This window comes from Rhinichthys klamathensis, unplaced genomic scaffold, assembly GCF_029890125.1.
Source record: "Rhinichthys klamathensis goyatoka isolate OS25496 unplaced genomic scaffold, OSU_Roscu_1.1 h1tg000304l_1, whole genome shotgun sequence".
NCBI lineage: Eukaryota > Metazoa > Chordata > Actinopteri > Cypriniformes > Leuciscidae > Rhinichthys > Rhinichthys klamathensis.
This window is the reverse complement of record NW_026606823.1, coordinates 565825-637913: the sequence shown is the minus strand read 5'-3', so window position 1 is coordinate 637913 and position 72089 is coordinate 565825. Positions and strand designations below refer to the sequence as shown.

Sequence of the window (72089 nt, the reverse complement as noted above, 5' to 3'; positions counted from 1 at the left end):
TTTAAAGTATCCTTTAATTAAAACGTTAAAATTAGAAATCATTTCATATTTAAATATTGATTTAAAAAAAATCTCATAGCTTTATTTATGCTATTGTAAATGGAGTGTAAATATATTAATGCCACTTCTGTGTCACCTCTGCACTGCAAAGATGGATTTTGATTGAATTAATTAATTTGACTGGTAGCAGTGGTACTGTATAATTATTGTATAATTAAGTATTATTGTATAAATAAGTATAATTATTGTTTAATTTGAATGTTAGTATTTGACATAAAAGGTGATGCATAACTCTAAATAAGTTTAGAAAAAATGTCCATATATAGGTGAAAATGCCCCTGGAAATCAATTTAAGGTGGCAAATATTGCCCCTTAATTAAAAAAATTATTTCTGTCACTGCTGTGAACTGACCATATAATATGAAAAATATGAATATCTTCGTGAGTCAGCTGTCAACAACAGGCCTAAACCAGCCATGGCACCAGCACAAAAACACAATCAGTAAAATATCATCTAATTATTATCAACAAAACGTTGAAAATATTGAAATATATTTTTGTCAATATTGCACACCCCTAATGTACGGTATTGATTTTGATTTCTTTAGGTCTTAAAAAGCCTTAAATTTGACTTTAAAAAGTGTGCAGGAACCCTGTAAACGGTTAGACGTATCAAGTCAGTTATTTTCAGTAAATGAATTAATAAGCTTCTTGGTCCCCATTGCTTTTGCTCTATAGTTCTCAAAATGAAGAGAAAGAAGGACATCATGTCTATTACAGTTACTGTGACTAATACTGAATATGTAATGCAAATGTAAAAATATAATGGAAATGCAAATACATTGTTGAATGATTATAAACACGGTATTTTGCCTGTTAATGCCTGCAGTAGTGCAGAAAATGATAGGACAACAATAAGGTCTAAATGTAACTGGCCCCTCTAACAGTACAACTGGCCCCAGCTTGGCCCCCCCAGTTGAAATGGGCTAGAACCGCCACTGCTTATCAGCGCTGCCCGCGAATGATCAACAAAATAGTGTAGCGACTGAAAAGATACATGACATTTCATAATTGTGAGTTGGTAACATCACTGTTTTTGAAGCAGTTAAACAGCTTTAAATGGCTCAAATGGGATGCGTTTTAAGGACAAAAACTTGACAAATGTCTTGAAATAAAAGACCTGTGATAAGATTCAATAAATGTTTGACACCTTCATTTGCAATCTAAATCACCTGTGAATAAATGGTTTTAAACAATGTCATGAAACATTTTAAATGTACTTTTCCAGAAGAATCTATCTTGGGTCAATCAGAAACATCTAAACATGAAAAAGCAGAAGGTCGTGGATTTCAAGTTGCAGTCATCGCTGCTGCTGTAAGCTGTTTCATCATCGTCATTATGCCAATCATTTACAAAATGAAACAAAACTACAAACAGAAGAGGATGTTTCTGGACAACAACCCAGAAAATATGATCTAATATCACCGACTCAGAAAGCATTGAGTTTTGTTTGTTTTTTAATGTGACGATCATGAAAGACACAAACTTCATAATAACTAGTAAAGTATATCTGTACATACATTATCTGTTAAACCTCAACATACTGAACTATAACTCTGATGTCTGTTTTATATTGATTTCTGTGAAATATTGGTAAATTATCGATCTCTTTGATCAGTGTGTGTGTGTGGCTTTAATGAACTTAAGCCTGTGTGAACATTAAAAGGGAAAGCAGCAAAAACCGGTTTTTGTTTTGCTCTGTTTTTTTTTTTTTTTTTTTTTTGTTCTGACATTCAAGGAATGTATATAATGAATGTTAATTTTGTATGGTACATATGGAAATTATTTTGTAGTGTTATTTTTCTACACATGCAATTTTCTAATGATGTAAACGGCGTTGTATTGCACAGCTTGTTTTGTTTTTTAAAAAGCAATGGAATTAGGAAACATTTGTGTTTAATCTCTAAAGATGAATATCTGGAACCTCATGGACAAGTTATACCAGATTCATTTTCTGAGAAATGATTTACTGTTCTGAGAAAGTGAGAAAAAGAAAGCAGTAACGTAATACTTAAATTCTGAGAAAGTAATCTCGTACAGTAACTAAAGTAACTGTTGCAATGCATTATAGCAGAGTCTATAATTACATATAGCTACATATGAAACTATGCTTTAATTCAAGCAGAACCTGTATGTACATGAACAGCATGAAATTATTCTGCTTTCACTTCTCACAAAACTGAAATACCGAAAGTGAAGGAAACACTGAGTTGTTTTTGTTTACCTTTTATTTCTTTGACGTTTCTTTATTCTTTCCCTTTGTTCCTGGTCTTTTATACAGTATGTGGTTCGCTTGTAGAAAGTTCTGTAAGGACCGTGTTTGTACAGCCTCTCTTTATGATGGCCTAGAATACAGAAATAAATAACACTATAATGAAATGCACTTGATTCTTGATTGTGTTTTAGTAAGTATTACAGCACTCAATTAGTTAAATCGTTTCAGAATTGATAATTTGACGGTTGGTAGGCTATTGATTTCTACAAGAATAATTAAATGACTTTTTTTTAATTAAAGTTTATTTTTAATTAAAGTTCATTTTAAGGGTGTATAATACGCCTCAGACTAAAGACAGTTCATACAAGCTATGATTATCAATATCAATATCATACTCATACTGGAAAAAAATGGACGAGACAGAAATATTTAGAATTAAGATGTAATGAGAATTAGCCATTTTAAATGCATATTTACTTCAATGAAAGTCTGCCTAAAGCATCATGGGAAGCACCTCGCTCGAGGCACAACTGTGGTACATTGTATTGTTTGTGATGATGGAAAATTTTGTACAAACTGCATTAAGATTGAACCCGTTTAACGACTGCATGTGCATGTAGAGGTGATGCAATCTATAAACCACTCGTTTACCTTTGAGAGGTTCTTTCATGGGTGGTGTATGTTTAGTATCCTGCGTTTATATACTAGAAATGTATGAGTCAGAATGAACACACACGCTGAAGACATACAGACCAGAGGTAAGAAATAACTCTCTCTCAAAAGGAAAATATTCTCCTTTATATTTACTAATCCATAACTAGAAAACCGTGATGTCATCGTCCAGCTCAGTTCAGTTCTCATATAATGGTGTCAATGAAGGCAGATCGATAATATTGTTGAATATTACATTCAATTTTGTGGTTGTATTTTGCACTCATGAGTCTCAAATTCAGGTATGATTCGTTATTGTGTGAATCCTTGGAAAACTGTTTCAGTGTGACATATTGAAGAAGTTGAGTATTTTCTCAACTTTACATAAAGTATTTTTTTCATATTCTGTATTTGATCAAATATAAGTCTAAAGATGCTAAATAAAATATTGGTGTTTCTTGAACATGAAGGGTAATTCATTAAAGAAGAAAAAATGTCATCCTTCAATCACTCATATAATTAACTACTTTAAATCACCCTAAAGATTGTCCGCAAAGCTCTACACTATGTACTTTCTCATTAGTCTTAGTTTTCCTTCTGATGTCATTTTTTTCTATTGCAGAATGAAAACCATGAATGCTGTAAATGCAGTTCAACTGTTCATTCTGGTTTGGACTTTTACTGCTGTCTGTCAAGCTGATGGTAAGAGAATAAACTTTCCCCTAGAAAGAGTGTGTGAGAATTATGAGGAGGGACTAAATCTAAGATCATGAAGAAAAAAGGTCAAATTTGATTGAAGCACATTGGCTCTTTAAACCTTTTAAAGTTTATTCAGTTCCGTCCAAGTGTTTGAACAATTACGTTGGAATGACTAACACAATAGAAGGAAATCCATTAGGGAGCAGTGTTTTCTGCTAATTTATGTGTTTATACACTCACACTCTTTTACATAAAATAATGTGTTCATACAGATAAGCACAGGTCAAGACAACAGGATCTTGTGTTTCTCAACTGACTCTATCTGATGCACGTGATTAAAAGAAATAGTCAGGATGTTGTGACTCTCCCATTAACAGAGATTATATTCTATTAAAAATCTAGTGTACAAAAACACATAGTGGTTTTATTTATGAATATGTTCTCTAATGAAGAAGTCACAGTGTTTATTATTGACACCGACACAGAAGTCTGATATGTTAAATGTTCAATGAAATGTTTAAAAAAACAGATCTCTATTCAGTTGCTGTATTATATGATATGCATTGTTATTTTTCAGATGACATCAGTGTAAGCTGTGAGGATGTGACTGGAACTGTGAGGAAAGAAGTAACTTTAAACTGCAGCCTTTTTAAACCCATTCCTTTCCTCCCACCTCTATCTTCCAATCATATCCTAATATCCTTCCCAGTTCACATCCGAGCGTGAGGCTGCCTCCGCAAAGGACTTCTCCTTTCTTTCCCAGAAACCTTCCCATTCCTCCAACTTCAGCCCATGCGAGCCATTTTGGACACCAGCCAGTAATGGGACCCTCCGATCATCATTTATCTACTTTTCCCAACACTCACACCTACTCTCCAGGTACAATCCGCTTGCCAGCCCATTCACTCTCCACAGCAGTCCATCTTCCAGCTCCTCCTAATGCAGTGGCCATGGAACCACCTCCAGTTTCAGCCCATCTCCGGTCCTTAATTCTATCAGGTGCAGATATCGATCTTCCTTCTCTACTGACTTCCGTCCCCCTCAATGAATCCCACCGCTCGTTTGATTGCGGCCCATTAACCATCAATCTTAAAAATTCTGTACAACCTTTAAAACGAGTTCTCACACTCGCAGAATTCTGCATCGCTTTTGCTAGATATACTGAAGTAATTTGCACTTCATTTCCAGCCAGACGCAAGGAATTAAACGACTACCTCTCCATTATAGCAGAGCTCAGTCTCTCTTTCGGAGGTAGTCATTTTTATACCTATCATAAGCTTTTTTCAGCTAAATGTGCCGCCCGTGTCACCCACTGGAACCAGTGTCCTTATTGGGGAGCTCTGGACCTCGAACTTTACAACAGAGTCTTCTTAGGCGTTCGGAGCCTTTCTTGCGCCATCTGCAGGTCCATTATTCATTCTACTTCAGAATGTCCCCAAACCAACCCAGATCATCCAACCCATCCAGCCCCTTTCCAAGAAAAATCCACCGCCTACGTCCCTCAACCAAGGAACGACCGCAGTCAGATATTTACCTCAGTTTCAGGTAGACAAGTATGCAACAGCTTCAATTCCTCAGGTTGCAACAGACAACGATGCCGCTTCCTTCATGTCTGCAATTTCTGCGGCGGAGCTCACGCCCGTTCCATTTGCCCCGTGCGCCGCTCCTCTGCTAACCTCAATAAAAAATTTCAAAAGTACCTGTCTAGTCCAATCATCATTTCATCACTAGCTAGAGAACTACACAACCATCCAGACAAAAACTTCACCCAATTTCTTCTTACAGGCCTGAAAGAAGGTTTTGACCCCGGCTTGGTAAGCATACCTGATTCCAGCCTGATTTGCAACAACCTTCAATCCGCGACAGCCGAACCCGATATAGTGGAAACCCTAATCAAAAAAGAACTAGATTCAGGATTCATGATCGGCCCTTTTGATTCTCCACCTTTCAAATTATTCCGTATAAGTCCTATCGGAGTAGCCACTAGAAAATTTTCAGGCAAAAAACGAATCATCATCGATCTCTCGGCTCCCCATGGAAATTCCCAACCCAGTATCAACAGCCTAATTCCTCTAGACGAATTTTCACTGCACTACCACGACATAGACCAAGCAATATCTCTCATAAAAAACGCCGGTTCCGGAGCCTGGCTAGCAAAGGTCGACATTACATCGGCCTTTAAAGTCATGCCAATTCATCCAGATTTCTGGCACCTTTTCGGCATTCGTTGGCACGAAAAATACTACTTCGCAGTGCGGCTAACTTTCGGCTGTAAAAGCAGTCCCAAAATTTTCGACATGCTTTCAGAAGCACTCTGCTGGATTCTACAAAACAATCACGCAATCCCGTACCTCATCCATCTCCTCGACGACTTCCTCGTCATCTCACCAAGTAATTTCCCTCCAGCAAAACACTTAACCGTCATCCAAACAGTGTTTTCCAAACTAGGAGTTCCCCTTTCTCTCGAAAAAACCGAAGGCCCTTCTACGTCATTGGAATTTCTTGGAATCCTCCTAGACACTGTCAAATTCCAAGCTTCTCTCCCCAAAGAAAAAATAGATCGCATAATCACAATCGCATCAAATTTGCTGGAAGCTAACCATTGCAGCAAGCGCGATCTGCTTTCTCTCCTAGGCCACCTAAACTACGCAATGCGCATAATTCCCCAAGGCCGGCCTTTCATTTCCCATCTGCTAACTCTCGCTACCTCAGCATCTAGTTTGGAAGACATAATTTCACTAAGCCAACCATGTAGGGCAGACCTGAAATTATGGATCTCATTCCTCAAACAATGGAACGGGATTACCTTCTTCTACACCGACTTCGTGTCCCGACCTTGCGACATCACCCTGTTCACTGACGCTGCCCCCTCCAAAGGTTTTGGAGGTTTCTACAGAGGACGTTGGTTTGCCTCAACCTGGCCTCCTGAGCTAACCAATACACCTCAAACCGCTGATTCGACCGCCCTGTTCGAGCTATATCCCATAGTAGTTGCAGCCTATCTATGGGGATCCGAATGGTCAACAAAAAACATCCTGTTCCACTGTGATAATTCCGCCACCGTTTACTGTATCAACAAAAAACGTTCCAATGCTCCAAAAATCATGCCCTTTCTAAGGCGCCTCATTTGGATCTCTGCCTGTCATCAATTCATCATCAAAGCTGAACATATTCCAGGTCACAAAAATGAAATAGCTGATGCTTTATCCCGTTTTCTTTTCCAGAAATTCAGAACATTGGCTCCGGAAGCAGACTCCAATCCAACTCCAGTTCCACCTTATTCAGAACTCATATTCCTCTAGACCATCCCCTCAGTCATCTCCATACCCTATCCATGAATACCATCCTACAAGCTGTTTCTCCCAGAACGCTTCAAACATACTGGACAGCTTGGGGTTCTTTCAAAAAATTCCACAGAGCTCACAACATGGTCTTTCCAGAGTTTTCCCTCCTCTCAATATCCTCCTTCGTCACATACCTCCATCACACCACCTCAATTAAACCAGGATCAATCAAAGTCTACCTCAGCGGAATTCATTTCTTTTTTAAGCTACTCCATGGCCAACAGTGCCCCAACATTTCAAATCCCCAGATTTCTCTCCTCATCAAAGGTTTACAAAAAACCAATCCCCCTTGTCCAGACTCTAGACAACCTTTAACCATCGACATTCTCAGCACCTGCCTAACCACTCTCCGCTCAGGTCTTTTTTCTCCCATCAAAGCAAGAACCCTAGATGCCATGTTCAATTTGGCTTTCTTTGGTTTCCTCAGAGTCTCAGAATTTACCATCAACTCAAACTTCAACCCATCCATCCATCCCACGTTCTCCGACCTCCAAATAATAAACTCCGACACCATACGTTTCAACATCAAACAAAGCAAAACCGATCAATTGAAACATGGTCATTCGATTTTCATCTTCAATTTGCCAACCCCTATCCAACCATACCAGTCCTTAAACTTTTTTCTCCACCAGAGGAAATCCCAAATCACCTCTTCTCTCGATCCTCTCTTCATCGATGATGATAACCTCCCGGCCTCCAGACATTGGTTTCAAAGGAACCTCAAATCCATCCTCAACAGCTGCGGCATCCCAACCAAACAGTTTTCTTCACATTCCTTCCGAATAGGTGCAGCCACCACAGCAGCACAAAGGGGCCTTTCCGATCACCAAATCAAAATGCTAGGCCGATGGTCATCCCACGCCTTCGAAACATACGTTCGTTCAGATCTACATAACATTAGACAAGCACAACAAGCACTAGCATCCTTCTGAATCTGGACCGCCTCTCCCTACTATTCGCATCTCCCCGCTTACCTAGCCCCGCAGGGCGTGTTCCCATCTGGATGCAGTGAGAGCTCTCCCTTTTCGGATGTGCGTGACCTACCACTCCTGGAGTGGGGTCTCCCATCCGAATCGCCGTGTGGGCTCCCCCGTTCAGATGCATCATAGGCTCTCCCGTTCGACTTGCTGTGTGGGCTCTCCCGTTTTGATTGCCGAGTGAGCTCCCTATTTATACATATGGGGGGGGCTCTCTCCTTCGAAACGCAGCGGGAGCTCTCCCGGTCGAATCGCAGTGTGAGCTTTCCGTTCGGGCGCCGTGGGGGCTCTCCCTTTCCGAATCGCTGTGTGATCCTTCATGTTTTTAACCATGGAGGCTCTCCCGTTCGGATCGCAGTGTGGGCCCTCCTATCCGAAAAAAATCAGGACTGGAGGTACCAAGGATCGTACGTCCCTCGAACGCGACGGGCCATTATGTCTTTATGCGATCTTCGCCCCCTGCATCAGAAGGATGGTAGTTCTGCATTTCCTATGTATACCGTAGGCTCCCTCTTGCTGCGTAGGGAGTTTCGCTTCAGACACCGGTGGCCCGTTCGCCTTTAGGGACGAGGACCTTCTTCCCCATTTGTGACATCTGGAAGCCCCATGTGCTCTAACTCCATAGGGCTCCATGTCATGGATGTGGCAGGGCGTTCTCCAACCTCGTACTCAAACCTCCAGTCCCAAGATACTCCCGCAGGAGTCATTTCTGAAAGTCACTGCCGCAGCAGTGCAGCGGTGAGATGTACCCCAGTCAAATTTCCACAAGCCCATGTCGTTTCACTCCACAACGAACGCAGGCACACTCTTTAAAACACAGCTCCCGCCGGAGCTCCACTCATAGCCCCACATGGTGGGCATAGTAGGGAGACGCAGTTCCAGCCAGGAGCCCCTTTAAACATATCACTGCCGCAGCAGTGTCCATCCATGCTCCATACAGCTTTCAATTTCCACTCTTTTGGGGGGTAACATACTTTAAGCTTATAGGCATCCCGTATTTGATCACGTTATTCTAACTTGCTGTCCCAAATATTTATTCAACACTTTTGGGGGGTATATCAGAGCTCGAGTTGAAGCTGCTTCATCGAGCCCCTCTCCAGCGGACAGCAAGCCAAATAAGTTTAACCTAATATCTTAAAGATTTTATGGGCAAACGAACTCGTTAAATGAAGTTCCTAAACGTAAATTAGGGAGGAGCGAGCCCATCCAATCTTTCAATCAACAAACAGAGTATATAAGCAGCCGCTTACCTCTCCCTAGTATCAGCTGTTCCAGTATCCCTCCACCTCCCCAAACTCCACCTTCATCTTAGGTACCTTGCCCTTTAATTAACAGGTCCTACATTTAGCCACTGGGGGGTATATCAGAGCTCGAGTTGAAGCTGCTTCATCGAGCCCCTCTCCAGCGGACAGCAAGCCAAATAAGTTTAACCTAATATCTTAAAGATTTTATGGGCAAACGAACTCGTTAATCAATGGTAATATTGTTGAATCAACGTTACTATGATGTTGAATCTAAATCACTGCTGTTGAAGCAACACATTCTCACTGAAATTAACAAAAAATAATCTTTGGTAATATGGTTTGATCAATGTTACAATGTGATGTTGATTCTAAATACATTTTGTTGAAAGACTGAAAAGGAATGTCAAACAATGTTGCCATCTGATGTACCAATTAATGTTGAAACAACATTAATATTTCAATCACACTTCAATGGTGCGTCAACAAATTCCTGACCATTTCAAAATTTGTCGAAAACCTTTTCAAATATAAATGACACCTTTCCAGCAGTTGAGTCAATTTATTTTATTCAATCAATCAATGACAACAAATATATTAAAATATAATTTTTTTTAAAGAAAGGGGGAGAAATAGGACAAAAGCATTTTAACCTTTAAAAATAAAATTGGCTTCAGAAGTCTGATGTCATCATAACTACAGGTCCAGCGGTTCAGGTTTTTAAAAATCTGTCTTGCATCATCAGATTCTGCCTTTTTTCCTTTGAGTTCTCTGGAATCTGAAAAAGAAAGCATGATGTTACTCAAGAACGAATCAATTCAGTTGTCATACAGTCACATTCAATAATGTTAATATACTAAACACAATATGATTCACTTTTTTTTTTAAAGTCACTGAAAACAAAATATTCTAACTACGATTATAGTATCGTAAAATTCAGTTTATTTATTTCTATGAATGCTTTAATATCAAAAGAAAGCACTAGCAGGGGTGTCGGATTTATCTCCAGCCCTAATTAAACACACCTGAGGCAGTTAATCAAGGTCATCAGATCAATGAACACTTCAGGTGCTGGAGCTAAACTCTTCATGAAGAGGAACAAACACTTCTGAGCTATAGCCATTAAATATCTCAGTTCATTTTCTGTGAAACTACAGCATTCAAATAACACTTTTATCTTGTAGAATAAAAAAGATCTTAGTTTTTTTCAATGAAAATTTCTTTAAAGAGATAGTTCAGCCCGAAATGAAAATTCTGTAATCATTTACTCACCCTCAAGTTGTTCCAAACCTGTATGAGTTTCTTTCTTCTTTTGAACACAAAATAAGATATTTTAAAGAATGTCGGTAACCAGAAAGTTGATGGTGGCCATTGATTTCCATAGTACATTTACAATTATTTCTTACATAGTAAGAAATAATTACCATGGAAGTCAATGGCTAACATCAACTGTCTGGTTACCGACATTATTCACTATCTTCTTTTGTGTGCAGCAGAAGAAAGACATTCATACAGGTTTGGAACAACTTGAGGGTAAATAAATGATGACATCATTTTAATTTCAGGCTGAACTATCTCTTTAAAGCTGCAGATTCACCTTATGTAGACCCTAATCTCTTTAATTATCACAAAATAGCCATGTCAGTCAGTTTCTTAATAAACACTAGATGTTTTTTTGTTATTGTGTTTCAGTGGAAACAAGCTAAACTGAATGGAAATCAGTTATTTCTCAAATTTAATACAGATTCAGGAATATGAATGATTACCTGATTAAGCAGTGATAAGATACAGGATATCATCAAGTCCCAGGTCAGGTGATTATGCTGTCGACAACAACTCAATGTATGATCAATGTCAGCATTATCAGGAGGGTGCTTTTTTAATTGTCCATCTTCATCTGCCTTCACTCCTACTAAAGGAGCAATGTGTTCTGCATGCAAGCACTGACCGATACAAGACATGGGCTATGTTAACATTCTTGCTCATGTTCATGTCTCTTGCACCTTCAGAAATCTGTTAAATGGCATAACTTTATTCAGGAAATTCCTAATAAACTTTACTAAAGCAAGATGCATTTTTTAAGAATGTAGAAAAATAGATGCTTTATTCAAACACTTTAATAACTTTGTAATCTAATTACAGTGAGTAACAACACAAATCAAACGCAAATAAGCATGCAAAACATAGGAACAGAGAAATAAGGTAGATGCACCATTGTTTGAAACTCTGCTAGTCGTGTAAGTATGTCAGGTGATTCAACAAACAAGACTTCTGTATGATGCACCTGTTTTCTCTCTAATGAGGAAGCATTAGACTACTGAGAAGTGCACATGCAAAGACAAAATGGGCGTTTACCAATCAGTGGCCAATATCAAACTACAATACAGGTAAATGTTTTTCAACCATTTTTCAACAGACTTGCTAAAATCATGAAGGCCCACCCCTAAACCAAGCCCACAGTGGATTACAGCAAATCGGGTACAGCGGTTGAAAATGCCCATTGTGGTTTGAAAACGCCCCACTGATCGAGAAACACCCACTAGTGTTCTGCAGATATACGCCTGAATGATCTTGTGCTCATCAACTACAAATCACTGTTAGTTCAATGTCACTGTCTCCACCCATGTGTGTTGTTGGCTTTCATCAAAATTTCAATGCTGATCCAGCACACTTTAAACATTGAAATGTCAATCTCAACCAAAATGATGGTTTAGATCAAAACTCAACGTTGTATCAATGTCACCATGCTATCTGGGAGTGGTTTAAAATCTGTTCACAGAGCCCATTACACCTAAAATGGTCACTAAAGATCCTGGTAAGAAATATTTTACATTATAAAACAGTAAGTTCCAGTCATTGATTCTGATTGGTCAATCGCTCTGTTTTATTCACGATGACCGTTTTACTCATCGGTTATGTATACACAACACCACTATCAGCTCTTAGCAACTTAAACATAATAGTTCTCATTGGTAAGATTGTAGAGAAGAGTATTGTGAGAGATCGAGTAAGCGAGTGTACCTGCATTAACAGTACACTGTAAAAAAAAATCCCGTATTTTTTACGGAATAATGCTGGCAACTTTGGTTGCCAGAACAATTCTGTAAAAAATACATTAGAACTGTAATCACCTTTACCGAGCAGTATGTAAGTTTTACATTTTAAACTGGTATATTTAACAATGGATTTCAGCAATATTGACATGGCCATAAAGTTATTGAACAAATTGTAATTTGTCATAGCCATCCATCACAGCAGTGAGGAGTCACATGATCAATCACAGCTCATCACAAGCTGCTCTTCCACAAGGAAGTTAATACTAATATGTAGAAGCTGCACAGTGTCATTCACACAAACATTAAACATCATCATGGTAACATGTTGAAATTTTAAAAATGCAATAAACATTCATTTAACAACATTAAATGTAACATAAAACCCTAATGTACATAACTGATAAGAAACAAACTAAGAAAATTATGAAGAAACATAGTTATTAAAAAACAAATACATCAAATGTGAAGTTTCACGCAGTGAATTGTGGTAATGTCAATTTACAGTTTTTCACTGTAAATTATACAATGACTTGTTCTTTTTCACTTTCAAAAACTGTAAATTTAACTGTATTTTACAGTAAAATTACATAAATGTACCATTATATATATATCACAGTTATTTACCATATATAGTAAGGCAACTTTCTGTTAACCAATTAACAGTTTTTCACTGTAGCATTTTTACAGTCTTTTACCGTTAAAATTACGATAATTTTTTACAGTGTAGTCCTATAGCATTTTCATTCAGGTCAGTCCTATATTCGTAATAAAAATCAGTTTGAATGTCGGCTGCAAGATCTTGTCTTTTAACAGTTTGCCAGTTGCGTCTTGCTTCTCTGTGACCGTGTTCAGGATACAGCACAGCCTCTCGTATATTGCTTTATTATAGTTATTGATTATTGAGCTCCAGGTTACTTATGGAACACAGAAAACTGCTCTTTAGTCTCTTTTCAGCATATTTATAATAAAAAAAAATATCTGTGAATAAATGATTTTAGAGTTTATAAGAAGGAAACTGATGTATGATCATGGTATCCAAATGGTGGCACTTCTCTCTAAATATTTCATCAGAGTGATTTCAGAGATGTTGAGATTTGGTCTGTGTGTGTCATGATTCCATAGCCTGGGAAAACCCTGAACTTTTCCCAGGCTTCCGGCAAAATTGAGATTTGCTCTGCAAGTCTGTCTGGCCAAGAGGCCATTCAAGCCCATTTCCAAATATAGGCGGGCTTTACACGATGACGTTGAAGCGTCATCTCCTTCATCGCTCTGATTGGTTTTAGGTCTAATTGCGCCCAGAGGCATTTGAGCGACTTCCGTTGGTGACGCCCCTTTAGAAATGACCTGTGAATGAACCTTCCCCAGACCCATAAGTTACTTACAACTGAAAAGGGTCTGGTGTCAACCAGGCTAATGATTCCAGTCTGTTTTCCCCTTTCTGGTGTTAAAGGACTTTTATAGAAGTGTTTTACTGTTACCATTGTTTCTGTGTTCACTTCATGTGTTTAGTTGTTGATTTGCTACCTTGTTTGTTTCTATAGTTACTCTCATTTGATTCCATGGCCTAATCATTTACACCGGTCTTCATCAGCCCCTTGTTAACAGTGTGTCTCATGTTCCTTGTCTGGATTGGTTTTGTTCCTAATGGATGTTTTGTAGGCCTGTTCCCTCCTGTCTGGATTACCTTGTTCATAGTCTGGATTTACTTCTGTTGTCTTGTATGTCAGATGTTTGATAGGCTGAAGTTGAGTTTATGAGTTAAACAGTTTAAATGCACTTTTCCAGAGCCAACATTAACAACAGGAGAGGGTCCTGGATTAACAACAGAAGAGGATACAACATTAATAAAAGGAAATGATACTAAATCAATAACAGGAGAATATGATACTGTCATCGGTTCAGTTGCGGGCTGTTTTATCATCCTCCTCATCATCATCATCATCACAATGACAATCATTTGCAAAAGGAAATCAAATGACCAAACCCAAACCCAAACCCAATGGATTCCAGTGTGTCTGGGCCTCAGACATCATGATGACAACATCAGTTATCCATAAAAAGTGATCTAATACCACTGACTGCAGTATGAAAGTGTTGAGTTTTGTTTGACTTTAAATGTGAAGATCATGAAAGACAAAAGCATTATAGGAACTCCAGGAAACTATATCTGTACATACAGTACTATCTGTTATACCTCAAACTACTGAACTATATAACTCTGGTTGAAGGTTTTAAAACTCTGTTTCTGTTTTATTTTGATTTCTGTGAAATAATAGCATATTATTGATCTCTTTGATCAGTGTATATACAGTATTTGGCTTTAATGATCTTAAGCCTGGGTGCCAGCAGCCATATTACCCTGTAGCCCAAGACTGGTTGCCCACTGAAGCTTAGCAAGGCTGAGCCTGGTTAGTACCTGGATGGGAGACCTTCTGAGAAAACCAGGTTGCTGCTGGAAGAGGTGTTGGTGAGGCCAGCAGGGGGCGCTCACCCTGTGGTCTGTGTGGGTCCTAACGCCCCATTATAGTGACGGGGACACTATACTGTCAAAGAGCACCGTCCTTCGGATGAGACGTTAATCCGAGGTCCTGACTCTCTGTGGTCACAAAAAATCCCAGGATGTCTTTCGAAAGAGTAGGGGTGTAACCCAGGCATCCTGGCCAAATTTGCCCCGTGGCCTCTGTCCATCATGGCCTCCTAATCATCCCCATATACTAATTGGCTTTATCACTCTGTCTCCTCTCCACCAGTAAGCTGGTGTGTGTCAGGCGTTCTGGCGCACTATGGCTGCCGTCGCCTCATCCAGGTGGATGCTGCACATTGGTGGTGGTGCACTGCACAAAAGCGCTATATAAATGTAATTAATTATTATTATGAATGTCATGTTTGTATTGGTTAAGTGGTATAACTATAAAGCTTAAGTATGGAATTATTTTAAACTTTTAATATTTTGTAGCTGCAATTTTCGAATGCTGCGAATGGTGTGGTTTTGTACAGGGTTATTTTATATTGAAAAAGAAAATTGGATTGAATGAATAAACGTGTGATGCTCTCTTTATGAATATCTGGAATTAATACTTTTTTTAATCATCATGGTGATACACAGAAAAGTATTTACATTATACCAGTAAAAGTAAAAGTAGCTGCACAGAGATGATCTGAATGTCTGCCTTATTTACAGAAAGTTACGTGAACTTATTGTGCAGTACATCGGCTGAAGTTGTATTTATGGTTTAAAAAGATTAAATGCTTCAGAAATTCAGCCTGGAACATATCAAGAACATTTCCTCAACCGTCAGCAGAAGACGGTAATAGATCTAATGTTGCTTTCTCAACTTCACTTTCCAGACTCTTCACCCTCTCTGCTCTTCTCAGGTGATGAGCTGCAAAACCTCCACCTGGATATGATTATTGTTGATAAATTGCTTTTGTTCCTCCATTTTAAGTCACTTTGGATAAAAGTGTCTGCTAAATGGATGATTGTAATGTAATTTTATCTCATTGTTTGTAGTGCAGGCTAATCTTTGACCAATGTATTTTTCAGTGGCTGATGCAGGTACTGATACAGTGATATGAAGATTATGAACTGCACCTGTTCAAGTCTTTCGTTTTGACTTTATGTTGAACCAAAATATGACTAGGGGGAGACCGGGGGCCTGTACCATGAAGGTAGCTGAACAAACTCGGAGTTACAGGATTAGTTTTGAGTTGACAAAACCAAACCGATGCAATCAGGCTTTATTGGTACCATGAAGCAGCTCATCAACTTTCTCTGTCAACTCAGGCTTTGATCTTAAGCTATGATTACTCCACGAGCGCGTGCACATACCAAAGTGACGTTGGCACCGAACAACCAATCGCGTTCGATATGGATAGAGCGAGAGCGATATTTTCTTTCCGCGGAGGTAAGAGATAATCATTCAGAATTACGATGAATTTAAATATGTATTACAAGCTCGAAACAATACGATCTCTGCTGCCAAAGCAAGAGAAGACTGTTGGAGATTGCTGATTGTGTTAATGTGTAAGCTAAATAAATACGTTCTTTATTCATGTAAAATGATGTATATATAGGCTATGAATGTATGTGTGTGTGAAATATAGCCTATATTTTTATAATATATAAAAAAATGTGCATGTATATACTAATAAAGATTAATATTCATTGATTTTTAGATGCAACTCCAAACGTTCTTGGCAGCTGATAAAGACAAAATATAAAAATATAATTCAAAGTAGCCTAGTAAGTATTTACACACAACCTTTTATTATTTTTTTATTAACACTTGTTTGAGGCAAACCGAAAAAAGAGTGAAATTCAGAAAACTAGTGGAGGGCCACTCCTCCAGAATACACTGAGTTGGCTCTGATAGGAATAAGGGACGGCCGATTATGGATGGGATTACAGGTGCTGTACAATCTGACCCTGGTGCCGGCTCCTCGAAGCAAGTAACACTGGGTACGTGTGCGATACATTACTATTTTAAGTTTTAAATATGGCTGACTGTATGTTCTGCAGTAGGGAAATACAGTGTCCCTGTTGAAGCCAGCACACACACACACACACACACACAGTCTCCCACACAGAGGTCAGTATGCAGCAGACAGAACACCAGAAACATATTGGCCTACTTTTATTTATCAGGGAGGAGGAAATGATGAAGACACTCTGTGTTCTGGGACAGTTGCTGAGGTGAATGCACTGGGCTTTTTAAGGCAAACATTTGAATGTGTGGCATAAAACAGGGACTGGCCCAAGTTACACATCTCTTTTATTGTAGGATTTTTCACAACCTGTCCCATAAACTGAAGCCTCTACTCAACAGGCTTCAAAAGAAATGTGAACAAGGTAAGGATTTAAAACCCTTGACATATATAACAGGTGTTTGTCAAGGAACTTTCAAGGAACTTTTTGTGAGTTGATTAGCCTCCCAAAAACTTGTAATGATCATGTTTGTGGTGGAATTATGTTTCAGGTGGAAGCAGACTCAGTCAGGGCCCTTTACAAAAGGAGCCTATAGAGCTAGACTGCACACTAAAGGAGCCTATGGAGCTAGACTGCACACTAAAGGAGCCTATAGAGCTAGACTGCACACTAAAGGAGCCTATAGAGCTAGACTGCACACTAAAGGAGCCTATAGAGCTAGACTGCAAAGGAGCCTATAGAGCTAGACTGCACACTAAAGGAGCCTATAGAGCTAGACTGCACACTAAAGGAGCCTATAGAGCTAGACTGCACACTAAAGGAGCCTATAGAGCTAGAATGCACACTAAAGGAGCCTGACTGTGAGCTGAGGAGGCTCCACATTTAAAAAATATATGTAACAGCTAGATTAAACTGATCTCAGCATGTGAACTTATTTAACCAAGTAACACTTTAGCATGAATATTTATTAATGCAACTTTCTATTGCTTTCTTTCTCCCCCCCATCCCACAAAACCAATAAAACAGTTTGAGACCTATCTGCAGTTTCAATGTGCTTTTATTAAGTGTAATATTGTATGGTGATTGCAACTACATTTGCACCAGCTGGGTGGTCAAGTGTGTTCGGGTCAGTTTCATCGGGGAAAAGCTTTCTGTGGTGTTCTGGCTCCTTTCTATGGTGGCTATATTGTGCAGAATGGCACATGCAGACACTATCTGTGATGCCCACTCTGGTGACTCTTAAGCGCCGAAGACAGTTGAAACGTGCCTTTAGGATGCCAAAGATCATCTCTAACTTTTACTATGGTTTTACTGACACATGAGGGTCATGATAGGGGATTATTGTGTAGGTTTTGCTGTCCCAATTCAAATTAACAGTGTTTTGTACTGTACCAAATTTAACTAGCTTTCCTCAAAGCGCTGACACAACATACTCACGGAAAGTAGATTGTTATCTGTTAATTTTACTATTAATTTAAAGATTCATCTCACAGAAAATAATAATTTCACATGTTCACATAATCTCTACCTAAACATTAAGGCTGTGAAAAGACTTTCTATTAACATAATCTGCCTCATGTTCTCCTAGAGAAGGGGAGATTGCAACATGTGTGCAGGCTATTGCTCCAATGACTCTATAGGGAATCCTATCATAAGATTAACCGCATAAAATAAAATAAAAGATTTAAAATAATGCTTAACATGTAGGCTACTGTATTGTATAGTACATTTGTGAAATTTGCTTTTTGAAAGAAAAAAAAACGTGATGTCACCTTGTCAATATATCTTACCGGCAATTTTATAAAAACCCTCTCTTATATGGACATGGTCAATAAATGTCTGGGGAACACTATTAAACTATTAATGTACTCCTGCAGAGCGAGGACCACCTTGCGAATGGTTCGACAAACCGTGTTTTCCCCTAGATTCTGTGCATCACCGATCGTGCAAGTATGTAGGCTACCACTTGCAAAAAAACGCAACGCAATACCATTTGTGGTACAGTAAGTACATGAATTCGACGTGTTAAATTATTTATGTGGGGCTCAAGAAGTTCGCAAAGATAAGATATTCCTTCCGCAGAAAATCTGTATCTTTCATACACTATCAGGAAAGGCAAGGGGATTTTGTCCGGCTAAAAACTCTTTCTCTACGATGTGCTCCTCTAACAATTTGCGCTGAGATGCTTTGAAAGAAAATGTAAAGCCATTGCAACAAACACTGGGAATTAGTTACGTCACCTATATGTTTCTTTGCTCACAGCTGATTGGTCAAACTTCAGTCTGAGATCTCGAATCCAGAACTTAACCTGCCCCGGAGCAGGTTAGCCGTGCAGCGTAAGGTACCATGGCAACGAACACCGATTAAAGCCGAGCTACTTTCATAGTACCTAAAACCCAGGGTTGGCGGAAACTAAGCTGAAACATAGCTGGCTAGCCACCTAAACCGGCTTCATGGTATAGGCCCCCGGTCTCCCCTATTATTCTCAACCAAGCTTTCAAACTTGAACTGATTGGTGACAGGTGCCAAGAATTTAGGCCAGTCGGGCTGAACGAATGGAAAAGTGTGGGCGAGACAACAACAACAAAAAATGGATTCCAAAGTGATTAAATGTTTATACAGTGAAAGTTTCCCTAAAGCATCATGGAAAGCACCTAGCTTGAGGGAAAGCAGTTGAGACTTTTATTGTTTGTAATGATGGAAAATAGACAAACTTCATTCATATTTTGACATGGTTTAAGGACTGCATGTAGAGGTGATGCAAACCATTAAAAACCCTGTTTACCTTTGACGAGGGAGAGATTTTGCAGTGACAGGTTCTCTCATGGGAGAAAAAGGGTTTATCCAATGAATATAATTATTGTAAATATTACTGTTGTTGTCACAACTTGCTTGTAGAAAGCACAGGAAGAAGAATGTCAGGTTCAAAAGTCTTTAATAATCCACACTGAAGATGATCCAAGCAAGGCAGGCAAACTAAACACAACTGTAACATAGATGAGACCGGACTTATATACAAGAGACAATCAAGGTAATTAATCACACAGCTGAAAAGAATGACGAATCAAATTAATATGCGTCACACGCATCACACACATGACCAGTTGGCCAATAGTGAGCCTACGTGTGACGTACAACACAGAAGCGCTGCGCTGTTACACTACATGAACTCATAGGCCCACGGAGAAGGAAATGAATAGTTGAATAAAGTCGTTATTTTTGTTCGTTTTTTGCAAACAAAAAGTATTCTCATCACTTGATAAACTTAAGGTGGAGCCGCTGTAGTCACTTGGACTATTTTAACGATGTCTTTAATAACTTTTCTGGGCCGGCAAGTTTCAATCCCTTAGAAGCCTATGGAGGAGTGATCCTGCTCTCAGATTTCATCAAAAATATCTGTTTTCCGAAGATGAACGAAAGTCTTACGGGGTTGAACAACATGAGGGTAATTACTGACAGAATTTTCATTTTGGGGTGAACTAACCCTTTAATGGACCGTTCATGAACTTGGACTCAAATATAAAGAAATGCGGTCACTGCTTAAAGGTAGGGTATGGGATTTGCAAAACGTCCGGCAGATTTTGAAAATACACAACTCAAAAGGTCCTACCTTCTTTCCTCCAACGCTGGCCCTGACTCCACCCATTCGAAGAACATGCATCTGCAAAACTCAGATGCGCCAGATTGCACTTACTCTCTCTCTCTGTACCGGGGCGACTTGCACTTACTGGCCCTCATTTATCAAAAGTGCGTACACCAAATTTCCAGCGTACACCCAAAACCACGGTGACTTTGAGATTTATCAATATGGACGTTGGCGTACGGCACGCTCAAATCCTACGCCAGCTCAGGAGGTGGTGTACACGTTTTGAGTTAGTGCGGAAATGAGCAGAAAAACAATTCCTCACACCACAAAACGCACTGACGAACTAAAAGATATGATATATTATGACCCTCTGTAAAAAAAAAAAAAAACTTCAGTGTTTATTTTTGTGCAACATGTACTTCAATGTTTAATTTGTGTGACTTTACCAAAGCATTTGATTTGTAGGCATATGTATTCCTTCAGTTGCGAGCCTGTGCGCTTTACCTGACGTTTCAGGGTTAGGCACGGCAGGTGCGCACGGACTGGGTTCAATAATGAAAGGCTTTCAATGACCAAAAAATTATTCAGACTGACAAAATAATAAAAATGACATTCCTCTTCTTTTTTTTTTTATATTAATAATAATAATAATAATAATACAAATAATAATAATAACTTAATTAAATTTTGTAATTTACTTTCCTTTCTAATTTAAAATCATATAGGCCTATAGATACATTCATCACCCCAACCGTTCATAAATACTCTTGTTTGTATAATAAAAATATTTATGAATACTAGAAAACTCAGAGCCGTTAGAAATTTAAATTTAAAATCTCTTCCAACGGCTCTGCTCTATGGTTAGTTCCGACTGATGATGCGGTGCACAATGACATTTGGTTGATTTTCGCTCTCCACAATCCTGTGAAGTGATGTATCGATGTTCCCTTATTCCCTACGCCCAATTCCACTTACGGTCGAATGGAACGCACCTTTGAATATATAAGGGCGTGTCATTCTAATGACGATAGATTTCAGCTGCGGCATTTATCAAGGGCAGGTATTGCGTACACCTGGATTTCAAAGGTACGCACAGCTTCATAAATCAGGCGGTGAGAAGTCGTAAGCATAATCTTAGGCCAACATATATGCCCGTTTCTACAAAAGAATGATGAATGAGGGCCACTGACTGGGTCACAAGCTTTGAGTAAGCGCACGAAGGGGACACACACGCGCGAGGGGGAGGGGGGTATGGTGCGACCGTTTGATTGACGCACTTACAGTCCAATTAGGTGGTCTTGGAAATGATTGGCTGGAGTTTTTCGAGTCCTGCCCGTTCCACGGATGATTAAATTCCTTAATTTTTATTTCAGTGCTTCTACCTCAGTGGCTGTAAGTGGGTTAGGAATAAGATTTCAAGTGATTTTAACAAAAAAAATGGTCAAAAAAGAAAATCACATACCCCACCTTTAACTCAAGGAGTTCAGTGAAGTTGGCATTGGCAATATATTCACATAGGCTATACGACCTTCCCGGATCAATATTCTTGAGCTAAACGTTGTTAAAACACAATCACAGTACAACTAGCTGCAACCCAATTCTTCTCAAAACGAGCTTTAATATAAATTTGTCTCTAACCAGCCCATTTAGAGACAACTCCAAATAAGGGTCCGTCTGCAAAGTGCAAATCCCAAAACCCTTCTGCACATTTTATGTTATTAAACATATTTTATAGCTCCACTGTGACAGACTGCACTGTCACCAAAATCAGTTCACACATCACTGCTCTCCTGCTGGTTATACTACAATACTTAGTTTGATTTAAAAAAAATGCATAATTGGTATGATTTTTTATTATGAAATCAAAACAATAACTTCGCCCTTTTTAGAAATCAATATTCAATAACTTCACACTGTTATACAGTGTAATGCCATCAAACTCAGTAAGCAAATATAATGCAAAAGTTATGGTTGTAACTATTATGTTAGCTGCGTATGGTACCAATATAATTTGTGTAAATAATAGGCCTACTTATTTTTTTATGTGCAATTACTTGCCAAACTAGCTTTCCCATAGCTCAAACAGTAGAGTGTTGCTGCTTGCAACGCCAAGGTCATGGGTTTGATTTCCAGGGAAAGCAAGAACTGATAAGAATGTAAATGTGTAGGCCTACCTTGAAATGCAATGTAAGTCGGTTTGGATAAAAGTGTCTGCCAAATAATGTAACTAAGTGTTGTATAACCAACGTTAGAGCAGTGATGTGTGAACTAATTTGGTGTGTTACAGTGAAGTTATTGAATATTTTTATCATATAAAATGTGAAAAAGCAGTGTAGTATGACCAGTGGGTCACATGTGTAAACTGAATTGGGTGGCACTACAGTTTGTAACATTGAAGTTATTGCCTATTTTTGTATTTTTGACTGAGTTGATGCTGCTAGTCGTTTTTTGGGGTTATTGCAGTTTGCAGATGGTCCCTTCGGTCTTGTCTCTCATCCGCCTGCTCATATATAGATCCATTTAGCCTATTATAAAGCTCGTTTTGAGGAGAATTGGGCTGTAGCTCGTTATCTAGGTTACTGTGATTGTAAAGGTGTCGTTTGTGTTTTAACAACGTTTAGCTCAAAAATATAGATCCGGGAAGTTTGAATAGCCTGTGTGAATATAGGCTATTGCTTCACTGAACTCCTTGAGTTAGCCTAAGCATTGACTGCATTTCTTTATATTTGAGTCCAAGTTCGAAAACTACGCTCCATTAACGTATGGAGCTCTGAAACACTGCCAGCGGGACATTAAACAGGGAGTGTCTGCCCGAGCTCCCAACGGGTTTCTGGGGGGGACGCAAAAGATTTGGATTTTTTTTTTTATCTCCCTTCCTACTTTTCTTCCACCATCACCCTTTAGGGGCTCCGTAGAGTAGCCTATGTGAAACAGGCGTTAGAGTAAATTCTAGTGTACACCTAAACGCAGTTTTAATTCAGCAGTGCTATGCAGGATCGCGAATCCTCTCATCAAAGTGTGTAGACACGAGGTAAGTAGCCTAAGAGATTTATTGTAGCCTACATTGTTGGCAGCTTAATTGATGATAACGGAACTTTGTGAGATGGTGATGAAAGAAAAAATCGTCAGTGTTTTAGTGATTGTAAAGGGACTTTTGATTGAAGGGCTCATTTTCGAGGCTACACTGTTAGTGTTCCGTATAAAAAAACGTTGTTGTCCATATTAACTTCAGCCGGTTCGCCAGTAAGCTCGCTACGACGCCGGTGAAACATAGGCTAACAGCCGGCCAGCCCCTGATGACAACGACGAAGAAGATATTCTTCTTCGTTAGGTTTTATTGGCAGTTGGCAAACAAGCTGAGTGGTGTGCGTTGCATTACCAAGCTTTTGTTTCATTTTTTTTTTTTTTTTGCCGCTCCAGTCAGAAAGACTGAGAGGAAATGAAACAAAGTTATTTAAAAAATATATAGCTATATATTCGGGCAGACCCGGCGCCAGACACAAATTCACGGACGGGCATTCATTTTTTTCAGGGGGGCACAAATGAAAACAACCTCATTGCATCATAACATAATCGATTATGATACTATGCAATGATCGATAGAGCATAATAATTATATAATAGGCTACTGACGCTAAAGGTACGTTTACACACTGCCTCCGCAAATTTCGATTTAATTTTTTAAGTAGGTTTGAGAGGTGTTTTCAGGTAATCAGTGGGGTGCTGTGAATTATTATTGAAAAAAATGGGGCATGTTGTGTGGACCTCTGTCCCTAGGGGGGTTCGGGGGCATTCTCCCCCGCAAGAAAATTTTGTACATTTTAAGTTTAAATGCATCAATCTGGTGCACATTGAGAGCTCAAAATTAAGAGCTTCAACCGGCTTCGACCCATGAACTGTGCACATTGAACAAAGAAAAAGCATTGACTTGTACCTAGAGGGCTCAAACATCTTGTTAATTATAGTCTCAGTCTACATTACATCGTATTTTATATTAAGCTATAGAATAGGAAAATTACACTACTTTTGTCCTAATTTCTTCACTTGTAAGAAATAAACCTTTGAGCTTTTATTTAGGAGAAAACACAAGATCACCATGCTGATCGTGTGAGCAAGAGCGCACTTTTCTTTAAATCACGCAGCACAAACAGAATGGCTAACGTTAGCCAACTTAATTAAAGTCTTGTGCTGTTTAGCCAAAAAAACGAAATAATACCAAAAAAACTCGACATGTCAACAAAACATAAACATCTTCCCAACACATATAAAGCTTATTTAAAAACCTCGAAAGCATAAACACTCATTCAAAGTAATACAACGTATTACGTATTCAGAATACAAATTATGAGTAGGCTAACAGTAGTCTCCACAGAGCATAAAATATTCATTTCATTTTATTTTTCGTGTTCGCATTTATGAGGAAAAAACAATGTTACGGACGTGAGCGCTCTGGCACTAAAAGATGCTTTAAAACGAAGGCGTATAAGGTAGCCCGCCTCACAGACATGTCTACTTTTAAACAGAACAATTCAAAACGAAAGAAAACAGACTACAGACTGCTCCCTGCTCATGTAATCCGTATGAAATGTGCATTTCTCTATGGCGTTTGAACGAAACGTTTGAATAAATGACTCGCTTAATAAGACCGCTACATGCATTTCCGGGCTCTCTATCGACAAACCAATCAATCCGTTTACAATTAGAAAAAAATCAGACCAAACACATTTTTTTTTTATTCAGGAGTTATGTATATTCAAAAGGATAACTTTTGATAACAGTAGCCTATTGATAAAAAAGATATTGTGCAAACAAGCAAGGACTGGTGGGACTTGAAGTGGAGTTGGTGAAGGGAGAGACTCGCTCAGGGCGGGCACTAGTGACTCACAGGGCGGGCCAGGCCCCCCAATGCCCGCCCATGGCGCCGGGACTGTATTCGGGGCTTTCGACAAAACATTCAGGGCTTAAGCCCAATTAGGCTGGGTAGTTTTTTTTTTGGACCAATAACTAATACCATACAATCTTAAATACCATAAGTTTTATCTGAATTTAATAGCAGGAAATTACACGTCATCCAGCATTTTATAAGACACTCTGTCAATTTAGATAAGTTAGTGTTTTCATCTGGTCGTGATGAAATATATAATTGAGGGCTCTACTTTTTACTATGACTAAGAGTGACGCCGCCACACACACAGACACACACATCAGTTATATTGAAAAGTCAGTGTTGAATAAAAAGCTTTCAAAATCCTTTTTTTTTTTTTTTTTAAATCCTTATTTCATTAATTTGTTACATTTATGATGTGACGGCAGTAGGGCTGTCAGTTAAACGCGTTATTGCAAACCCATTTTAACGGCGTTAATTTTTTTATCGAGCGATTAACGGGTTTTTTGGCCTAGCAAACTTTGTAGTATTTTTTCACGTGCTTTTGCAACAGGACGCGGCATGGACGTTTTGAAAGCGCAAGCGGATCTAGCTAGACCGGAAACAAAACAACTGGCACGCCGCACACACTTGTTTGGGATTGCGAGCCGGATGCGCGAGCGCGAATATAATGTGCCGAGCACGAATCTCTCTGCTCGAGTCGCGCGCTCTCAGATACACGCTGCTCTTGTAAGAATTTTCTCTGGGCTCGCTCAGAGAATATGCCTGCACTTAAAACGTGTTCAGTGCAATCGCGAATCTCTCCTCTTCCCCAGCTAACAATTTTAGGTTATAAGAACGTTTTCATAACGTTCCCATTAAGTTATAAAAACGTTATTTCTGAATGTTATAGGAACGTTCAAAACGTCCAGTTTTGAGTGGATGACGAGCGCGAGACACCGAAATGGATGCCAATAAGATTCTGAATGGAACGTTTACTTTTAAAAAGTTGCCAAATGGTTCCATTGACGAGACCAAAGGGATCTGTGCGTTTTGTCGTTGTGAACTGAGCTATCATCATCGCAGCACGTCCAGTCTGAAATACCACTTGATGATGGCCAAGCACACACACACACACACACACACAGCTGATGCAAATTCTCCACCCCCTCGTCAAAAACAGGACCTCGTCAGTATTTCTTTCACCCTTTTATTGATGGACAGTGTTACATTGTGTGAGAGATTATTTGCTCCAAGTAAGAATGTTTTAGTGTGAAATTGAACACAATATATGCCAATGTTCTTTTCAATAAAAAACATTTGCACAAAGCAAGCCGATCCAGTTTTCCATGTTGATAAGAGCATTAAAATGAGAAAAAATAATGGGACAAAAAGAAATCAAGAGACATTTAGAATAGATAAAAATGTGCGATTAAATGCGATTAATCGCGAGTTAACTATGACATTAATGCGATTAATCGCGATTAAATATTTTAATCGTTTGAAAGCACTAGACGGCAGCCATAGTGCGCCAGAACGCCCACCACACACCAGCTTACTGGTGGAGAGGAGACAGAGTGATGAAGCCAATTAGTAGTGATCGACCGATAAATCGGCCGGCCGATATATCGGGCCGATATTTGCGGGTTTTTTTAAGTGTATCGGAATCGGCCGATACGCGGCTGCTGCGTTCGCCGATAGTTTTTTCCCGGCATTATTTATAGACAGGCGTCCACGGGCAGCTCTGTGCTGCTGGAGACGCTGCAGTTCACGTGCAGACCCTGCACTGTCCCTCCCCCACTAGCAGAGTGCAACCTGCGCTTCAAGATAACGGTAACTTTTAAACTTTCAAAGCATCTTTTAACTGTTTGACTGCTGAAATATTGTCAAACACTTTGAAAATGGAAACACGTTGCTTTATAACTGTTATGTGGTTGCAACTATATAGCTAAGCAAGTTTGTGGGTCCAAATGGAAAACGCGAATGACTCGTCTATAAAACTGCTTGCTTGCCATTGTATTTAGGGAGCTGCAAATAGCTAAGGTGTAGGCTATCCGTTCAGTATGCATTAGGGCTGTCAATGAATATTCTAAATACGAATATATATTCGAATAGTTTAAAAAAAACTGAATTTTGAAGGTGAAAATTAATATTCGAATGTGGAAAAACACGCCCGCGGTAGCAGACTAACGTTACCACAGCACAGCTCGCTCGGAGCGCTCAGTGTCGGTTCTATGTACTGTGAAACTTCAATTAATGTATTTGTTTCAATCACTGAATGAGGCCTGCTATATACCTTAAATTGCTTGCACAAAACTCTTGATCAGCACTCAACATTTGTTTGTTGTTGTTCATTTAAACCGGTATGCGGGGAGAGCGTGAGGGTGAGTGCGAGAGAGAGAGAGAGAGAGTGCGCCTGTGATAGTGATGGGCGGATCGATCCTGAAGTATCGATACTTCGATACTGACGTGGTATCGAAAAGGATCGATCCTCACATAAAAATATCGATCCGAATGTGTATTTTTTTTACCAGTAATTTTTTATTAATTTATCACGCAATTCAGTGCGTAAAATAAGCTTCTAAGTGGAAAAATAAGCGAATGTTAGCGGGGAATTGTGTAGGATAGAACCTTTACTCCTAGTCATCTGTATACAAGACGAAACCAATCAATCACAGAGAGCATTCGATGCTGGTGCTTCGCTGAGCTCACAGGCCCAGTGCGTTTGGGAAACGAAGCCTTGCTTAGATGACAGAGAAACAATCGGGAGTTACTTCGCAATAAACAAACCAAAACTGTACATAACGGTTTCAAATGTTGATGTCAGTAAGATCTTTTTTATGAAATTAATATTTTTATTCAACAAGGATCGATGCATTAAATTGATCAAAAGTGACAGTCAAGGGTTTCCCCGGACATTGTGTCAAGATGATTTATTACCCTATGATTGACAGGTGGGCGGGGCTAACCTTTGACCTTCCGGAGTGTGTCCCGGAGGTCGCTTTGATCTAGGGATGACCCTTTGACCTATCGATCGATCAAGTTGACAGTTGTCTTTGATCTGGGTTATGCCGGGTGTCTTTGATGTGGTTGTATAATCATTTATTTTGACAGTTGTCTTTGATCTGGATATGCCAGTTGTCTTTGATGTGGGTGTATAATCATTTATTTTGACAGTTGTCTTTGATCCGGAGGTATTATAGAATAAAACATTGAAGCGGTGTGCAATAAATAAAATCATCTTACTTTATCAGACGTTCCCCAAAGATGTTCCTCCGAGTGACTCTCTTGCTCACCGGCCTTTTTTCATGACAGCCATGGTCACTGCATCTGTGTGTGTGTGTGTGTGTGTGGGTGTGTTACATGATACCCTCCGCATTCCTGAAGCAGGGGCTATAAATTTGTCGGGCTGTTCTACAGAAAGCCATAAGCGGGGAAAACATGAGCTACGTGAGTATGGACGGTTTATCCTCCCCTAAAACCCCCGACACGGAGCTGAGCCGCGTGATGATGGAAAGTCTGACTATGGCACCGAAAAAGCCCGCGGGTCACATGCGTTTGACAAACTTTCTCCACGAAAATACGGAATGGACTAAAGCTGAATACACGATGTGTAGTAACCGCGTATTCGGGTACAAATTTCACAAACCCTCGCGTTTTGTGATGCTCTACACCACCGATGGTGTGGATGAGTTCCAGCCTGGGGAAGACGCCTGCGTTGTATTTCCTGAAAAAGACTGGTCTCTATTTTACAAATTTGTCTGGAAGGATCTACACGACGTCGGCGAAGAGCCTTTGTACACCGCCGAATGGGACGGGGTGACTCCGAACGTCCGGTACCGTGTGGTTGGCGACCATACTAAAAAGAAGTCGGATGATTCCGTCTACATATTCTGCTGTAAAGACAAGACAAAGCTCAACAGCACAAGGTCAGGAGTCATCGATCCTAGCGAGCATCACGATCTGTATGAATTGCAATTTTTGTTCAATTGGTGCGATCTGGATCTGCTGAGTAGTGTTTTTTCAGCCATTAACAAATTGTTCAAATGGTGTGACATGCACGACGGATACAACAAAATCAAAGTGCAGCTGTTCAACCCTGAGAGATGCGCACGGAGCAGTTCATTTACTAGACCGTCCACGCCCATTCACTACAGTCATCGTAAAGCTCAGCTTTCAGACCCTCCCAAGCGTCTTTACAAACCGTGGTTGAAATGCTAGAACGACTCCGCCCCTCCTCTACATCCCACATAAATTCCGGCGACTGGACCCACCCGAGCAACATATATAAACCATGGCAGAAGACAACGCTACAGACCCCAGTCATGTGTGCAGCTGCGGAATCTCTTTCGGCAGCATTCTCGACGACAACGCTCTCGACCATATTCTGACTAACGGCGACGGCTCACCATCGGACCCACACAAGGACTGGAGCTATAATTTGGGTGCAGACTACGGACCTTACATGCCCACCATACCGTCTGATGCGGATGCTAAACCCAGTTTCGACACTACAGACGGCTGTTTCAGCGACGCTGGATTCAAAATCGTAAAAGCAGCTATCGTGATACTGCTGGAACATCTCATCGGTGACAAGATCAAGAAAGAATGTGAGGGGTGTGCGATCGACCATCCAAGTCAGCTGCAACATTCATGCCTGTTTGAGCCCCCTAACTACTTCTTCGACACACACTTTGATGAACTGACAGGCAAACTGTTTAAACCGCATTTTCACTCCATCATAGCCATCATCCTCAACCGCTGCGGGTTAAAATCTCGACCCCACCGAATTCAAGGAACAGTCGGAGCTATTCTGCGCGAATTAAAAGACGAGCCATTCATCGTAGCCAAGCTGGAAGAAATCAGGGGGAGACTTTTGGACAAACCCTGTAGGGAAATAGTCCACGACATCGTTGATCTCTGGGAATTACTCTCAATCGTCAATGGCCAGTGATCAAACCTCTCCCGACATGGGTGTTGCGGGCAGTCTGGCGCACTTCCTCATTTCCATGTTTAAAGATCATTACAAAGACCAGATCATCGGTCTTATGAACAAGATTATTGAGGACGCACCCGATTCCCCGTTTGAAATTCCACGTGATGATGACGACACTACACGTGAGGCCAATCTCAAGAAAAACATGAAGCATGTAAGAGGCCTTAGTCCTAACAATACGTGGTACTGTATGATCTCTGCATGTCTTTACCACTACAACCTGCCTGTCTGTGATATGATAAAACATGTTCTCGATTGGATGTACGGTTCACCGTCTGACATCGGTGTCACCGATACGTTGTGCATGGTCACGTTTGTAACCGATGTATGTATTGATTTGGTGAAAAAGTCAAATCGATTAGACAGTGACGATGAGGAGGAGATGGTCGAACGTCGTCAGTTGATTAACAACGTCGACCAAATTATTGAACTGTTCACCGATTATGTCGCAGACAAAAACATGTTTGTGTTCCGTGACTTTTTATTCTGGCTAGATTCTAATTGTAATTAGACCGTTGTATTATATCCATTTTACTTTGATCATCCATACATGGTATTATAACCTTTTTTACTTAGATCTATTATAATCATTTTACGTAGCCTGTGTACACCTGTTATTATAACCATTTTGTCTGTTCTATTATTTCCATTTTTACTTTGCTTATGTCATTATAACCATTTTTTACTTAATGTCTTCTATTATAATCAGTTTTTACCTACTGTTTTTTATCCTGTGACGTCATTATTTTTTAATAAAAGATTGATTGAAATCACCCTCACCTCTCATTCTTTCACAGTAGCTGAATCATCATCATCATCATCATGTCTGACCTCATGAAAAAGGCTTATTATACACCGTCCAACCCCGGTTTTTTAGGGGGTAAAAAACGATTAAAAGATGCCGTCTTAAAAGATAGCGGAGTCCGTCTAACCGATAAACAGGTTTCAGAATGGCTGGCTGGTGAGGATGCTTACACATTACACAAAACAGCACCGATAAATTACAAACGAAATAGGGTGATTGTATACGGGGTCGATACTCAATTTCAGGCCGACTTAGTCGACATGTCCGCTTATGCCCAGGATAATCACGGTCATAAATATCTGCTGACCTGCATAGACGTTTTCAGCAAACACGCATGGACGAGGGTGTTGAAGAATAAGAGTGGGTTTGAGGTTACTAAAGCGTTCGAGTCTATACTCGAAGAGGGCCGTGTCCCACAGAAATTGCAGACGGATCAGGGAAAGGAATTTTTAACAAACATTTTCAAAATTTAATGAAAAAGCACGACATTAATCATTTCGCCACCGCTACCGATTTGAAAGCCAGCGTGGTGGAGCGATTTAATAGAACGTTAAAAAGTCGCATGTGGAGATTTTTAACAGCTACCAATTCACGACGATACATAGATGTTTTACAGGACATTATGCAGGGGTACAATACCAGTTATCATCGCAGTATCAGAATGAGACCCGTGGACGTCAGCAGAGTCAATGAGGGTCAAGTGTTTCAAAACTTGTACGGGGGTGTAAAGAAGACTGAGAAACCCGTATTAAAGTTCAAAGTCGGCGATGTCGTCAGGATTTCTAAAGTGAGAGGTCCGTTCGCGAAAGGTTACGAGCAGAACTACACAGAAGAGTTTTTCACCGTTTCCTCATGTATTCCGCGTCAACCCCCGGTCTACAGGCTGAGCGATTATGACGGCGAAGTCCTCGAAGGGGTTTTTTATGAAAAAGAGCTGCAAAAAATAATTGTGAGTAAAAACAAATCTTTTAAGGTGGAAAAGATTCTAGGTCAGAAAAAACAAGGTAAATCTACGCTCGTTTTAGTGAAATGGTTAGGGTGGCCTTCAAAATTTAACAGCTATGTAAATAAAAAAACTTTGGTGGACCTGCAGTCTCCTTAAAAACACGTCGACCATAACGGATGAGATCATACGAGTCGACCCCCGTCATGGAGGAGTACGGTTTCTACGTCACGCTACCGTGCAACGCATCGTCATGGGTTTACCCCCAAAATCGAATATCCAGCTATACAACCAGACTACCAAAAGCTATAAACTTGAAAGGACCCTGGCAAGTCGGACTAGCTGAAATCGAATATCCTAGAAGTTGGTATAGCTTTAGCGACAAAGAAGGATATTTTACCCTAAACATTGAGCCGGATGGTGATACGATTAAAAAAAACAAAGCGATACAATTTAACATAGCCGGAGGGTACTACCCAAATATTCGAGCCATCATTCGTGTTATAAACCAACTTATCGTAAATCACGGGGTATTGACTCACGATGAAATAAAAAACAAAGTGTTTCTGGCTGCAAAACCCAACGTTTCACTCTACTTTCGAGGGAGACTAGGTATTATTTTAGGAGCAGCGAGGGGCGGGTATCTCGGACAATCGAGCTACAATAAAGAAGCAGATTTGACAAAAACCGTTATGATGCACGCTCCTCATCAATGCGACATCAACGCGGGGTTCTACACATTCTACGTCTACACGGACATTATCCAATATCAAGTGGTCGGCGATTCTCACGTACCCCTTCTGAGATGCGTACATATATCGGGTAAAACCAATGACACAGTCATTGCTAGATACGACAAGCCGCATTACGCATCGATCGCCAAGGATCACATCACCGACATCACCATAGAGGTTAAGGACGATCAAAACAAGCCAGTACCCTTCACGTACGGGAAAGTCGTCGTAAAACTGCACTTTAAACCCAAAAATGAATTATCATTATAATCCTAGAGAGAGTCCGGACTATGTCGCCTACTACCAAACTCGTATGATCTCATCCGTTATGGTCGACGTGTTTTTAAGGAGACTGCAGGTCCACCAAAGTTTTTTTATTTACATAGCTGTTAAATTTTGAAGGCCACCCTAACCATTTCACTAAAACGAGCGTAGATTTACCTTGTTTTTTCTGACCTAGAATCTTTTCCACCTTAAAAGATTTGTTTTTACTCACAATTATTTTTTGCAGCTCTTTTTCATAAAAAACCCCTTCGAGGACTTCGCCGTCATAATCGCTCAGCCTGTAGACTGGGGGTTGACGCGGAATACATGAGGAAACGGTGAAAAACTCTTCTGTGTAGTACTGCTAAATTTTGAAAATGTTTGTTAAAAATTCCTTTCCCTGATCCGTCTGCAATTTCTGTGGGACACGGCCCTCTTCGAGTATAGACTCGAACGCTTTAGTAACCTCAAACCCACTCTTATTCTTCAACACCCTCGTCCATGCGTGTTTGCTGAAAACGTCTATGCAGGTCAGCAGATATTTATGACCGTGATTATCCTGGGCATAAGCGGACATGTCGACTAAGTCGGCCTGAAATTGAGTATCGACCCCGTATACAATCACCCTATTTCGTTTGTAATTTATCGGTGCTGTTTTGTGTAATGTGTAAGCATCCTCACCAGCCAGCCATTCTGAAACCTGTTTATCGGTTAGACGGACTCCGCTATCTTTTAAGACGGCATCTTTTAATCGTTTTTTACCCCCTAAAGAACCGGGGTTGGACGGTGTATAATAAGCCTTTTTCATGAGGTCAGACATGATGATGATGATGATGATTCAGCTACTGTGAAAGAATGAGAGGTGAGGGTGATTTCAATCAATCTTTTATTAAAAAATAATGACGTCACAGGATAAAAAACAGTAGGTAAAAACTGATTATAATAGAAGACATTAAGTAAAAAATGGTTATAATGACATAAGCAAAGTAAAAATGGAAATAATAGAACAGACAAAATGGTTATAATAACAGGTGTACACAGGCTACGTAAAATGATTATAATAGATCTAAGTAAAAAAGGTTATAATACCATGTATGGATGATCAAAGTAAAATGGATATAATACAACGGTCTAATTACAATTAGAATCTAGCCAGAATAAAAAGTCACGGAACACAAACATGTTTTTGTCTGCGACATAATCGGTGAACAGTTCAATAATTTGGTCGACGTTGTTAATCAACTGACGACGTTCGACCATCTCCTCCTCATCGTCACTGTCTAATCGATTTGACTTTTTCACCAAATCAATACATACATCGGTTACAAACGTGACCATGCACAACGTATCGGTGACACCGATGTCAGACGGTGAACCGTACATCCAATCGAGAACATGTTTTATCATATCACAGACAGGCAGGTTGTAGTGGTAAAGACATGCAGAGATCATACAGTACCACGTATTGTTAGGACTAAGGCCTCTTACATGCTTCATGTTTTTCTTGAGATTGGCCTCACGTGTAGTGTCGTCATCATCACGTGGAATTTCAAACGGGGAATCGGGTGCGTCCTCAATAATCTTGTTCATAAGACCGATGATCTGGTCTTTGTAATGATCTTTAAACATGGAAATGAGGAAGTGCGCCAGACTGCCCGCAACACCCATGTCGGGAGAGGTTTGATCACTGGCCATTGACGATTGAGAGTAATTCCCAGAGATCAACGACGTCGTGGACTATTTCCCTACAGGGTTTGTCCAAAAGTCTCCCCCTGATTTCTTCCAGCTTGGCTACGATGAATGGCTCGTCTTTTAATTCGCGCAGAATAGCTCCGACTGTTCCTTGAATTCGGTGGGGTCGAGATTTTAACCCGCAGCGGTTGAGGATGATGGCTATGATGGAGTGAAAATGCGGTTTAAACAGTTTGCCTGTCAGTTCATCAAAGTGTGTGTCGAAGAAGTAGTTAGGGGGCTCAAACAGGCATGAATGTTGCAGCTGACTTGGATGGTCGATCGCACACCCCTCACATTCTTTCTTGATCTTGTCACCGATGAGATGTTCCAGCAGTATCACGATAGCTGCTTTTACGATTTTGAATCCAGCGTCGCTGAAACAGCCGTCTGTAGTGTCGAAACTGGGTTTAGCATCCGCATCAGACGGTATGGTGGGCATGTAAGGTCCGTAGTCTGCACCCAAATTATAGCTCCAGTCCTTGTGTGGGTCCGATGGTGAGCCGTCGCCGTTAGTCAGAATATGGTCGAGAGCGTTGTCGTCGAGAATGCTGCCGAAAGAGATTCCGCAGCTGCACACATGACTGGGGTCTGTAGCGTTGTCTTCTGCCATGGTTTATATATGTTGCTCGGGTGGGTCCGGTCGCCGGAATTTATGTGGGATGTAGAGGAGGGGCGGAGTCGTTCTAGCATTTCAACCACGGTTTGTAAAGACGCTTGGGAGGGTCTGAAAGCTGAGCTTTACGATGACTGTAGTGAATGGGCGTGGACGGTCTAGTAAATGAACTGCTCCGTGCGCATCTCTCAGGGTTGAACAGCTGCACTTTGATTTTGTTGTATCCGTCGTGCATGTCACACCATTTGAACAATTTGTTAATGGCTGAAAAAACACTACTCAGCAGATCCAGATCGCACCAATTGAACAAAAATTGCAATTCATACAGATCGTGATGCTCGCTAGGATCGATGACTCCTGACCTTGTGCTGTTGAGCTTTGTCTTGTCTTTACAGCAGAATATGTAGACGGAATCATCCGACTTCTTTTTAGTATGGTCGCCAACCACACGGTACCGGACGTTCGGAGTCACCCCGTCCCATTCGGCGGTGTACAAAGGCTCTTCGCCGACGTCGTGCAGATCCTTCCAGACAAATTTGTAAAATAGAGACCAGTCTTTTTCAGGAAATACAACGCAGGCGTCTTCCCCAGGCTGGAACTCATCCACACCATCGGTGGTGTAGAGCATCACAAAACGCGAGGGTTTGTGAAATTTGTACCCGAATACGCGGTTACTACACATCGTGTATTCAGCTTTAGTCCATTCCGTATTTTCGTGGAGAAAGTTTGTCAAACGCATGTGACCCGCGGGCTTTTTCGGTGCCATAGTCAGACTTTCCATCATCACGCGGCTCAGCTCCGTGTCGGGGGTTTTAGGGGAGGATAAACCGTCCATACTCACGTAGCTCATGTTTTCCCCGCTTATGGCTTTCTGTAGAACAGCCCGACAAATTTATAGCCCCTGCTTCAGGAATGCGGAGGGTATCATGTAACACACCCACACACACACACACACACACAGATGCAGTGACCATGGCTGTCATGAAAAAAGGCCGGTGAGCAAGAGAGTCACTCGGAGGAACATCTTTGGGGAACGTCTGATAAAGTAAGATGATTTTATTTATTGCACACCGCTTCAATGTTTTATTCTATAATACCTCCGGATCAAAGACAACTGTCAAAATAAATGATTATACACCCACATCAAAGACAACTGGCATATCCAGATCAAAGACAACTGTCAAAATAAATGATTATACAACCACATCAAAGACACCCGGCATAACCCAGATCAAAGACAACTGTCAACTTGATCGATCGATAGGTCAAAGGGTCATCCCTAGATCAAAGCGACCTCCGGGACACACTCCGGAAGGTCAAAGGTTAGCCCCGCCCACCTGTCAATCATAGGGTAATAAATCATCTTGACACAATGTCCGGGGTATTACTACTTACACTGTTAAAAAAATCTACTTCATATAAATGCTGTTCTTTCAACTTTGTTCATCAAATAATTCTGCATAAAATGTTTCATGGTTTCCAACAAAATATGAAACTGTTTTCAACATTGATAATAATAAGAAATGTTTCCTGAGCAGCAAATCAGCATATTAAAATTAATTATCATCATGACTGGAGTAATGATGCCGAAAATTCAGCTTTGATCACATGAATAAATTACAGTTTACTATGGCATAGAAAACAGATAGCCTATGTTCAATTGTAATATTACAGTTTTTACTAAGAGAAATAAAAATCTTACAGACCCCAAACTTTTGAACAGTAGGCTAGTACTATAATTAGGGTAGTTTTGTAAAAGTCACTGACTAATTAAAGGGGAGTTGAGAGCACAAATCACAAAATATTTAGGCCTAGTAGTCATGAAAACGTGTTCAGATTTAGCATATTAATGATGCATTCACCTCATAAATCATGACACACTGCTATAGCACAGGAAAGTGCATACAAGTTCAAATGCATGCTTTTAAAATGAAAAAGTATCGGTATCGGTATCGATATCGGCGATACTGGCCCTGTATTTACTTTGTATCGGATCGATACAGAAATTTGCAGTATCGCCCATCACTAGCCTGTGAGTCCGGGCGAGCCAGAGTGAGCTCTGCGGTCTTGGCCATTAGTTGATTTACTCGTTTTTTTTTTGTAGTAATACGTTGTCAAATATGTTTAAACTCAAATAAGCTACTTAATACTAGTAGTTATGTCTCTTTGTATTAATTCGTCCTGTTATTGACGTAATGCTCAAATATGTTTTTTTAGAGGGAATATACAAACGCCATTTGAGCAATTTTGACAGCCCTAGTATGCGTACGGTAGCTGTTACGAACACTGGTCATAGCATTAAGTAATACCAACGTTGTTCCGTGCTTTTTGTGGGAGATTTATTCAGCGACCACCTGGCTGAGGTTTGGACGCGTGTGGTGTGTGTCTCCCTCGCCATCGCAGTGATATTAGAGACTAGACTGCTCATTTTATTTTATGTAGAAAAATTTAAACCATGGCAGTAAATAGTTCGTTACTTTTAAAATGAAGTACAGTTTGCACTGTGCACTTTATAATGCTGGTTGCTACTGTGTGCAATAGTGTAATTATTTTATTTATGCTTAAATATTTATTTTCAGCAGTGAACTTTTTTTTGTTCTACCTCATGTTTTTAATATTTGTTAAATATTGTTTATCTACTTGTTCTTGTTCTACCTCACATGTTTTTATTATTTGTTAAATATAGATTTTTTTACGTTAAATAAATGTTACTTTTATTAAATTGAGACCTGTAACATTTGTTAACATCATGTCATTTTTATGATGTAAATTGAGGGAGCAAAATGTATCAGCTCCAAATATCGGCTCAAGAAAATCGGCAGCCCGTATCGGTCATCGGCTAAGGCTGATGGGGAAAAAATCGGTATCGGTATCGGCACTAAAAAATCCATATCGGTCGATCCCTACCAATTAGTATGTATAGTGATGATTAGGAGGCCATGATGGACAGAGGCCAAGGGGCAAATTTGGCCAGGATGCCGGGGTTACACCCCTACTCTTTTTCGAAGGACATCCTGGGATTTTTAATGACCACAGAGAGTCAGGACCTCGGTTTAACGTCTCATCCGAAGGACGTTATGTTACATATCACCTGGTGGATATCATAATGTTACATCTCACCCCAGGGTATGTTACAACTAACCCAGACTATGGGGTGAATTGTAACATTTCACTCCTCGTGTTTGAAACTAAACCATGCATTTTCTGTTTGAGTTGCAAAGATACAAGTTATGTCATTTGATAGCAGACACTTGTAACTAGTTTGAATCACATTTTGAACACACTGGCTTAAAAGTACTCCAAGATATAGACAGAAAGGTCAAAAATGTTACAACCATCCCCGGTCTCCCCATATTGAGAATAGCAGAGGGCCTAACACCGATCCTTGCGGCACTCTATAGTCTACTGACGTTATCTTTCCCCATTTAAACAGACAAAATGGTAACGGTCCGATAAGTACGATCTAAACCAGCTTAATGCCTGTCCCTGAACACCAGTGTAGTTTTGTAGTCGATCCAAGAGTATTTTATGATCGATAGTGTCGAACGCAGCGCTAAGATCGAGTAGAACTAGTATTGAGATACAGCCTTGGTCAGAAGCTAAAAGTAAATCATTTGTCATTTTAACTAGCGCAGTTTCTGTGCTATGATGTGGTCTGAATCCTGACTGAAATTTTTCATAGATATCATTTTCTTGCAAGAAAGAGCACAATTGAGCGGACACAAATTTTTCTATTATTTTAGACAAAATGGAAGATTTGAAATGGGTCTGTAATTTGCTAGGTTATTTGGATCTAATTGCGGTTTGTTAATGAGTGGTTTTATTCCTGCCAGCTTGAATATTCTTGGAACATGACCTGAAAATAAAGACGAGTTAATAATATTGAGAAGCTCTTCCACTACAGGTAACACTTCTTTCAGTAGTTTAGTGGGTATTGGATCTAATAAACAACATGCTGTTGGTTTAGTTTATTTAGCTCTTCCTGTCCTATCGTTGCAAAGCGGTGTAGTTGTTCTTGAGGGGCGATAATTGAGGCTGAATCATAAGACACCATAAAAGATTGTATACAATTGTGTTTCTGATGCTTTCTATTTTCTCAGTGAAGCAATTCATAAAATCATTACTACTACACTGTAACGTAATATTTTGCTCAGGTGATGTCTGTTTATTTGTTAGTCTAGCCACAGTGTTAAATAAAAACCTTGGATTATTTTAGTTATTTTCTATTAGTTTGCGGAGATGCTCTGCCCTGGCTGCTTTTAGAGCCTTTTTATAACGTGACATACTGTCTTTCCACGCGATTCTAAAGACCTCTAAATTAGTTTGTTTCCATTTACGCTTTAAGTTACGAGTTTCTCTCTTGATAACATGTGTAGTGCTATTGTACCATGGTGCTTTAGTTTTCTCTCTAATCTTTTTTTAATCTAATTAGTGCAACAATGTCTAATGTACTAGAGAAAATGGTGCTCAAACTGCTGGTCTTTTCCTCTAGTTCATTGTTTGTTTGGGTTCACTGAGCAGCTGAGATATATATTAAATTCTTTTCCGATATTGGTAAAAGTGGTGTCTTGTAAATGATCTTAAATCTCTCACTACACTATGGTGGAGCCGTGCTTATTCTACATATGGCAAGTCGTTTTAGCTTAAAATGTTCTACATCTGCACTTTACTATAGAGTAAAATCCGTGATTCTGGAACCGGGCCTGCTCTTTATATACTAATCCATAAACAGCCACAGGAAATCTTCAATATGGATGCTGGTTTTGTATTTTCAAAGTTTTCTAATTTTAAAATGTCTGAATAGCCTACTAAACTGTGTGTGTGTGTGTGTGTGTGTGTGTGTGTGTGTGTGTGTGTGTGTGTGTGTGTGTGTGTGTGTGTGTGTGTGTGTGTGTGTGTGTGTGTGTGTGTGTGTGTGTGTGTGTGTGTGTGTGTGTGTGTGTGTGTGTGTGTGTGTGTGTGTGCGTGTCAAATTTATCTGATCAGTGTTGCAGTGTTGTTTCTATTTGTTTTTGAGTTCAGCCAGTGAAGACAATGCAATAGAAATTATTTTATATCATCACGTTCAATTTCTGTTTTGGCTCTGTAGATTCAGTTGCAATATTTGACCGGGTGGATATTTTTCATTGTGTTCTCTGTGCTTTACTGTAATAAATCTTGTGGTTTTGTGTCATTTTTTTTCTATTGCAGAATGAAAACCATGAATGCTGTAAATGCAGTGCAACTGTTCATTCTGGTTTGGACTTTTACTGCTGTCTGTCAAGCTGATGGTAAGAGAATAAACTTTCCCCTAGAAAGAGTGTGAGAGAATTATGAGGGGGGACTTAATCTAAGATCATGAAGAAAAAAGGTCAAAACTTATTAAAGGGGTCTTATAATGCCATTTTCATACAAGTTAATTTGATTCTTTAGGGTCTAAATGAAAACTTTGTAATGTACTTTAATTAAAAATTCTCATTAGTATTGTAAGAAAACACTAAGTTTACCTGGTCAAAAACAGCTCTGTTTTCAGCACGCCGTTTCAGTGCATATGCCTTTAAATGATAATGAGCTTCGCTGACTCCGCCCCTCTGTTCTGCGGGTGTTTTGATACAAGGCATGTGGAGTGTTTCCTTGACAACAGTTGAGGGTATATTTTGGAGAGAGAATGGCAGCGGGAGTCTCTGAGACACATCTGTGCAATCGTATCAATTTGAACCGGTGTCGGACCCGGAACAAGATGACGGCCGCAAAGAAGTTCGACAATTAAGGCTCGAACAGGACGTTTCTGAATGGTTGGTTAACGTAATGTCACTTTGATCTATCTTTGTGTACTGGCAGGGTAGAGTAATGAGATACGAACGCTATGTGTTAACTGATGTATACGTTAGTTCATTGACAGATTGACGTTACAACTAATGGTCATGATAACCTTTTTTTCGCGATTTGCAAAGATTAATATAAAGGTTAATAAAACTTTATACTTGCTTCTCCTGGAGGTGCAGAGGGAACATAAATAGTTGGTAACGATTCTTTTTTCAGGAGCAGCTTCTTACCGATAAAGCAAAAACCAGCTTTATACTGATCCTCGTTTATAAAGCAGTCTGGTGAGAAAAGATTTGCGAATCGCGCAAACATGAAAGCATTGACGTTGCTCGTCGGGAATATTCCCTTCGAAAACAAAACTCAGCCACTGCGTCTTCAGCGGTTCGGATTTAGGAACATTAAAATGACTGTGTTCGTTATTACACCGATGAACAGAACACCACAATCGCTTAGAGACGCCATTCTGCTCCAGTGTATCAACAATGACGGACTATGATTGACCGCTCGCTCAGGGAATCGCTCAGTGTTGAAACCCTGCTGTCAATCAACAATCGCGGGAGGGGCTTCCGAGCGTGTGACGTCACACGGTCGAACGGCTCGATTTGAGACTGGGAAAAACATATAAGGAGATTAAAACAAAAACACTGGATAGATTTTTATCATTATATGATGGTTGTGTACAGACACTGCCAACACACATTTCAGTACAATCAACTTGAAAAAGTGCATGTACCATTATATGACCCCTTTAATAGATATAAAACACAAGTGGCTCTTTTTGCAAGTTTATCCAGGTCAGCCCAAGTGTTTATGCCTCTATTACTTCCTTCCAGGGATTCAGATTCAGATTTACTATTTGAAGTGAATCATTTTGAACAATAGAGGGAAATCAATTTCCATGACCACTGGATCTTGAGTTTCTCAGCTGACTCTATCTGATGCACATGAGTAAAAGAAACAGTCAGGATATTGCATGCAGAGACTGTAGTGTATATATTGCTATTGAATATATAAACTATAATTCATAATAAATAATAAAATATGTGACCCTCCAGATGTAAAAAAAACCCCAGATCATTATTATTGTTCAGTTGCTGTATTATATGTATGATATACATTATTTTTCAGATGATTTCAGTGTAAGCTGTGAGGATGTGACTGGAACTGTGAGTAAAGAAGTAACTTTAAACTGCAGCGTCTCTCTGAAGAAGTCTGAATGCTGCGTTACAGTGTTTAAGTTTTATTACACTAAGAACAATACTAACTCTGAAATCTGTAGAGAAGAGTTTCCTCTTAAACCCTGTGAACAGAGAAACAGCTTCACATGCAGCTTCAGTTCAACTACAGTAATGACGGAACAATTCAGATTCTTTTTGCAAGCAGTGTGTGGATGGGAAGTAACACAATTTTCTGTGAACATAACAGGTACAGTATATAATACTATTATTTATAATTCAATAAATGTTTGCAACTCTACATTTCTTTTCATCAGAAATGTTTTGTGAAGTTTGTGAGGAGAATCTGTCTGATGTTTGATAGGCTGAAGTTGAGTTTGTGATTTAAACAATTATTTAAACCGTTTAATTGCACTTTTTCAGAGCCAAGGAAAGGAGGGATTCCTGGAGCAAGAACGGGAGATAATCATGGATTAGGATATCTAAGATGGAACACCTTCATCGCTGTAGTTGTGGGCTGTTTCATCATCATCATCATCATCATCATGACAATCATTTACAAAACGAAACTACACTACAGAAAACCTTCTGATTTGCAAAAGAAGATGCTTCTGGGTCACAGACATGATGATGACAACAGCAACTGTCCAGAAAATGAGATCTGACTCAGCAGAAAACTTTGAGTTTTGAACTTTAAATGTAAAGATCAAGAAAGACAAAAGCATTATAGGAACTCCATAAACTATATCTGTACATACATTGCTATCTGTTATACCTCAAATTACTGAACTATATAACTCTATATAATCTTTCTATATAATACTGTAGGTTATCGATCATCACTGTCAGGTCCGAATAAGCTTGAGTAAGACTACAGTGCACATCCCTACACACACACAGACAGACAGACAGACAGACACACACAGACACACAGACACACAGACAGACACAGACACACACACACAGACACAGTACTGAGGTATGATTTATACTGAATTGATGTATGCTGTAAATGCAATCAACATTTTAATAATATATTTTGTCATATTTTAAAGAACTTTTCACAAAACGGTTCTTCAGGGAACCAAAAATGGTTTTCCTGTGTCATTGACGTAAAAAACCCTTTTTGTTTCTTCATGGCACCTTTATTTTTAATGAAGTCAAGCTTATATTTAAACATTAAGAAGTAATGCAATAAAAATAATGAATGTCAACTTTGTATTTGTTAAATTATATCAAAGTGATTTTTTTTTTTACTTTTGATGTTCTGTACCTGCAATTTTCTAATGCTGGAAATAATGTGGTTTTGTACAGGATTCTTTTCCTAAGAAAAATGGAATGAATAAAAACGCCTGTGATGCTATCAAAAGATAAATATCTGGAAACTTTTGTTTTCTCATCACATACAGTATACCAGTAAAACTAAAGTGAAGGGTAGCCGCACAGAGATTATCTGAATTTATGCCAATAGATATTTGTAGATTTTAGAAGAGATTTGTGACCCTGGACCACAAAACCAGTCTTAAGTTGCACGGGTATATTTATGGCAATAGCCAACAAAACACTGTATCAAAATTATCGATTTTTCTTTTATGCCAAAAATCATTAGGATATTAAGTAAAGAACATGATCCATGAAGATATTTTGTAAATTCCCTACCTTAAATATATCAAAATGTTATTTTTGTAAGTGGATGCAGCACAATCGCCAACAGAAATGGAAACCTTTAAAGGCGATTTTTTGCACCCTCAGATTCCCGATTTCAAATAGTTGTATCTCGGCCAAATATTGTCCTATCCTAACAAACCAGACATCAATGGAAAGCTTATTTATTCAGATTTCAGGTGATGTACAAAATGGACACATAAGACTGATTTGTGCAGGGTCACATTTGCAGAATGATTTCAGTTTTAGTATAAGCCAAAGCCTAATGATTTTACTATAAGTTTAGAGATAAGCAATGAATTATATTTGTGAATTTGGCAGATGTTTTTATCCAAAGCGCCTTAAAATCAAGCTTTACATTTGATCAGTTCATGCATTCCCCAAGAATCGAACCCATGACCTTGTCTAAGCTTTACTGCCATATCCTCTTCTGTTTGAGTGACATCTTTACCGTTCTGAGAGAGAAAACTAAAGATCCTACAGCTGATAAAAGCAAACAACTGTCAAGTGTCGAACATTCAGAGTTGAGAATCAAATCACTCATTCATCAGATAAAATCAAATCAAGTGTGTTGAATTCAATCAGTAACTTTCCGTCCACAACAAACGAGAAAAGTAGTTATAACCCGTCACCTTGTGTCAAGATGATTTATCACCCTATGATTGACAGGTGGGCGGGGCTAACCTTTGTCCTAGTTACCCATCGATCAAGTTGACGGGTGGTTTTGACCTGTTGACCAGGGCTGCGTTCCAGTCCAAAATTGACATGCCCTTCACTCACTAACTTCCCTCCGTCTCGTTCCGTCCCGAGATCTGTGGTGATGTCACAATCGTACTGCATTGTGGGAAATATAGGTGCCTGAAGTGTACATATGAAGTAGACTCGCTCCCTCTGTCTAAATCGAGGGAACGAGTGTCTGTCCATATAAACTTCCCTCGTCCACTTTGTGAAGTGGAACGCACTTCAAAATGGCGGCAGGGATTCCCCTGGGGTGAAGTGCTTAGGGAAGTTCGCAAGTGTGATATATGAAGTTGACACATAGTTTTGACCTATTGACCTGGGTATGATACGTCATTTTGACAGTTGGGTTTGATCCAGGGGTATTATACAGTGATGTGAATAAGTTTGGACACCCATGCTAAAGTTGCCTAAAAAGAGGAATAAGAATCATCTTTTGGAAATTGATCTTAATGCCTTAATTTAAAAAATGATGAAAAATCCAACCTTTAAGGACACCAATTTTCTTTATGAATGAATAATGTATCATAAATAAATAAATGTTCTTCCTTAAAATACAGGGTGCATAAGTCAGGCTTATGACTGTGTTATAATTAAAATTATGACCTATGTTAAATTCCCAGAGAGTCAGGCAGATTTTTATTTTTAAAGGCCAGTTATTTCATGGATCCAGGATAATAAGCATCCTGATAAAGTTCCCTTGGCCTTTGGAATTAAAATATCCCCACATCATCACATACCCTTCACCATACCTAGAGATTGGCATGGTTTTATTTCAGTTAGCCTAATAGTTTGATTTGCATTGAGAGATGATCTCATGGAAAGTACCCCAATCTCTAGCTATGGTGAAGGGTGTGTGATGATGTGGGTCTATTTTAATCTGGGTTTCTCCCAAGTTTTTTTTTTTTCTCCATTCTGTCTCCTGATGGAGTTTTGGTTCCTTGCCACTGTTGCCTTGGCTTATGGCTTGCTTAGTTGGGGACATTTACAGTTTTTTACGATTGCTATGACAGATTTTTCAATACTTTTAACAATTTTCCAAAACTCTTAACACAGTTATCACTACATCCGTCTGTGTAAGCTATACTATTAACGCATTTCTTGTTGCTTTAACACAAAATGCATACAATTAACACAAATTTAAAATGCTTGAACTTCTTTTACACACAAGCTTAAACAAGACCAAAACAATGGATTTTTACTGCCAAATTTACCAGTGCTTTAACACTGTATGTCAGAACAGATAACACCATGTTCTAAACCTAACATTACAGGCTAAAGTCAAGGCAAACAGCTGTTTATATTGTGAATTGAAACACAAATATATCCCCTGTATTTTATTCTATTGTTACAGCTGATTGAATTATGCAAATATATAAATCACAGCTGATTTCTAGGAAACACATTCAGGGGTTGAGGTTCTTTCAATTGCATGACCATATGGTATACAGTAAAAGAGGACCTTTTTGGCGGATCTTTTGTGGAAAGAGAACAATATAGAGCAAAAAAAAAAAAAAAATGTCTGCACTAGGTAGAGGAAGATGTGTACCAGGACAAGGGAGAGGAGTTAGAATGAGTGGTGGCGCTCAAAGAAGAGACAGAGCTAGGGTAATGAAATAAGACCTGCACTTGTGCCAGATGTAGAAAGGGGACAGGTGAGAGACCACTTGCCAATATACGTGATCACATGGGACAATGTGGCATTCCACCATTCCCGTGCAGTCACAGCATTGACGCCCATCCTAGATGTCCCTTTTCCTTGCCCCTTACTCCTCTTTCCTCAACCCCATTGATGAGTTTTTCTCATCCTGGAGATGGAAGGTTTTTGACCATCATCCACAGGACCAAATGTCCCTCCTGGATGCAATGGTTGATGCATGCCAAGACATCACAGCTGAACACTGCCAGGGGTGGATAAGGCATGCCAAAAGATTATTCCCACAATGCCTTGCCAGAGAAGATATCAGGTGTGATGTGGATGAGAACATGTGGCCAAATGCAAAAGACCGGGCAGATTAGAAGATGACTCTTTTTTTTCTTTTTTTTATTCTTTTTGTGCTTTTTCTGTTCGTATATTTAGTATTTTCACATATAAATGGCAGCTATATTGCATATTTTGTTATATTTCAGTAATGTTCTTTTGCAAATAAAGTCTTTACTCTATTGCAGCAATTCTGTCTCTGTCTTTTTTTCATAAACTGTACATTCTATAAAGCTACTCTGAGATGGTCATTCATTTTTTGTATTGAATTTCTGCAGCAAAAGAAACAAAATGCATGCATTTACTAAACCCAACCAAACAAAAATGTAGAGAGGCTTCAAAAGAAACTACAGTGCAAAACACAATCTATGATCAATACAATATACTGTCTATTGTATAAGGGCATACCTGACACATAAAATAATGCAGTTTCTGTAATTTCAGCTGATGATAGTGTTTTTTTTTTGTCATTGTGTTATGATTGACTAAATGTTCCTGTTGGAAGAGAACATGTGTTAGTGTTTTGAATAATTATTTGATTTTGAGACATGTTTGCAGTGTTTTGTTAGACATAGTGTATTGTGTTAGTGTATTATTGTATTTTGAAAATTAGTTTTGGAGTTTAGTTTACAATGTGTGATTTTGAACATGAAATTAACCGTTTTGCCAATTGTGTGTTTTAGGTGTGTTGGTGCGTTAAGAGTTTAGGAAACTTGTTAAATGTATTGAAAAAACTGTCATAGCGATTGGAAAAAACTGTAATATTCAACAATATTATTGATCTGCCTTACTTCAGGTGGACGTTGATGCAATTTTCTTCTAGAAACAAACTTTGTTGTATTATTTTCATGTTATCACTGTGAAGCTGCTTTGATACAATCTGTATTGTAAAAAGCGCTATATAAATAAACGTGACTTGACTGTACGTCATTTTGACATTTTGTTTTGACTTGTTGACCGGGGTTATTTATAGTTTTGACACTTTTGACAGTTTTGTGTGAGGATGTGTGTCAAGAAGGGCTATATTGGATGTGTGTCACGCGATCACTCCCTTCGCATTCCTGAGGGCATTGCCGGCGGGGGACCGTGTGGAAGTGAGATTTTCTAATAATGTTGTATATCTCACACAAAAGTTTAAAAAAATTCTGTTCTATATAAATGAAATGGTTATAAAATTTACATCTAGTCATTTACAAAATATAATATTTAACACTAACTATAGTTGAAAAACATTGATCTTTAAAAGTATATAAAATAAAATAAAATATCTGACTAAATGTACTGATCCAAGTATTTCAAAAATAAAAAAACACTTTACATTTTCAGCGAGTTGAAGAAGCCTACAGGTTATGAACGGTTCACAAAAATAAAATCATCTTACATTTTAGAGTGTTGAAGAAGTAGTTCCTATAACACATATATATTCATACAGTTTTACGAATGGGTGACAAAAAATAAAATCATCTCATACAGTGTATGAATGGATTTACAATGAGTTTAAAGTTGAAAAGACCCCCCCCCTCTCTCTCTCTCTCACACCGGCATTTGACAGTCTCTGAGTGTGTGTGTGTGTGTGTGTGTGTGTGTGTGTGTGTGTGTGTGTGTGTGTGCGTGTGTGTGTGTGTGTGTGTGTGTGTGCACGCGTATGTTGCAACGGCATGGATCTCCTTCCCTCCCTCCGCATTCCAGAGCAGATGGGAATTGGTGGGACAGTGAAAGTGAGAATTTATATCATATATTTCACACTAACTAAGTTTGAAAACCATTCTGCTCTTTAAAATGATATAAAGTTGAAAACCATTCAGTTCATTAAAAGTATATAAATTAAATATTTCACACTAGCTAAGGTTGAAAACCATTCTGCACTTTAAAATAAATATCTTACTGAACCAATTATCTCAAAACAAAAAATAAAAAAACAACTTATTTGAAGAAGTAGTTCCTAACACATAGATGTCCATTGCAATGAGTTTAAAGTTGAAAAGATCCCAAAGTGTTTCTCTCTCACACCGGCATTTGACAGTCTCTGAGTTAGAGGTGAGGGGCAGTGTGTGTGTGTGTGTGTGTGTGTGTGTGTGATACATGATACCCTCCCACCCTTCCCATGTTGGAGAAGAGAACCCTAATATTGGTGTAATCTCTGTGAGGTCTCAACCACAAACGCAAAACTCTGTGATGGGTGATATGGGCATAGCTTTACTAAAGGAAAATATTATGGAAGTAATTTTCAAACTGGCAAGGATCAGAGAACAGGGATGCAATCAAAGTAGAATAAACGCTCGGAAATGTTAGAACAAGACTTCACAATGTGTCTTCTCATCCAAGTTAGCGTGCACATATTAAGAGTAATTAGTAATGAACATACACACACACACACACACACACACACACACACCTGGGAGTGATTGGAGGTGAGGTGCCTTGCTCAAGGTCATCTCAGTCATTTCCTGCCGGTATAGAGAATCAAACCATCAACCTTCGGGTGACCAGTCTGACTCTCTAAACATTAGGCCACGACTGCATCTTTAAATGCATGTTTATTACAGTGAAAGTTTCCCTAAAGCATGGGTAGCACTTCACCTGAGGAGCAATGGGGGTGGCTTGTATTGTTTGTAATGATGGAAAATTTAATACAAACTGTATTCATACTCTGACGCATGATTTAATGGCTCAGTGTGCATGGAGAGGTGATGCAATCCATAAACCACCCGTTTACCTTTGATTTTAGATTAACAGGTGCTGTCATGTCCAGTGGCGGTTCTAGAGGGAGGCCAGGGGGGGCCAGTGCCCCTGTGACAAAAAGCTTGGCCCCCCTTGTGGCCCCCCTAAATGTGGAGTTTGAAATAATTTGTACAAAACTTTTTTTTGCTATCGTTGTTATCGTTGTATGCGTATTATTTTTTATTATTCTATCTTTGTGGATTTGCATTTTTTAACGTGACAATTCGCATCACATTCCCGGGAATCGCGGCAGAATAACGCCTGTCTCCTGCACGCGAGAGAGGAGAGAAGGAGAAAGTTGGTAAATGTCAGTTCAGTTGTAAGTTCATTCTTTATGTGCGAATGGGGTGTGTGATGTGTAGCCTATTGTCTATTATGATATTGTAATCATTGTTTTAACTATGTAGGCACTGTGAGGTGCCATCGCATTTGTCTATCGTCCTTTCACTGCTGTGTGCAGTTCATAGGTAGGCTATGTCCCCAAATTAGTTTTTGTCTTATATTTATATCATATTATGTTCTTATATTAGAATATCACATCAGCAAGAGTGCAGTTTTCCCATGCACAATTGCAACTGTGATATTTATGTTATACAACAGTTAAATTAACAATAAGTTAACATTGGGAGAACTTTTTAGACACAATATTGTCAATATTGTTTGTTTTCCCTTTATTTCGCCGACTAGAATTTCATAATGAAACCGTAGCAGAGTCTCAATGCAACACAGCGATGATTTTGACTAGTCTGAAATCCGCGTTTTGAACGAATCACTTGCTTCTTTCCCGAATGAATCAGCCGTTTGAACAAATCGGTTGAATGAATGAATCCCTCTTACAGGGACTTGCCGCCGCCTACTGGCGGTTTTAGTTTCATATTTAAAGTATCCTTTAATTAAAACGTTAAAATTAGAAATCATTTCATATTTAAATATTGATTTAAAAAAAATCTCATAGCTTTATTTATGCTATTGTAAATGGAGTGTAAATATATTAATGCCACTTCTGTGTCACCTCTGCACTGCAAAGATGGATTTTGATTGAATTAATTAATTTGACTGGTAGCAGTGGTACTGTATAATTATTGTATAATTAAGTATTATTGTATAAATAAGTATAATTATTGTTTAATTTGAATGTTAGTATTTGACATAAAAGGTGATGCATAACTCTAAATAAGTTTAGAAAAAATGTCCATATAAAGGTGAAAATGCCCCTGGAAATCAATTTAAGGTGGCAAATATTGCCCCTTAATTAAAAAAATTATTTCTGTCACTGCTGTGAACTGACCATATAATATGAAAAATATGAATATCTTCGTGAGTCAGCTGTCAACAACAGGCCTAAACCAGCCATGGCACCAGCACAAAAACACAATCAGTAAAATATCATCTAATTATTATCAACAAAACGTTGAAAATATTGAAATATATTTTTGTCAATATTGCACACCCCTAATGTACGGTATTGATTTTGATTTCTTTAGGTCTTAAAAAGCCTTAAATTTGACTTTAAAAAGTGTGCAGGAACCCTGTAAACGGTTAGACGTATCAAGTCAGTTATTTTCAGTAAATGAATTAATAAGCTTCTTGGTCCCCATTGCTTTTGCTCTATAGTTCTCAAAATGAAGAGAAAGAAGGACATCATGTCTATTACAGTTACTGTGACTAATACTGAATATGTAATGCAAATGTAAAAATATAATGGAAATGCAAATACATTGTTGAATGATTATAAACACGGTATTTTGCCTGTTAATGCCTGCAGTAGTGCAGAAAATGATAGGACAACAATAAGGTCTAAATGTAACTGGCCCCTCTAACAGTACAACTGGCCCCAGCTTGGCCCCCCCAGTTGAAATGGGCTAGAACCGCCACTGGTCATGTCACTGCTGTAAAATCACTACAATGTACATCAAACAATCAGGCCATGATTTTATGTACATGGGTTTTTTTGCAAGGGATTCAACTGTTAAAGAAAATGTGTCAAATTTCACAAACACAGATCATCTTTAGATCAAAAAGTCACTTTATCAAATTATAATCTTTTCAAAAAGTCACCAGTGTGATGAGCTGCAAAACTTCCACCTGGATATGATTATTGTTGGTTCTATGATAAATTGCTTTTGTTCCTCTATTGTAAGTCAATTTGGATAAAAGTGTCTGTTATGCATGATTCTAATGTAATTTCTTCTCATTTTATATGTTTGTTGTGCAGGCTAATCTTTGACCAATGTATTTTTCAGTGGCTGATGCTGATACTGATACAGTGATGTAAAGGTTATGAACTGCATCTGTTCAGTCAAACTTTCGTTTTGACTGTATATTAAACCAGTTTACGTGTCCATCAGTGTGCCTCAGACTATCTCACACTGACTATCATTAGCTCAACCTAGTTTTTGAACAGATTGCCTGTCCCGATGCCAGGGATTTGTAGGACAAATGGAAAAGTGTGGGCGAGAGACAGACTGCTATTACAAACAAGGATTCCAAAGTGATTATAAATGCATGTTTATCACAGTGAAAGTTTCCCTAAAGTATCATGGGTAGCACCTCGCTCGAGGCACAACTGTTGTGGCTTGTATTGTTTGTAATGATGGAAAATATTAATTAGACAAACTGCATTCATATTTTGGCACAATCGATTAAAAACCTGTTTACCTTTGACGAGGGAGAGATTTTGCACTGACAGGTTCTCTCATGGGTGGATAAGGGTTCCTCCAATTAATTTAATTATTTTAAATATCACTTTGTTGTTCAAAAGCAGCGTTACAAAACAATGTGCCTTACAAAGAAAAAAATGTGTTCAGGTAAACAGATAAAGCAACAACACCTCATTGATCAAAGGGGGTCATGAATATTTTACCGAGCAAACAGCAGAAACGGCAACAAACTCCCGTAACACTTGGACAAACTCTGGCAGCTGTCAAGAGTTCTTCCACCGGAAGTGTTGGTGCGACCTGCCGCTGCCAGGATTCACATTTGCTCTCTAAATACATCTTTCCAGAGGCAAAAGCAGGAGAGAATCTTGGGGGGAAAAAGAGTAAGGATCCTGGATCTGAGGACTGTCCTGGATCTAATAATACTCTCATTGCTGAAGTTACAGGCTGTTTCATCATCATTATAATGACGATCATTTGCGAAACAAAACCTACTCCAAACCTTGTGGATCCAGAAGAGAAAGACATGATGATGACAACAGCAATTATCCAGAAAATATGATATAATATCACTGACTCAGTAGTACGAAAGCATTGAGTTTTGTTTGACTTTTAATGTGAAGATCATGAAAGACTATAGGGACTCTAGTAAACTATCTGTACATGCATTATCTGTTAAACCTCAAAATACTGAACTATAACTCTCGTTGTATAGGTTTCAATAGGTGTGTGTGTGTGTGTGTGTGTGTGTGTGTGTGCGCGCGTGTATATGGCTTTAATAAAGTCAAGCCTGTGCGAACATTAAAAGGCGATGCACAAAAAGTTTTTTTTTTTTTTTTTTTTTCTGACTTTCATTGAATGTATAATGAATGTGAATTTTGTATTTGGTAAGTGGTATTATAACTTAATATGTAAAAAAAAAAAAATATATATATATATATATATTCTGTACCTGCAATTTTTTAATGATGTGGCTTTGTAAAGGTTTTTTATTATTTAAAGAAAATTAACTGAATTTAACACTTGTAAAACTCTCTAAAGATGAATATCTGGAAACTTATCATCACATGATGATTGGTTAAGTTACAGTATACCAGCTGTGGTGCAGATTCAGAGACGTTCGGATCCATTTGCAGTATATTTAATAAAGAATAGTCAGGCAGTCAAAATACAGAGATCAGTAACAATATCAGAGGAAATCCAGAATCATAAACAATGGCGAATACACGAGAAACAATAAACAGGCCAGAATCAGAGAACAGGGATGCAATCAGAGTAGAACAAACGCTCGGAAATGTTAGCCGGGGCAGAACAAGACTTCGCAATGTGTAGTAGTTCGGAGGCAGTTTATATACAGGGGAGAAGTGGATGCACCTGTGCAGGGGCTGATGGGAAATTAAGTTCAATACTCTGGTGACGGTGTCCTTCGGTGATCGGAGAGAGGCACAGAGGTGTGATCTATGACACCAGTAAAACTGAGGATTTTATACTTGGACTGATTCTTTGCCGCATGATGCTGAGGGTTTACAGTGGGATATAAAAGCACTACTATATTACCAAATTAATTAATTCCAAAGGCATTTTAAAGTGGCATGTGAAGGACAAGCAACCAGAATGTGTCGTCTGCATTTAACTCATCCAAGTTAGCGCACACATTAAGAGTAATGAGTAGTGAACACACACACACACACACAGACACCTGGGAGTGATTGGAGGTGAGGTGCCTCGCTCAAGGTCATCTCAGTCATTTCCTGCCGGTATAGAGAATCAAACCATCAACCTTCGGGTGACCAGTCTGACTCTCTAAACATTAGGCCACGACTGCATCTTTAAATGCATGTTTATTACAGTGAAAGTTTCCCTAAAGCATGTGTAGCACTTCACCTGAGGAGCAATGGGGGTGGCTTGTATTGTTTGTAATGATGGAAAATTTAATACAAACTGTATTCATACTTTGACGCATGATTTAATGGCTCAGTGTGCATGGAGAGGTGATGCAATCCATAAACCACCCGTTTACCTTTGATTTTAGATTAACAGGTGCTGTCATGTCACTGCTGTAAAATCACTCCAATGAACATCAAACAATCAGGCCATGATTTTATGTACATTTCTGGGGGTTTTGTAGGTGATTTAAAGGGTTAGTTCACCCAAAAAAAGAAAATTCTGTCAGTACTCACCCTCATGTTGTTCAACCCCGTACGACTTTCGTTCATCTTCGGAACACAAATTAAGATATTTTTGATTAAATCTGAGAGCTGTCTCACTCCTCTCTTAAGGGATTGAAACTGACCGGCCCAAAAGTTATTAAAGACATCGATAAAATAGTCCGAGTGACTACAGCGGCTCAATCTTAAGTTTATCACGCGACGAGAATACTTTTTGTGCGCAAAAAACAAACAAAAATAACGACTTTATTCAACTATTCATTTCCTTCTCTGTGGGCCGTGATATTTCACGTAGTGAAACTATGCAAAGCTAGGTTGTGCGTCACGCATCACACACATGACCAGCGTCGGCCAATAGTGAGCCTGCGTGTGACGTGCCACCTAGAAATTTTGCGCAATATCACTACGTGAAATATCACGGCCCACAGAGAAGGAAATGAATAGTTGAATAAAGTCGTTATTTTTGTTTGTTTTTTTGTGCACAAAAAGTATTCTCGTCGCTTGATAAACTTAAGATTGAGCCGCTGTAGTCACTCGGACTATTTTAACGATGTCTTTCATAACTTTTGGGCCGGCCAGTTTCGATCTCTTAAGAAGCCTATGGAGGAGTGATCCAGCTCTCAGATTTAATCAAAAATATCTTAATTTGTGTTCCGAAGATGAACGAAAGTCTTACGGGGTTTGAACAACATGAGGGTGAGTAATTACTGACAGAATTTTCATTTTTGGGTGAACTAACCCTTTAAGTCTTAGAAAATGCATTCAATTTTCGCAAAAAAAAAAATGTCTCAGATAATCTATATTCACATCAAAAAAGTCACCAGTTGGATTTTTGATGTTCAACACCATAAACAATATTTACCCGTTTTAACCACAGAGATTGAAGCAATCTCCGTCTGAAGGAGAACAGATGGACCTTCAAGCATCATGTGGTTTGAGTATCAGTCAAAAGCCCCAATATCACTCTCATAGGCTGAAGTTGTATTTATGGTTTAACAAGATTAAATGCACCTTCCCAGAGAAATTCAGCCTGGAACATATCAAGAACATTTCCTCAACCGTCAGCAGAAGACGGTCATAGATCTAATGTTGCTTTCTCAACGTCACTTTCCAGACTCTTCACCCTCTCTGCTCCTCTCAGGTGATGAGCTGCAAAACCTCCACCTAGATATATGATTATTGTTGGTTCTATGATAAATTGCCTTTGTTCCTCTATTGCAGGGGTGGGGAACGTTGATCCTGGAGGGCCATTGTCCTGCAGAGTTTAGCTCCAACCCTAATTAAACACACCTGAAGCTAATCAAGGTCTTCAGGATTGCTAAAGTTACAGGCAGGTTAGTGTTTTTTTCAGGGTTGGAGCTGTTGTGGCAAAAATTCATCTCAAACAAACATCACTGCGTAAGAGACACTCAGAGTCAAATTATATAAAATAGAAGTATTTATTCTTGCAAGAATAGGAGCAGTCTAATACACAGTTGTTACCCTGTGCAGAAGAGTGAACTAGCTTTTATCTTAGTTTCAAGGCCTTCTTCCCCCCAGAGCCTTCCTCCCAGTAGTTTTCCATAGACGTCACTAGTTGGCCCACTAAGCTCCCCTGCACCAAATGGCCTTCTGACATCTAGGTCAGAGGTCCTTGTTCGTCTGTTCTCTGGAGTTTCTCCCTCTTCTGCCTCCCCAGGTACATAAACAGAATCTTCTCTCACTACAAGTGAGAGACACACATGTGACATTCTTTGAATCATCTATATTTTACTAAAGTTCAATGAATATCATTAAAATTGCCACCACAGAGCTAAACTCTGCAGGACAATGGCCCTCCAGGATCAACGTTCCCCACCCCTGCTCTATTGTAAGTCAATTTGGATAAAAGTGTCTGCTAAATGCATGATTGTAATGTAATTTCTTCTCATTTTATATGTTTGCTGTGCAGGCTAATCTTTGACCAATGTATTTTTCAGTGGCTGATGCTGATACTGATACAGTGATGTAAAGATTATGAACTGCACCTTCATTTTGACTTTATTTTAAACCAGTTACGTGTCCATCAGTGTGCCTCAGACTATCTCACACTGATTTTTATTAGCTCAACCAAGCTTTTAAGTTGAACAGATTGTCCCGATGCCAGGAATTTGAGCCCAGAAGGATGAATGGAAAAGTTTGGGCGAGACACAGACTACAAAGTAAGGATTCCAAAGAGATTATAAATTAATGTTTATTCCAGTGAAAGTTTCCCTAAAGCACCATGGCCATGGGAAGTACCTCGCTTGAGAAACAATAGTTGTGACTTGTATTTTTTGTAATGATGGAAAATATTAGACAATCTGCAATCATGTTTTGACATGGTTTAAGGACTGTACAGGTGAGGCAAACTATTAAAAACCCTGTTTACACGAGGGAGAGATTTTGCAGTGACAGGTTCTCTCATTGGTGATAAGGGTTCCTCCAATAAATATAATTATTTTAAATATCACTTTGTCTTTCAAAAGCAGCTTTACTAAACAATGTGCCTTACAAAGAAAAAAATGTGTTCAGGTAAACAAATTAAGCGACAACACCTCATTGATCAGCGGGTTCTGTAGTTGTAGAACCATTCCGTATATTCATCTACTTAGGCTACATAGGCATATATATATATATATATATATATATATATATATATATATATATATATATATATATATATTTTAAATATTGACATTGCATATTAAATAGTTTAACACATCGATGACCTTGGTAGCTAAACAGAAAGGGATCCGAGAACGGTAAAAAAAACCAATAAGATCTTTTTTTTTTTTTGGTAATCAATTTGAACTATTGGCAAATATCTTTTCATTTTAAAATATATAATATTACCGTAATAACATTTAATAGCCTATACAATAATATATAAAATATTAAATGTTTAGCTACATCCCCTTGATTTGATTGGTCATCTCAATTGTTTTGACATTGACGAGTGCTGTTAAACCACTAGAAATGTTTAAAATCTTTTGATGTTCATTTGCAACATTTAGCGAGGCTATACAGCCCTGTCGGTATCTTCACTGTTATTAGACATATTGAAATGCAAAATTGCAGCATTACGTCATGAAGGGGAGATTTGCAAAACAGCACCGACTGCTGGGCGAAAATACTTCGACATGTCCTGAGAGCAACGAGTCATTTTGAAAGTGCAAGTAAAAATGTAGCCAGTATAAACCAATGTGAGCTGTAGACAGAGTCAGAGTGAATGAACTCACACATGCTGAAGACATACAGACCAGAGGTGAGCAATAACTCTCTCAACGGGAGAATAATCTCCTTTATATTTACCAATCCATAACCAGCCACAGGAAAATCTTCAGCACATGCATGGTATCTTTGTATTATGCGATTTGCACATTTTACAGATTTTTCAATATGTCTTTTAAATAGCCTATAGAAAACAGTTTTTCTGCGTGTTTGTGATCATTTTGATCATGATTATTATCATGGATGGATGCGTTTCGTTGTGTTCTCTGCTTTATTGTTTATTATTGTGGTTTTGTGGTTGTATTTACACTCGTGAGTCGATCAACACCTCTAAATTAATGCATGATTCATTATGTTGTGTGAAACCTCGCAAAATGATTTAATTCAATTCTGGCATCTCTACCGAGTTTACAGTAAATCATCTCTTCTAATCTCTAGCACTTCCTTATTAGTCCTAGTTGTTTAAGTTTCTCGTCTTATGCAACTTTCTGTTGTTGTTTTTTATTATTGCAGAATGAAAACCATGAATGCTGTAAATGCAGTGCAACTGTTCATTCTGGTTTGGACTTTTACTGCTGTCTGTCAAGCTGATGGTAAGAGAATTGAGGAGGGACTAAGTCTATGACAATAATAATAATAATAATAATAATAATAATAATAATAAAAAGGTCAAATCTTTATCTGATCTGAAACGTGTGCAAACCTGGCACATATGTTTCGGTGTCCAGGTGCCACAGATCTTATAGATAGTGTTTTGTAATTACAATTTTCTATCCATACAGAGGCATAGCCTACTTTAAATGTATTGAAATTAATAAGGCATCTTTGAGTAAAATTCGAGTTTTATTTGAGTATCTCACTGCCGAGCAGAGTGTCCTGGTTTTCGGTAATCAAAATATGGTCACCATAAAACAGTCAGGATGTTGCATGCAGAGACAGTGTGTATATTACTATTGAATATATAAGCTATAATTAATTTTAAATAATAAAATATATGATCATCCCATTACCAGATATTAAACCCTGTTCAAACTATAATGTACAAAAACACACGATGCAGTGATTTTATTTAAGAATAGGTTATTTAATGAATGTTTATTATTATTGACATGGACACATACACATAAAGTCTGATATATTAAAAGTTTACTGAGAAAAACAAACAAAAAAATATTTATTATTGTTCAGTTGTTGTATTATATGATATGCATTGTTATTTTTCAGATGACTTCAGTGTAAGCTGTGAGAATGTGACTGGAACTGAGAGGAAAGAAGTAACTTTCACCTGCAGCGTCTCTCTGAAGAAGTCTGAATGCTGCATTATAATGTATAAGTTTCAATATCCTAAGAAATATAATGACTCTGCAATCTGTAGAAAAGAGTTTCCTCCTGACTCCTGTGAACAGAGAAACAGCTTCACATGCAGCTTCAGTTCAACTACAGCAATGACGGAACAATTCAGATTCTTTATCCAAACGTGTGGACAGAAATCAACTGTATTCACTGTGGATATAACAGGTACCATATATAATACTGTTGTTTATAATTCAATAAATGTTTGCAATACTTTTATTTTCAATCTATAACAGTGGTTTAAAATCTGTTAACAGAGACCAGTAAACATGAACCATGTCACTATACGAAATATATTACATTGATTATGGTGTTACTTTTTGAAATCAGAAACGCAGAAACGCATTTCCACAACGGAGAGTCCTGAAGTCGATGGATCTAAGACCACTGTCATCGCTGCAGTTACGGGCTGTTTCATCCTCATCATCATCATCATGACAATCATTTACAAAAAGACACCAAACTACAGCAAACCTTGTGGATTCCTGAGGAGGATATTTCTGGGCCATAGACATGATGATAACAATAGCCATTTCCAAGAGCAAAATCCAGAAAATGTGTTATAATATCACTGACTCGGCAGAAAACATTGAGTTTTGTTTGACTTTAAATGTGAAGATCATGAAAGACAAAAGCTTTATAGGAACTCCATAAACTATATCTGTACATACAGTACTATCTGTTATACCTCAAACTACTGAACTATATAACTCTGGTTGAAGGTTTTAAAACTCTGTTTTATACGTTTCTGTTTTATATTGATTTCTGTGAAATAATGGTACAGTATGGATCTCTTTGATGTGTGTGTGTGTGTGTGTGTGTGTGTGTGTGTGTGTATGAACATTAAGAGGCAATGCAACAAATCCCAAACTGTGTTTGGTTTTGCTCTTTTTCTAAATTTTACTTTTCATATTCTCTGTACCTGCTATTTTCTAATACTTTGAGCAGTGTGGCTTTGTATAGTGTACTTTTTTATAAAAAAATAAAATAAAAAAAATAAATAAATAATGGCTCGTAATACTCTAAAGATGATTATCCGGAAAGTTTTTTATCATCACATGATGATGGATAAGTTACAGTATACCAGTAAAACTAGTAAAGTGGGTGAAGGGTAGCTGCACAGAGATGATCTGAATTTATGCCTTATTTTTTTGTTACTTGTCAAGTCACCTTTATTTATATAGTGCTGTTTACAAAACAAATTGTTTCAAAGCAGCTTTACAGTGATAACAGTAAAACAATGCAACTAAGTTTGTTTCGGTTGTACAGCAGATCTAGAAGAAAGTCATTGTCCAGCTTAAGTAAGTTCAGGTTTGATTCATTTCCATTGTATGAACTTTCTGTGCTGTAAATCTTTAGATATTCAGATAAGAGATTTGAAGGTAGAATGATTTTAGTATAAGTTTAGATCAACCTTGAGATTAGTTTTCTGAAATATGAACAATGAACTATATTTACTGTATGCATTTGGCAGATGTTTTTATCCAAAGCGCCTTAAAATCAAGGTTTACATTTGATCAGTTCATGCATTCCCCAAGAATCGAACCCATGACCTTGTCTAAGCTTTACTGCCATATCCTCTTCTGTTTGAGTGACATATTTACCGTTCTGAGAGAGAAAACTAAAGATCCTACAGCTGATAAAAGCAAACAACTGTCAAGTGTCGAACATTCAGAGTTGAGAATCAAATCACTCATTCATCAGATAAAATCAAATCAAGTGTGTTGAATTCAATCAGTTTGATTCCACAACAAACGAGAAATGATCAGATGAAAGGGCCATGAGTGAGTGTGTGTGTGTGTGTTTGTTTGTTTGTGTGTCAACATGCAGTCTATGAGAGCAGATGAAAAACGGACTGATTTCAAAACTGATATCATTACAATAATGACATCTTATTTTCATTTAATTGTAAATGTTTATTGTGGATTCACTGATCAATATGATTGTTTCATTGTCTGCTGATTAACATCTTTACATGCAAGGTGTCATTAAAACGTCACTCGGCAATATAATATTATATATATATTGTTACATCCTATGAGTATCTAGGGGTCAGAACGTAACAGAGTTTGTGATTTTAAAGAACAATAGTCAGGGCCCTGCCACAGCACCACAACAACGAAGTTCTTTTTAACAATTTTATTCAAAAGTTGATAACAATTTACTTAGAGAGTAAATTGGGAAGGAAACAAAGACTTCAGGAGGGGACAAAGCCAAAATAACAAACAAAAGTTTAATCTGCCTGGGGGAGTCAATTTCTTACTAAACCTCTTAAAGAAAATACAAATAAATAACAGAAATGTACACTCTCTCCCTTCCTGACCACAAACCAGGAGAAAACAGGGGATAGCAAAATAAAAATGGCACCCACCTCCCTACAGTTCGCAGACAATAAACAAAGCAAATAATCAGATAAATAACAGCTTATGACAAAGCAAAAAAAGGGTATGGACTGGGATGTCTCACAAAGAAGCAACAGTGTGTGGCTCCAGTAACTAACAATCAGCAACAAAGCAACAGTTCTCTAGGCCAAAGCGACAGAAAGAGGCACAGTGTTGCACAGGTCCACAACAACAGCTCTCAACAACTGGGCCGGGCAGGACACAGACCATGCTCTGGAGAAAGGTTCTCTCTGAATGGTAGTTTTGCTGGCTTTTATGCTGCGTCCCTCCTGGCTGCTAAGCAGGTTCAGCTGGAGACGTAATCAGCTACCTGCCAGAGTGGAAAAGTGGGAGGAGCCAAAAGAGAGCAGGAGATACCAAAACAACAAAGAAAACACACAAAGATCACAGTACCATGTACTTCCCAAAAATATACGTCCTTGGACGTAACAATATATATATATATATATAAAGATTCACTCTTTTAGTTTGTGAACATGCCTGAAACATGCACAGCTTTTCTTTTCTTTCACTTCTCTGAATCATGGCTCCTGTTTCCATTTCTCCAGGTATGTTTCTTCATTTCATCACCAATCATTCACGCGAACAAATAGATGAATAAATCAGAGCTAACATGTCAAAGACAAATAAAAGAACAGACAAATACTTTAAAAACTAAACTCAATATTATAATGCGTGAATTCACACAGCCTCAAGAGTTTTGTCCCGTTTCCCGCACACTTCCCACCCACAGCATTTCACGAGGTCACACACTTACGAATGCTCAGAGTAAACGGTTATGCATATGGTAAATGGACTGCATTTATATAGCGCTTTCACAGACCCAATGGCCACCAAAGCGCTTTACATATTGCCTCACATTCACCCATTCACACACCGACGGCGGTGTCAGCCATGAAAGGCCATCCTCCAGCTCGTCCAAACAAAGTGTTTGAAATGTACTCATATATAGAACCATTTAAAATGTTCCCATCAGGGGATCATTTTGATTATTTTTAATTATTATTATTATTATTTTTTTAATTCATTTTTAATTTTAATTAAACTATATGAATTAACAGCCCAGTCTCATCCCAAGACGTCATATGACTGACGCTTTTGACCATACGTCAACATCCGACGTTTTAGGGTACCCTTTAACGTCAGTTAGATGACGCTATCTAATCCTAACCCTACCCCAGACCTAAACCTTAAACAGCTCATAAACAATCGCATTTTGAAAAGTATTTTGAAATCATTTTCACTAGACATTTCTCCTCATCTAGAACCGTTTTGGCATAAAGGGTTCTCTACAACTGAGTCAAAAACCTTTTAGAGCCCCATTGAACCTTTTTTCCAAGTCAGATGAAATAATGTACAAATGTACTACTATTTTATATATTTTTTTAATTCAGGCAACTGAGAAGGTGACTGCTTAATCTGATAGACCTTTATGGTGCTTTTGGGGTGGGGGGGGGGGGGGTGTTTGAAGTTGTTTGAAGATTCTCCAAAAAGTTGCTTTAGCGTTTAAGTAATTGAAAAATAACAGAAGAATTATTAAGCTGAATTTTATTTTTATAGTGAATTGTTTGTTTAAAGGGGTCATATAATGCCATTTTTGTACAAGCTAATATGATTCTTTAGGGTCTAAATTAAAAGTTTGTAATATACTTTAATTAAAAATTCTCATTAGTATTGTAAGAAAACACTTATTTTACCTGGTCAAAAACAGCTCTGTTTTCAGCACGCCGTTTCAGTGCATATGACTTTAAATGATAATGAGCTTTCCTCACCCCGCCCCTCTGTTCTGCGCATACACCGTTTGTAACACAATACCACAATACCATAACACGTTGTTCATTATAAACGTGGGATTATGAATTATATTGAGAACGTTGTACATAGAAAACATGCTGTAATGTACCCTGAGTGTAAACCGACGCATTCATCGTGAAGCGTGCAGCTGGCGATTTGCAAAGATTAATATAAAGATTAATATAAAGATTAATAAAACGTTACACTCACTTTAGTTCTTCTGAAGGTTCAGCAGGAACACGAATAGGTTCCGATCCTTTATTCAGGTGCAGCTTCTCAGCAAAACCAGCTTTACACTGATCCTCGTTTATAAAGCAGTCCACTGAGAAATGATTCGGCAAACATGAGAGCATGACGTTGCTCGTGGGGAATATTCCCTTCGAAAACAAACTCAGCCACTGCGTCTTCAGCGGTTCGGATTTAGGAACATTAAAATGACTGCTGTGTTCGTTATTACACCCAAGAACAGAACACCACAATCGCTTAGACGCCATTCTGCTCATAGACAGTGCTCCAGCATATCAACAATGACCGCGCCGATCCGTGCGGACTATGATTGACAGGACGAGCGAGGGCGGGTCTGTGTTGAATCACTGCTGTCAATCAACAATCGCGGGAGGGGCGTCCGTTTTATTGACGTCACAAAAACGAACGGCTTGATTTGAGGCAGGGGAAAACATATAAGGAGATTAAAACAAAAACACTGGATGGATTTTTATCATTATATGATGGTTGTGTACAGGCACTGCCAACACACATTTCAGTACAATCAACTTGTAAAAGTGCATGTACCATTATATGACCCCTTTAATGTTTCCAGGCTCACCAGTTTTGCGCATCAGTACAGGCCCATCTACCGAAAAGCCTTTTGTAAAGCAGAAGTCTGTTTGTCCTGGCAAGCTCCTGGAGAGCTGCACAAACACATCCCACAGAAGTGTGTATCCGCTCTCTCTTACCCAAAGATGGCAAGACAGAATTCTGTACCACACTACGTGTTGTTTCATGTCTAAATCCAAGTATATGTCTAGGTTATAAGTTTTATATATTTCTTTATATGTTTTATATTTGTTCAGATATGTTTACAGGCATACAGCTGTGGTGGCATTTCATTCCTTTGTATATCTCTATAATTTTGAGGTTTACTTCCTTGTATATTAAACATTAACCACAGACAGGACGATAACCTTTAAAATGCATACATTTTTACCACTTACAATAAAAACTTGTTTTTAATCTATGATTTAAACACTTTTGATTTAAAATGCCTTAAGGGATAAAAACGTATTTTTTTTATGAACTTATAAATCTACAGCATTAGTAGAACACACTGTAAAAAAAAGAACACGTTTTGTGGTATGTATCTTAAAAACGATTTAAAAGATCAGAATTCTGTTAAAGTTCATTTTCACTGAGTAAAGCACAGTGTGGCAGATAAATTAAAACCATGTGTGGAGACTTGCACAGGTCAGCACTTCCACTGGAAGACAAAATGTCTTTTGTGTCATTTTTGGCATGTCGTCACTGCTCATTTTATACATGGAGGTGAAATAAGGATAAATTATTATATAATTATTAATAAATTTTTTGAGCATATAAACCTGCACAAAAACCAAAACCTGTTTTTATGATGTATATAAAACCAGCTGAATTCATAATTTGTTATTTATAATTTATATTTGTGGGTAGTGTAGTTCTGATTAAATCTGATTATAATCTTCAAACACTGCTTTCATTATGTGTTTGGTTTTACTTTTGGTCTCTTTTCATATTTGTCTCTTTTCTCTTTTCTCAACCCTTGTGGTTAATTTAAATGTTTCACAGTCAAGAAAAACCTGGATTCCTGGCAGTTGAATGTTGAATTGGTTAGTTTCTTGTTTTTTCCCCAATAGCTTGTTTTCATATGACGTCACGCCACTGCGTTGCCATGGCGCGAAATGCAAATGGAGGGCAGGAAGTGATTTGCTGTATTTAGAAAGCACTATAACAAACTCAAAATGCCTATGTTTTGCGTTGTTTATGGTTACTTAAATCAATCAAACCACGAGGAGTTTTTATCGTGTACCAAAAGTTGTTGTTCATAAAGGGGGGAAATGCAAGAAATTGACCGAAAAACTCCGGAAAAACGGCTTGCAAACCTACGTCTGCGGTCGGGAGGAGCCGAATGGGAAAATGCCCGTTTGTGCAGTGATCACTTCGTCAATGGTGAGTTAATACAACTTAAGTGGCTATGTTTGTGTAACGTGTAACATTTACGAACTTTGTAAAGTCAAAGTATGTCTGTAAGACGAGGTAGTTGCTGATATCTACCACCTCGATGGCAGGAAAATCTTTCAATTCAGTTGAAAATCGCTTCTCTTCATAACATAAGGATCACGTCCAACATATGTTTGATTTTTTGTTTATATCTTTCTCTTGTAATAGCGTGTAAAGTAGTACAGTACGGACTTTCCTCCATCTCGTCCATTGCGCTCTTCACTCCCCTGCCCTCCATCTGAATTTCGCGCGTCATCATAATCACGTGACTGAAACCCAGCTATTTAATGACTTTCCCTCCTGCTCCAACAAGGCTTGCAGCTTGAGCTGGAACGTATCACCTTCGGAGGCAGGACCATGGGCTACTAGACTTCCCACCAAGTTGACACTCCAAGGTCCAGCTTCATTTTCTATACCCATCTCAGGAGGTATAACATCAGGATCTAGATCAGTACTGGCCTCAACTAAAATAAACAACCATCTGCCAGTTACATCACCACGGCGACCACGTATTCTAGTGCGACCAAAAACTTTTACTGTGTTTAACACCTTTCCAATAGTGTCGTTACTGGCGTCCAAAGGAACATTGCTCAAAACAATAGCACGTGAGACTTCAACACTCTCTTCTCTGCTCCACTCGACAGTCTGTGACAGATCCATAGTTTTGAAGTAAATGCAAGTAGCTAGTATTATGGAAAAAATACAAACAAACTGTTTTCAGGTCAGCTCTTGGCACTACACTAAATTATAAAAGAAAAGATAAAGAAAAACACGCTGATAAACAGGGAAAAAAGAAGAAAAATAAATCCCAGCGGGGCCTCCAAAAATGTAACCCTTTTCTCAACCCTTGTGGTAAATTTAAATGTTTCATAGACAAGAAAAACCTGGATTCCCGGCAGTTGAATGTTGAATTGGCCGGAGGTTAGTTTCTTGTTTTTTTCCCAATTTAATGTAAATAATCAATTAAGACAGCAATTCTAAATAAGGGGGGGGGGGGGGGGGGGGGGGGGGCTGTTGTATAACAGCTGTTGTATCAATGCGTAAAATAAGAAAAATGGAAAGATATTGTTTTGTTCAGTTGTATAACAGTTTGTTCACTCTTTAAACAATTAAGTAGCCTATGCAATAGCCTCAATAATCTCTGAGTAGGCTAAATTATCACCCTCAAAACAAAATTATATACACTCCCTTCTTATTTCAAGGGAGAAAAAAATACACCTGATGATTATTGACAACTCACAATTACTCCTTTGGATCAATTTACACAATTCACAGAATAGACCCAGTAACAACACAATAGATGAGTTTGATCACAGTCTCTTATGGGGAAAAAACAAAAAAAACACACACTCTTTTGGCTGGCCGTTGGGGCCCAATCGTTGGTGCACTTTAAAGGGAATGGATTCAAGTTAACTCAGTACATCAAGAGCATTAGTCGAGACATTAGTCTAAGATTAAAAAGACAATGCATCCAGTAGCCTACTAGTAATAGGGATTGAAACAATTCATATAATTTCAATTCATATAATTGTGTTAAAAAGTTCAAATCTGACATGTGTACAAAGGGTAAAAATGAATAGAGGAATATGTAAACGTTAGATTGATTAATTAATTTTGTAGTGCCTAATCTATGGGTAAAAAGTGTTAATCTGTGATCGCCAAAGTGATCTTAATCTATGCGGCGTGATCGATTGCTTTTGTCTTCCAACCAAGTTTCCGGGGAAATCGCGGTCTTTTCCTCATAACACTAAAGTTTTCAGGGGGTTCCGGTAAGATGGCGGTCCGTGCAGTCGCATCTCACTGAGCTCCTCGAGAAGTCCCGATGTTATAGTTAATTAAAATACATATTCACTATTAACTGCCATTTGTCCAGTTCTCAGCACGAAAATGAAGAAACATAACAGCGGAAAGCCTCCGGTGCAAAAAAGTCTCCCATATGAAAGCTGTGGGGTCATGAGTGTACACGACTATGCAGATATGGCTAACGCTAGCAAGAACAAACGAGGGCCGACAACTTTAGCGGAAACCCCCGAAAAAACACACCCGGAGAAGAAAACGAAAGGTTTGTCTCAAGAAGAAACAAACACCGAAACCATACTGAATGCTATCAACTCTCTCGGTCAACGTGTAGACGACCGCATGGAAGAATTTAGCACGCAGTTGCAACAGCACAGCTCCATGCTAGCTTCTATTGCTAAATCGGTGCAGTTCTGAATAATGACAGATACAAAAGATGGTGGTGCTTGCGCATCAAAGGGAAAAAAGAAACGGCTAATGAAAACATAAGAGAGGAGGTGGTGGAGCTTCTTCGCAGGATTGCACCGGACCTGGCGGTAAAGTTGGATGAAGCAGTCGACGTTGTCCACAGAGTGGGAAGAATGATGGACAACCGGCAACGACAAATAATCATTTTATTTGTGCGACGAGCAGTGAGAGATGACATCTGGAGGCGAACAAAAACTTCTCCAATCTGCAAAGAAGAGGGGATTCGTTTTACTGAAGATTTGACTCAAGAGGACTGGCGTTCCAGACAGGCTCTCTGGCCCAAAATCGACCAGGCTAGAAAGGAAGGAAAGGCTGCAGGCTTCAGGGGCCCGTTTGGATTCATTGAAGGCAAGCGTATTATGGAAGACACTTAAGTTAGGGGATGAAACTAGTGCTTAAAATGAATACATAGTGGATCAGTTCGGGTGATGGGACTTCTACCTCAACGTTTTTACTCCACCTCCCTACTTTTTTTTTCTTTTTTTTCTCTCTCTTTACAAAAAGTTCATTTGTTCATGTGTTCTGTATTTCAGTTAAATACTGACCTTTCTTTTATTTCCTTTAATACAAGGGGACTTAAAGACTCAGTTAAGCGAAAAGCTGTCTTTTTGTTTTGCAAAGGGCAACAAGCACATTGCACTTTTCTTCAAGAGACTCATTCTGATACATCTGATGTTAAGTTTTGGTCACAACAATGGGGAGATAAAATTCTCTTCAGTCATGGGACAAATCGGTCGGCTGGAGTTGCCATATGTTTCAACAGATGCCCTGGTAAGATTCTGGGTGGAAAAGCAGACATGGAGGGACACTGGGTAGCCTGTGTTTTGAAAATTTATGCTAATCTTGTTATTATGATTAACATATATGGTTATAACAACGATACCAAAAATAGAAATCTGTTACATCAAATATCAGGAGTTATTATAGAACTAAAAGCAAAATTCCCCACAGATCATATTATTGTTGGAGGGGATTTCAATTTATCCCCTGATGAGTGGATGGATAGATGGCCTTCCAAGTTATTGAGTGAACATAGAAACATAATTTTGGAAGCTTTTGCTAATAATAACCAATTGATAGACATCTGGAGAAGTTTACATAGTGGAGTGAAACAGTTTACCTGGCATAAACCTAATGGTCAAAACAAATCTCGAATGGATTATTGGTTGATATCAAACTCAATATCAGATCATGTCACAGAAACAGAAATTGCTAGCTGTCCTTTAAGTGATCATTGTATTATTAACCTGAAAATTCGAAACAGTAATAAAAATAACAAACCAAAAGATTATTGGAAATTTAACTCTCAGTTACTAAAAAACTCAGAGTTTTGTCATTCCATTAAAAAAAATATTTTTGATATAATAAATGACAATACACTAGACACATCTATACTAAAATGGGAATTTTTGAAATTTAGTATTAGAAAACATTCAATAATGTTTGGTAAAAAAAGTGAATAAAGAAAAGAAAGCTCAAGAAGTAACAGTGGTTAAAGAACTCATGACACTTTATAGTAAATCAGATTGGAGTGAAGAGGACAAAGAAAAAATAAGTAATTTGCAATCCAAATTGGATAGAATATATATAGATAAAGCTAAAGGTGCATATATTAGATCCAGGGCCCGGTGGATTGAAGAAGGAGAAAAGAATACTGCATACTTTTGCAAATTAGAAAAACGCAGACAAGAATATAATTCGATTTGTAGTCTTATAGTTGATGGAGAAGAATGTACAGAACCCAAATGTATTGAAAAAGAAGTTTTCAATTTTTATAGGAATCTTTATAAATCTTCCTACTCAGAACAAGATGCCTCATCTTTTTTTGATAAAATTAATAACTTGATTCCTGTTATTGATGAAAATTTTAAAGAAGTTTGTGATGAGGATCTAAGAATTGTTGAATTTGATTATGCTATAAAAAAAATGGCATCTGATCGTTCGCCAGGTCCAGATGGTATTACATCTAACGTTTATAAACACTTTTGGGAAGACTTAAAACACCTATTGTTTCAGGCTATAAAGGAATGTATTAATCAAAAAGAACTGATGCAAACTATGAAACAAGGAATAATAAAATTGATTCCAAAACCTGGAAAAGATAAAAAAAATATTAAGCAATCTAAGACCTATTACACTGTTGAATACAGACTACAAGATTCTAACAACAGTTTTGGCAGCAAGATTAAAGATGGGTATATCTAAATTAATCAGCCCAACACAATCTGGTTTTCTTAAAGGAAGATCCATCCATAATAACATCCGCCTGGTCCTGGTTCTTAGTGATTATAATTATTTAATTAAGGAAGATGGTGTTATCTTTTTTTTGGATTTCCAGAAAGCTTTTGATTGAGTGGAACATTTATTTATTGTTAACACACGGAGACACTTTGGCTTTGGAAATAAGTTTCTTGATATGATCATTATGTTGCATACGGATATTAATAGCTGTGTTTCCCTCTCAGAAGGTACATGTCCTAGATTTAAGGTTGAACGAGGAATAAGACAGGGCTGTAGTATTTCTCCTCTTTTATTCATTGCTGTGACTGAATTACTAGCAATTGCAGTTAAAAATTCAAATATTAAAGGTTTAGAGAAAAACAACCATAAGTTACTCATAAGTCAGCTCGCTGACGATACAACTCCATTTTTACAAAATAAAGAACAAATACCAGTAGCTGTAAAAGTAATAGAGCGGTTTTCACTAGCATCGGGTCTATATCTGAATCTGAGTAAATGTGAACTCATGACTGTTCTGAAACCTCACTATATAATATTCCAGTCAAAAATGATATTAGATATCTAGGTATTTGGATCTCCAAATCATCAGATACAAGTGAAAAAAAGAATATCCAAGATAATATTGATAAATGTGGAAAAATATTAAACAGTTGGCTACAAAGAGATTTAACATTATTTGGAAGAACGATGTTGACTAAGATTGAATCTATTTCCAGACTGATATATCCATCCTACTCTCTAGCTATTTCTCCAAAGTTAATTAAAGAAATTAATAGAATCAATTTTAATTTTATTTGGAAAAATAAACATCACTACATTAGAAAAGGAGATCTGTTGAAAAATTATGAGGAAGGTGGCATAATGTTACAGTGTGTGTAGGCAGGAAGCACGAGGAGATCAGGATTTCCAAAAACAATATACTTTACTAATAAATCAAACGGGTACAGGCAGAAAAACAGACAGAGGATACACACATCTTACATAAACGAGAACCGACAAGGAGTGAGGGAGAACACAGGGTTTACATACACAGAGAACGGATCATGGGAACAAGACACAGCTGGGGCAAATTAACTAGAAACAGGTGAAGGAACTGAACACAAACGAGGAGTGGGAAAACTGAGATACAGGACTGAACCAAAACACAATGCAGGGGGAAACACAGGACACACATGTAACATAACGCCCCCTCCAAAAAGGCGCGTCCTCGCGCCGTATAACTTCAATAGGGGTGGGGGGGGCGGGCGCCCTGGAGGCTGACGAGGGCGTGGCCTACCCTGAGCAGGAAGCCTCCAGGGCGGAGCAGGCTGGTCAGGGGGCCATGGCGGAGTAGGTGACCATCCCTCGGGCGGTCCTGGCGGAGAATCCCCTTCGGGCGGCCATGGCGGAGACGCACCTTCGGGCGGCCATGGCGGAGACGCACCTTCGGGCGGCCATGGCGGAGACGCACCTTCGGGCGGCCATGGCGGAGACGCACCTTCGGGCGGCCATGGCGGAGACGCACCTTCGGGCGGCCATGGCGGAGACGCATCTTCGGGCGGCCATGGCGGAGACGCACCTTCGGGCGGCCATGGCGGAGACGCACCTTCGGGCGGCCATGGCGAAGACGCACCTTCGGGCGGCCATGGCGGAGACGCACCTTCGGGCGGCCATGGCGAAGACGCACCTTCGGGCGGCCATGGCACCTTCAGGTGGCCTATATCCCCCCCCCAAAAACTTTCTCGGGGGTAATCACAGGCTCTGGGACAGGCTCTGGGTGGGCAGATGGGACGTGGAAAGTCTCTGGCTGGGCTAGCAGTGAAGGCCCGGCTATGCTGGATGGAACCAGCGGTGAAGGCTCAGAAGGGCTGGACGGGACCAGCGGAGAAGGCTCTGAAGGGCTGGACGGGACCAGCGGAAAAGGCTCTGAAGGGCTGGACGGGACCAGCGGAGAAGGCTCAGAAGGGCTGGACGGGACCAGCGGAGAAGGCTCACAAGGGCTGGACGGGACCAGCGGAGAAGGCTCTGAAGGGCTGGACGGGACCAGCGGAGAAGGCTCAGAAGGGCTGGACGGGACCAGCGGAGAAGGCTCAGAAGGGCTGGACGGGACCAGCGGAGAAGGCTCTGAAGGGCTGGACGGGACCAGCGGAGAAGGCTCTGAAGGGCTGGACGGGACCAGCGGAGAAGGCTCTGAAGGGCTGGACGGGACCAGCGGAGAAGGCTCAGAAGGGCTGGACGGGACCAGCGGAGAAGGCTCAGAAGGGCTGGACGGGACCAGCGGAGAAGGCTCAGAAGGGCTGGACGGGACCAGCGGAGAAGGCTCAGAAGGGCTGGACGGGACCAGCGGAGAAGGCTCTGAAGGGCTGGACGGGACCAGCGGAGAAGGCTCTGAAGGGCTGGACGGGACCAGCGGAGAAGGCTCTGAAGGGCTGGACGGGACCAGCGGAGAAGGC

At 39.0% G+C, this 72089-nt stretch overlaps 4 long non-coding RNA genes across 5 annotated transcripts in view; 3 read left to right on the top strand and 1 right to left on the bottom strand.

Moving 5' to 3' along the window:
* Positions 1–4269, top strand: part of LOC130104187 (uncharacterized) — a 6514-nt gene extending 2245 nt beyond the window's left edge. The window contains exons 1-3 of one of the 2 annotated variants that reach the window (XR_008809440.1): positions 3002–3033; positions 3549–3628; positions 4203–4269. This is a non-coding gene — a long non-coding RNA (uncharacterized LOC130104187). Of the gene's footprint in view, positions 1–3001; positions 3034–3548; positions 3629–4202 lie in introns of those variants that run through there. The other variant, XR_008809441.1, reaches the window with a different exon arrangement.
* Positions 4270–39894: 35625 nt separating this feature from the next.
* On the top strand, positions 39895–42246 carry LOC130104189 (uncharacterized). The gene is made up of 3 exons (XR_008809444.1): positions 39895–39968; positions 40399–40478; positions 42142–42246. It is a non-coding gene; the product is annotated as an uncharacterized LOC130104189 (long non-coding RNA).
* Positions 42247–52604: 10358 nt separating this feature from the next.
* LOC130104190 (uncharacterized) lies at positions 52605–59535 on the bottom strand. Its single transcript, XR_008809445.1, has 3 exons — positions 59447–59535; positions 59391–59414; positions 52605–52631 (listed from the first exon to the last, which is right to left on the bottom strand). It is a non-coding gene; the product is annotated as an uncharacterized LOC130104190 (long non-coding RNA).
* Positions 57322–58722, top strand: LOC130104188 (uncharacterized). Its single transcript, XR_008809443.1, has 3 exons — positions 57322–57383; positions 57863–57942; positions 58574–58722. It is a non-coding gene; the product is annotated as an uncharacterized LOC130104188 (long non-coding RNA).
* Positions 59536–72089: the final 12554 nt, after the last annotated feature.